The following is a 59,435-nucleotide window of genomic DNA, read 5'->3' as shown; positions in this document are numbered from 1 at the left end:
GATTTCAAGACAGCCTAATACTAACTCTGTTTTATGGTTATTAGGAATTATCATTTTTGCAGGTCTACAGTGAAGAGCAAATAGGGCAGAAAGAAATACAAAGTGTAGAGTTTGGAGAGGAAGAGGATACTGGCAAGGCTAATGTTACAGTCGAGGCTTGTGCTGGAAGATCAAAACTGTTAAAGGTGGCCAAATCTGCATTTGAATGGACAGAAGGCTGCCTGCAGGGTGAGACCCCACTCAGCTGAACTTCAACTTGTGAAAGGAAGACCTAAGGAATTAACAAAAACTCTTTATAAATATGACTCAAGGGACCAGGATTCATGCCAAGTTGCTAACCGAACCTTGACAGTATCAGCCATCCAGTTCTGGCTTCAGAGTCATGAAGGATACACAAGAAAATGGGTTATGGAATCTTCCTCCACAGTTAAGGAGAGCCACTGGGCTCATGTAGAAGTAAAGTCTGTGTTTGCACTGATGACCACAAGACATTAGAGGTGCCAGAGCCATGGGATATCTGCCAAGGAGAACATCATACAAAAATTGGAACCCACCCTGAGCAGAGAGATCCATCTTATAGGCAGCAAAGCCATATAAGTCCTTTGACATCAGACATGGAACTCCAGGATTTGGAGGTTTGTCTAGCTGTGTTTTGACCTTGTTTTGGTGCAGTGCTTCCTCACTATGCTCTGATTCCTCATTTTTGGAATGGTAATATATATTCTATGCCGTTGTATGTTGGAAGTATATAATTTGCTTTTGATTTTACAGGAGGTTCCAGTAAAAAGATTGCTTTGAGTCTCAGAAACTTTGGACTATTAAAGTGTATTGAGACTGGAAGACTATGGAGACTTTGAGGTTTGACTAAATGCATTTTGCATTATGATATGGCCATAAGCCTGTGTTCCAGGGAGTGGAATGTGGTGGTTTCAATGAGATGTCCCTCATAAGTTGAAGGCATTTGAATACTTGGTCCATAGTTGGTGACTATCTCTGGAGGGTTTTGAGGTGTGACCTTCCTTGAAGAGGTATAGCACTGGGAATGGACTTTGAAGTTTCAAAAGATTGATACCATTTTGAATTAGCTCTCTCTTGTTTCCTGTTTGCAGATCAAGATGTGAGCTCAGCTGCTGCTCCTGCCTGCCGCGTGCTACCTTCACTCTGCCATTGTGGATTTTAACCCTCTGGAGCTGTAAACCCCAAATAAACTCTTGTCTTGGTCATGGTGTTTTATCACATCAATTAACTGATAGAGACACCACTTGGCAATTAACACATTTGTTTTCTCATGATACAGACTCCAGAAGAGTATCAGAGAGGGATAATCACATGCCCTTTGAGTTTGCAGAAGGCATGATACCTAATTCTCTTTGGTGCACATTTCATGCGCAGTAAGAAAGGTTTTGACTAGAAATAGGGGAATAGAGTGAGTTTCCCCAGAGAAGTTCTGCATTAAGACCGTCAGAGACTAGTAGGCCAGTAAGCACTAGTCTAATGGGAGTCTGCCATTATAGCCATACACAACTGTTTCAAGCTTCTTTTGAAAGTCAAGTCAGGGAAGAAGCTAGACCAGACCAGAAGAATGATCTGGCTCCTGAGGAACTCACTATATAGACCAGGCTGGCCCCAAACTAACAGAACTGCGTGCTTCTGCCTCCCGAGTGCTGGGATTAAAGGTGTGGTCCACTACATCTGGCTCCATCTAATTTTCTTAATTCAGTTTGTTGAGCTGAGCTACCTTTTAACGTTTCACATTTGACATTGTGGTGGTTAGATTTCATTATCAATTTGGCAGTCTAAAATTGTCATGAAGGATTTGTCTGGATTTGGATTAGGCTGCAGCATGTCGCTGGGAATTTGTCTTGATCACATTCATTGAGGTGACAAAGTCTGTCCACTGTGGATGGCATCATTCTCTGGGGTTAGTTCCTAGACTGCATATGTGTAGGGAAAGCCAGCAGAGCACAAGAGGCATGTGTACATTCATTCTCTTTGGTCCTGGTTACAAATGCTACTAGCTGTTTCAGGTTCCTGCCGTGACCTCACAGTAATGGACTGTGTAACCTGGAGAGTGAGCTAAGATCAACTCTTTTTCCCCTAAGTTACTTTTTATCAGGGTAATTTATTACGAAACAAAACTAGGATGGAAATCTATCCTAATTCCATAAGATATTATTCCTGTATTATGGATGAGGGGGCATGAAGACACCACTGTTCCATCCATTTGGTTAGTTGGAGAGCAAGCATTGAGACTAAGGTCTGATTCCAGAGCCTTTCTGATTCCTGCACCCTTGGCCACCTTAGTAACTGGATCATTTCTACATGGTGTAGAAAGTGTAACATGGATTTTTAATTTTTTTTTAATTTTATGTGCATGGGTGTTTGGCCTGTCTGTAAATGGGGGAGGGGGGTTGGATCCTGGCAGTAACCATCCCTCCAGCCCCATTTTTTAAAAAAATGTATGTGTGCCAGTAACATCTGACTCATTTTACTTCTTTTGTTTGTTTTCTGAGACTTTTTCTGTGTAGCCCTGGCTGGCCTGGAACTCAGAGATCCACCTGCTTCTGGCTCCCAAGTGCTGGGATTAAAGGAATGCGCCACCAGCGCCCAGATTGTAGCATGGAACTTAACTGGAGTTGAAGGTGCAATCACTTTCATTCAAACTGTACATTCCTTGGCTTTGACCTCAAGATCGTTCTTAATCATTGCTGTTTTGTTTTTATTGACTTATTGATAGAAAAGAGAAAACCCTGTGTCTTAGTTAAATACCTGATAAGACCATCTTAAGGGAAGAAGGTTTATTCTGGCTCACAGTCTGAGGGTGCACCAGGTAGGGAAGACAGGGAGGTGGTATCATATCACATTCATAGTCAGAGAGCAGAGAATTGGAGACTAGTGCTCAGCCTGCTCTCTCCTTTTGACTTAGTTCAGGACTCCAGCCTAGGGAATGGTTCCATTCAAACACATTCAGATAGGTTTTCTCATATCAATTAACCTGAACCAGGTAATTCTTTACAAATGTGCCCAAAAAGAGCCGGGCGGTGGTGGCACATGCCTTTAATCCCAGCACTCGGGAGGCAGAGGCAGGCGGATCTCTGTGAGTTCGAGGCCAGCCTGGTCTACAAGAGCTAGTTCCAGGACAGGCTCTAAAACTACAGAGAAACCTTGTCTCGAAAACAAAAAAATACCCCACAAATATGCCCAAAGGGGGTGATTCTGATCCCATGGGGATTCTAAATTTAATCAAGTTGATAATCAAGATTAACTGTGGATGAAATTTCTCAAGAATTCCTTGAGAATGATGGTGATGTTTAAGATAAAATAAGCTGAGTGTAGTTGTATATGCCTGTAATACCTGCTCTTGAGAGTGAGACAAAAGGGTCACACATAGACCAGCCTGGGCTACAGCATTGAATTTCAAGATACTATCTGAGCTGCATGGTGAGACCCTGTCTTTGAGACAAAATAATCTGCATAATTATGTTAACCTTAAATTCAGAATGAAATTGATCTTTTATCAACAAACTTTTTTTGTTGTTGTTTTGGCTTTGTTAGTTTTTTTTTTTTTTCAAGACAAGGTTTCTCTGTGTAACAGTCCTAACTATCCTGGAACTAGCTCTTGTAGACCAGGCTGGTCTTGAATTCAGAGATCCTCCTGCCTCTGATTCCCGAGTACTGGGATTAAAGGTGTGCGCCACCACTACCCAGCAACAAACTCTGTTTTTTAAAAACACTTTTAGGGCCAAATATGGTTGCATACACTTTTAATGCCAACACTGGAAAAGACAAAAACAAATAGATCCCTGTGAGTTCAGGCCAGCCAGGACTTAAGAAACAAAAACAAACTTTTGAGCCTGGGGCTATTGTTTCCCCAATACTTGCCTATGTGTGTGTGAAGTTATTGGTTCAATCCCCAAAACAACAAAAAGTTTTTAATGGAGAACCTTGCAAGCCAACCCCATGGCTCAGGTTGCATGATAGGGACTATCTCCTACTAAAGAAGGAAGAAACAGAACTTTGTCTTGTGCCTGCTACATACATACTACATAGGTCCCATGTGCTGGCATTGACTGCAATTTCATAAGAACTAATTGGCATTACATTTTTAAAATTGAGAAAGATAAGGCCAAAGTTAGTTACTCCTGTCAAAAGTCCCTCAATAAGTAGCAGACACTCCATAGATCAAAAGTCAGTTCTTTGAATTTATTTAGTATTTGTTGTATATAGTGGCAAAGAGCATGTGAGCCACAGTACACATACGGAGGTTGGAGAAAAAGTCTGTGGAATCAGTTCTCTCATTTGTTCTTTACATGGTTTCCAGGAATTAAAATCAGGTTGCCAGGCTTGTCTGCCAAGTGCCTTTATGCACTGATCCATCTCACTGGCCCTAACACTAATTCATTGGCTCCAAAGTTCTCGGTTATGTTGTATGTTTTGTATAAAACACTAGTATTTAAAATGCATTCTTAGAGTTGTTCTTAAATGGTGTAAACTTTTACCATTTAAAGTAATTATCTATTTGTAGTCTTTCCCAGTTTTTGTTTTCATTTTTTTCTTTTTTTTCTGTTACTGCTCAATACATTCACCCTTTATATGATAAATAGAAGACTTCACAACATCAGTAAAGCTAATAACAGCACAACATCAGTAAAACTAATAATCCTAACGAAACTTCAGTGGTACACAAGTGGAGATAAGATTCAGTCATACTCATACATGGTTAGGTAGTTATCTTCAAACATCAAATTCAGAGATTTTTGTTAGGATCTGAGCAAAGTCTTACACTCTTTCCACTGTTGGGTTAAATTATCCACAGGTTGAATCAGTTGCAGTAGCCTTGGCAGAAGCCACTTGTAAAGACTGGGAATTCCCAGAGTAAACACTGCATTGAGAGAAGGGCCAATCCAACAGCAAGCCCAAATGCCCAAGGAGAAGTGTAGGTGGACTACAGTTGCAGGTTTGTTCTCACCCAGGCAACTCAGTCAGGTACGCTCTGGGAAGAGAAGGGATGCAGATGTGAGATATAAAGATAATTGATGAGGTTCAGGGTATGCTGAGCCTCGAAAGAGCTTTCTTACCTGATGATGGATCCATACCTAGTGATGCTCTGGAACATTCCAGGAATGTAGATTCTCTGGCCAACCTGGGAGGTGGGAACTTAAGGGGAACGGCCCATGTTCCACCTAATGAACTATCAGATCCTGAAACTATAGTTTGACCTACCCAGCACTGGAGATCAGGCACGCACCCATAGAATTCTCATCAGTATCTAGAGAAGACTTTTCTTTGATGTGCAGTATTCTTCTTGCATAGGTGAGAATTATGCACTTACATGTAGTAATTTGAGACTGAAACAACTTCTTTCTACTGCATCTTAATCATTTGTTTGTTTAAATCAGGATCTCCCTATTTTGGCCTGGAACTCATGATTCCCGCCACAACCTCCTGAATTCTGGAATAGCAGGTGTATGCGACCAGAGCTGTTTTTGGTTTTGTTTATTTTTTTTTTTTGCTGCATTTTAAAATAGACAAATGGAGGTGTTTTTTTTTTTCAAAGAAAAATAGTTTATATCTTTTTGTTGTTTTGCTTTTCAAGACAGTGTTTCTCTGTGTAGAACTGTCTGATCTGCAACTTGTTTTGTAGACCAGGTTGACCTTGAACTCACAGAGATCCACCTGCCTCTGCCTCCCAAGTGGTGGGATTCAAGGTATGTACTGCCATGGCTGGCTAATAGTTTACATCTTTATTAAAGGATAATTTAGAGTCCAGAAAGATGACTCAGTGAGTAAAAACACTTTCAGACAAGCCTTTCAGTTTGAGTTTGATCCCTGGGACCCATATCACAGAGGGAAAACTAGCTTCCAGAGTTGTTCTCTGCCATCCAAACATGTATTGTAGATGGGAGTTTCTGTCCCACCCAGTCCCACAGCTTCTCAGTCCCAAAGAAACACACAGAGGTTTATACTAATTATAAACTGTTTGGCCTGTTAGCTCAGGTTTATTATTATTATTAACTAGCTCTTACAACTGGTTTTAGAGCAGCTCTGTTGCAGTTTCCTATGAGTTCTACATCCAGAACAGTTTTAAGACTGCTGACTGAGATGATCCAGCCTCACAGAATAGTCCAGTCAGGACTTGACCATAATCCTAAACTTTCTTTGGGTCTCCATAAGATTATCAGTGGCCCCAGTCAGCAGGAAGTAGCCTAGAAAACCATGCCCACATTACTCAAAAATGGATTATGGATGTTTTTCTTTGTTTGGAGTATTGGTTACAAGTTGTTATGGACAATGGTCATTAAAAAAAGCTAAACAAGGAAGAGTAGATTCAAAGTTCTTGTTTTGAAAAGAAAAAAGGGGAAATACTGTGGGATAATGCTCTTGTACACTGTAAAGATTTGTCACTCATATTAACTTAATAAAACGCCAGTTGGCCAGTAGCCAGGCAGGAAGTATAGGCTGAGCAATCTGACTAAGAAAATTCTGGGAAAAGGAAAGGTAGAGTCAGTCACCAGCGAGATGCAGAGGAAGCAAGATGAAAATGCCCTACTGAGAAAAGGTACCAAGCCATGTGGCTAAAGATAGACAAGAATTATGGGTTAATTTAAGTTGTAAGAGCTAGTTTATAATAACCCTGAGCTAATAGGCCAAACTGTTTATAATTAATATAAGCTTCTGTATGTTTCTTTGGGACTGAGCAGCTGTGGAACCAGATGAGACAGAAGCTTCCATCTACAGGGCTGGGTAGAGAGAGGAAGGGGGTTCCATAGTGGAGTGAAGCAAGTAATGGAGTGAAAGTGGGTACTACAGTCAGTTAGAATGGCCTGTTACTGGAGAGGAGGAAGCAGCTGAGGGAGCTGAAGATGAGCAGTTGTGTGTTGAGGTCAGTAGAATGGAGGCTTGTTAGCAGGGTCCTGAATAGTGGAAGTTTCCTCTAGTTCAGATTTCTTAGAGAGAAGGAGCAGAGTTGGGGGACAGGAAGAACAAATGGAGGATTCTTGCCTTTGGAACTAAGGCAAGAAAATACTTGGATATGAGACACCTCCTTCAACCTGCCTAATTGCTGGCAAAAGTTGACAAAGTATAAGATTGGGATCCAGGCTATCGGTAGGCAGACATTTTAATTGATTATCTAATGAGTAGTCCATACTTGACTGAAAAGGCATACAATTTTGGAAGCTCTTAAGTTGGGTGCTGAGTGTAGAAGTTTGAGGTTTTCTGAGACGCATCCAGTGGGGAGCTTGGAGATCCTGACAATGACACAGTTCCCATGAGTGAGGCAGAGACAGAAGATCCAATAGCCTGGAATCCCTAGAATCCCGGGAATTCAGGGAGGATCAAACTAAATGGGCACAGGCTGTCTGGTGTGTTGTCACACAAAGAGCAGGGCCGGAGGGCTCCAAGCCTGAAAGAGAGAGACATGGTTACCTGGTATCAGGACTTGGTGGTGCCAACACGTGAAAAACCATGCTCAAGAGAGTGGCCAGAGATGAGTGTGGGCGATGAGGGTCAGCCGTATCCTTGAAGACTGTGGTTGGAGGTTTCTCCACCTCCAAGAACACCAGAGGGGTGCCAGATGCTCAGCAGTCACTCCCATGGATCCAAGGAAGGGGTTACACTGACCAGGAGAAGGGAAACTTACCGACTGTGCCCGTGTTGGTTGGAGGGCCCAGCGATAGGTCAGGTGAAAGGTGAGCCTGTAGTGGGTAGACTGGGAGCTGGATCCCGGTGTGTCTCAAACTGCCTGTAGGTGGAAGGGGGCCCACCAGGAGAGCCTGCTAGTGTTGTTCTGTGGTGTGGTGCAGTGGCGAGAACAAAAGTTACACCAGACAACAGAGCACATGTGGGAAGTTGACTTGGGGAAGGGAAGGGAGAGGGCAACAGTAGAGACCGGAGCGGTGGAAGAGAGGGAGACATGATACGGGCCTCTGCACAGGGACAGCTCTAGGTAATGGCGGTGGCTTGTGACATATTGTCAGGACCTTAGAGCCGGCCAGTGTCGGTGCCTGAGTACTAACCAGCACCTGTGCATAAGGAGTGCTCTTGTGGCTGCAGTTGAGAATCCTAAGGGCGGGCCAGCACAATGCTTGAATGCTAACAACTCCCCTACCCTTCTAGTTTCTAATGTTGTGATTAATACCATTCCCAAGGCATTTTGGTGAAAGAAAGGGTTCTGAGTTGCAGTCCGATCCCAGGAAAACTAGCTTAGGAACTGAAGCAGAAACTCAGGAATCTGCTGAGTGGGTGGCTCGCTGGCTTCTGCTCAGCTAGCTTTCTTAATCGACCTAGTGTCGTCGTCATCGTCGTCGTTTTCGTCGTCATCGTCGTGTGTCCGTCCCCCCCCCACCCCTAGGTACATGCATAGTACATCCAATCATCAATCAAAACAAAATCACAGGCCAATCTCATGAAAAATTCTTCAACTGATGATTCCTCTTCCCAGGTGTCTATGTGTCAAGTTGACAATAGAATAAAGAAGACAGCTACCCTTTCCTTCTGACCCATCTGTCTTCCCAATTAGTTCCTCTTCTAGTTCCCTGTCTTTTTTGGGTGGGGATGACCTAATGAGTTTTGTTAGGGTTTTTATTGTCTGAGCTTGGGTAAGGGCTTATACAGGAGCATTGACACCTTAACAGTGGCTACACCACTAAAGAAAATGTCTTTCCTCTACCAGCAACAGTTAAAACTACCTTCAATAGAGGTTAACAGACTAGTTAACAGATTCTTCCTTAGGGGTGGAGCCTTGTGAGCCCATCCCTCCTACATGATCAGATTTTGGTGTGTGGCGGCAGCATATGCCTTTAATCTCAGCACTCAGGAAACAGAGGCAGGCAGATCTCTGAGTTCTAGCCAGCCTGGTCTGCAAAGCAAGTTCCAGGACAGCCAGGGCTACACAGAGAAACCCTGTCTCAAAAAGCCAAAAATAAAAAGGCAGCATCCATGTCATTCCTGGAAGACAGCGTTCTACAACATTCCACGGCATCCTCCGGTGCTTGCATTATTTCTGCCCCTTCTGATGTTCCCTGAGCCTTGGAGGGGGTGATATGGCCACTCATATATGGCTGAGTAGGCAATCCCTTACTATTTTGACTCTAAACTTGAACTTCTGGATTTTTATCTCCTTTTCCTCACGTATCATTGACAATGCTGAGAAGGACAATATTGTTCAGCGGCAGGAAAGTCTGGTCAGCCACAAGTGTGTGCTGCTTCGGTTAATATTTGCCCTAACGGCTTTTGAAACACTCCTCTGATCTATTGAAGATGAAAGTACAATCTCTGTGTTTATCTGGCAGTTTTGCTCAGGGACTGATGAATGCACTCATCATTACCGGCAGTATATTGCTTCATACTTAAACGTCAGCACACGCTGTTCCATAAACGGCCCCCGTGTCATCATGTGAAATGATGCTGTTGTCGGAACCGTTCTGGAATAGGCATTCCAGCATCAGTGAGAATGGAAGAGCTCTCACTGGTGGTCCAGAATCAGAATAGCTACTGGAAGGCTTCCGTCCTGGGCCAGTTTGCCTTCTCATTTTGTACTCAAACCATAAGGTGAGCTGGGCTAGCAAGTGAGAGTTTATAGAAGTAGATATGGCAGTCACCAGGATGTGAAGGGCAATGACCTTTCAGCTGTTTCTCCAGGACATTCTGTTCCAGGAAGTGAGTGAGGTCATGCTTGGTCAATAGGCGCTACAAGTGCATCGCTGACTGAATCAGTAAACCATTATCTAATAATTGGTCTTTTCCACTTTATTCTACTGCAATATAAGGGAACATTTTAAAATGGTGTTTTACTGCTCTGTATGTGTGTTTATATATGATTACATGTATAAGTGGACACTTGTACACCACGGGGTGTATGTGGAGACCAGAGGACAGCTTGCAGGAGTTAGCTCTGTTTCAGTTTGTTTTGAGGCAGGGTCGCTCTTGTTCCTGCCATGCGCTATACTACAGGCTAGCTAGCTGCTCCACAAGCTTACAGACACTTCTTTCTTGGAATGGGAGTGTTGCAACTATAGACACATACCATCACATCTGGCTCTTTCACAGGGGCGGCAGGCGTGGGGTTTGGATTTCCAGGCTTGTGCAGCAAGTGTTCTTACCTGCTGAGCCATTTTGTCGCCCTGCAAACATGTCTGAATGGAAAATTCTGTTAAACACAAATTTCCTACTTGGGGCTAGAGAAAATGCTCAGCCATTGAAAACCAGGGTTCAGTTCCCAGAACACACGTGGTAGTTCACAACCATCCATAACTCCAGTTCCAGGTGATCCTATGCCCTCTTCTGACCGCTACAGGTACCAGGCATGTGCAAGGTGTGCATAGAACATGCAGGGAAAACACTCCGCACAAAATGAAATAAATCTCTAAAAAGTAAAAACGAAGCAGCAATGATAAATACGCCACCACTTAAGAAGCAAAACTGTGGCAGTTTGTCTCCATATAGCTAGTGAAATAAACCCTGGACAAACTTTACCAGACCCTGACCGAAGCCCTGTGCTGAAACTCCACAGTCCCTTACCCGTCATTGCCATTGCCAAACTCAGTCGTTGACTACGACTCACATCATGACAGCTGGGCAAAGCAGTTTCTAAAGATAAAATGTCCTCGCCTGGACTACCAGCTCCAGGAGGGAGAAACTGCAGGTCTGGATGTAGCCCCAGGGGTTGTATTTCCCAAGCTTCCCATATAACCCCGAGGATCCCTTCCCCTTTGGCAGACACTCCGTTACCACTGTGCCTGCCCACTGATGTCTGAAACAGTCAGTCCAGTTTGCTGAGTCAGTGTCTCTAGTCTCCTGCTTCCTCCGACCTAACACAACAGTGACAGTTTCAGTGGTGGCCTGTGGTTGGTTCCTTATTCAGTTGTTTTGTGATGAGGCCTCACTATGTAGCCCTGACTAGCCTAGAACTTGCTCTGTATGCCAGGCTGGCCTCAAATTCGCAGAGCTCCAGCTGCCTCTGCCTACTAGTGCTGCAGTTAAAGGTGTGCACCACATGCCGGCTAACAACAGAGATTCTCTTAACCTAGTGTGGCCTCTGAAAAGCACTCCCGTTTCTACCGTGTGGAAAAAATACCCTCTCCACAATGAGCCAAATGTTTGAAAACCACGTCATTCCTTCCACAGATGGATAAACATCAGAAAAGGGATTTTTTTTTTTTTTGGTTTTTCGAGACAGGGTTTCTCTGTGGCTTTGGAGCCTGTCCTGGGACTAGCTCTGTAGACCAGGCTGGTCTCGAACTCACAGAGATCCACCTGCCTCTGCCTCCCGAGTGCTGGGATTAAAGGCGTGCACCACCATCGCCAGGCAAAAGGGATTTTTTTTTTAAAAAAAGCCATTCCAACCAAAAACGCGTATTAATGATTTCACTGGTGTTTTCTCACCTTTTCTGTTTCATGTAGCTCCGATTTCTAGCCTCCTTTGGAGTGGTAGTTGGGGACTGTTACATAGAATATTAACAAATGAAAAAAATCTGAGTTCTAGAAACCAACATATTCCTGTAGCATAGTATAAATCCATCATTTTCAGAATCTATTCCGGGACACTTCCAGCTGTATAAATCATACTACAAACTGACATCTCCTATAACAAAGTTGAGTTTTTACAAGTCCTTATCCTCCACCAAACCTAATGCATTAGCTACTTAGCGTGGTGAGCAGTTCATTCATGAAGTACAGCTGGGACGTCTCTGAAAAAAGGGAAAGAAAGAGGCAGCTGGAGGTTCCTTTGGGCAGATGGTACATGGCTGTGTTAAGGACATTGGGAAGCTGTGGCCCGGGGAGAATGAACAGCCTGCTTCCTGTTGTGGAATATTATTTGAAGATGTGTAACGTTCATCTCTGCTGTGGAATATCTGCTTAATGATGCAGAGATGTGTTGCATTCTTTTCTGTGGCATTTGTTTAACTCTGTGAAGCTGCGTTTAGCCTGCCTAAAACACCTGAATGGTCTAATAAAGAGCTGAGCAGCCAACAGTTAGGCAGGAGAGAGAAACAGGTGGGGCTGCCAGGCAGAGAGAATAGGAGGAGAAGAAGGAGGCTTGGACAAAGGAGAAGAAGAGGATGCCAGAGCCCAGCCACTCAGCCAGTCACAGAGTAAGAAGGAAAGAGAGGAATAGAGAAGAGGGAAAGGAAAAGCCCAGGGGCAAAGGGTAGATGGGATCATTTCAGGTAGAAAAGCTGGCTAGAAACAAGCCACGCTAAGGCTGGGCAGTCATAAGTGAGAATAAGTCTCCAGGTAGCTATCTGAGATCTGGGTGGTGGGCTCCCAAAGTGTAAAAAAAGCAAACAAACTATATTTTACATTCCAACGTGGGCCTACATTTCCATGTAGAGCCCGAGAAAGCTGACAAAAAGGGGTGGGATACAGCTGCGTTAGGAAATTCTGCTCTGGCAAATGGACGGCACGAGAAAACACCATCCTGAGTGAGAGAACCCGGACCCAGAAAGACAAATATACTATCTAATCACTCATAAGTAGATAATAGACATAAAGCAAAGAACAACCAGCCTCAACTCCAGAAAACCTAGGTAGCAAAGAGGACCCTAAGAGAGACAAACGTGGATCCGCCTAGGAAGTGGAAAAAAGACAAGATCTCCTGAGTAAATTGGGAGCACGGAGGGCAGAGGAGGGGGTGGAAGGGAAGGGGAGGAATGCATAGCTCATTTCTGTCCAAACAATTAAAATGAGATGGATTTAATAAAAAAGAAAAGAAACTCTGCTCTCCAGCAGGGTACTTAAACAGACCTTTTCACACTAAGCAGAAACAAACAAACAAACAAACAAAAAGCAAGTAAAAAAAAATGCCTGCCAAAGAGCAGGCCACCGGCATTCCAGAGCTGGAGGATCGAGTGCAGTTCCTGGGTAAACACACCTCTGACAGGGCAGCAAGCTATAGGAAATCCAGTTTTCTCAGTCCATATGTTGAAGAGATAATCAGATTGTCTGTCATTATGTGCTTTGTACGCATTTTCACGCACAGAGAAAGTATGGAAGGAAGGGAGGGAGGGGAGGAGGGAGGAAAGAAAGGAGGGAGAATAGGAGGGAAGGAAAGAGAGCACATTCGCCAATGGACTAGATTATAAAGGACCCAGAAATGCTAAAGCCACACGATTGTGGGCAAAGGCGCCCAAAGCAATGCTGGCTCAAAGGCCACCTCTTCAACATAGGAACTGGGAAAACTGGGTTTCCACATGTAAAATCCTGAAACTAGGGCTGAGCTCATGAGGCCCACCCCTCCCTGAGGATCCACAGGCATTTAAAGGTTGCTGGGGAAGAGAGACGTTTTCTTCAGTGCTGTAGCCACTGGGGAGATGCCCAGGTTCCTATCAGCAATCCAAATAAAACTCACTGGGCCATGCACGCAGAAGACATGGAAGTAGAATTCCACAGGAGAAGGAAGGAAATGCGGCTCCAGCCTCCCAGCATGGATAGGACTGCCGAGGCCTCTGCTCTAGTGCACTGAACAGATTCTCAACCTCTCCAGTGTGCTGAGGACCATTGCTGGATTACACAGCTCCTACCATGTAAACACTCTCACAAATCTCCTTTGATAAAACAGATCCCTTCTCAAAGCTTGTTACTCTAGAGAACCCCAACACAATGTCCTAACAGCAGGAGAGAGAGAGACCTTCTTTTCCCTCTCCTCTTAGTTTTACTAGGCTAGTTGGATGGAGCCCACAGGTGGCAGATCTTCCCACTCAGCCCACGGACTCATATGCCTGCTGATCTCCTCCAGAAGGCCCACCCAGCCTCTATAGTCTGGATAACGCATGAACCCTAAGAGTCCATGTGCTGGAAGCTTGCCAGGGCAGGGAGATGATGTGAGGCCTTTAAAAGGTGACTCCGAGGGGAAGGTCCTTAGGTCATTACAGTCGCCACCCTGGGAAGGCAGTGATTTTTTTTTGCCTCAATCTCCTGAGCACCCTGAGTGATCACAAAAGCAAGTGGCTATGCCTCCTTCCCCCAAACTGCTATGCCTTCTTGCCAACACTATGACTCCGGCACAAATGCTTCCACCATGGTGTCACCACGATCACCACTTGCTTTCAGGCCTTTCCAAGAGGCCAAACCAATGGCACTACCTCTAAAATGCTGAGCTAAAAAGCCCTCTTTTCTTTATAAAGTTGGCCTCCCTCAAGCCTTTTATTATAGTAGCTGAAAGTAAAATAGCATACCAGCTGATTACTCCCTAATCCAGTCAAACTGACAGCTAAAATTAGCCATTGCAACCAGAGAAGAAAACTATCTGCCCAGTTCAGAACCACAGAGAGCTGTACTAGTTTTAAGACTACTGTCGAATTATCTTCGCTTTCTCATGTAAGTCCTGTCTCCATTGTGCCTTTCTGGGCAGGTAAGGGAATTGGCACAGGTTTCTGTCCTACCTGGTCCCACATCTGTTCAGTTCCAAAAACAGCACACAGAGGTCTACATTAATTACAGACTGATTAACCTATTATCTCAGGTTTCTTATTAACTCTTACATCTTAAATTAGCCCATAACTCTTGTCTGTGTTAGCCATGTGACTTGCTACCTTTTATCAGTGAGGCGTTCTCATCTTGCTTCCCCTGTATCTGGGTGACGACTACAGACTGAGCCTTTGCTCTTCCCAGAATTCTTTTGTTCTTGTTGCCTTATATGTCTATATGTCCTGCCTGGTTGCCCCACCTATACTTCCTGCCCAGCTACTTGCCAATCAGCACTTTATTAGAATACAAATAACAATCTTTACAGGATACAAGACCATTGTCCCACAGCACACATTGGAGAGAAGTGGCTCCTAAAAACCCTCCAACCTCATCCCAAAAACAACTGATAGGTGGTTAAAAAAAAAAAAAGAGCCATACCAGATCTGGAAAAGGTCAAGCCAATCTGCATTCTGGCCTGGAGAGGAAGAGGCTCATGGGCCTCATCCATCCTGAGGAACTATTTGAAAGTGATGGCTGCAGGGAAGGGAGAGCCAGTTCTGCTCAGGACTCTGGAGTTGCCATGCTCTGTGGTGGTCTTACACCAGGTCCTGATGGGCTGCAGTTAACCAGACTCTTACCCCTTCCCTTCCCTTCCCTCCCTTCCCCTCCCCTCCCCTCCCTTCTTTCCTCCTCACACTCCACCTCTTCCTTCTTCTTTCTCTTTTGCTCTTTTCAAGGGAAAGGGTTTGCTATGTTGCCCAGGCTCTCCTGACCTCTGGGACTGCAGCAATCCTCCTGCCTCAGCTTCATGAGTAGCCGGAACTACAGGTGCTGCCGCCACACCCAGCTTATAACTTAATTCTCGAACAGCTTCTTCAACAAGACTATGACGTCATTCTGAGCATCACCTTCTGGGCATCTGGCTACTTCGCCAGTGGGCTACTGATCTTCTGTTTCCTCTTGTCAAAGCTGGGGGGCTGGGGCGGGTTCTCTGGCCAGCCAGCCTAGCCTACTGTGTAGATTTCAGGCTGGCGAGAGATCCCGGGTCAAAAAAAAAAAAAGTAGACAGTGTTTGCGAAGCAACACATGGAGTTGTCCTCTGGCCTCCAAACACGTATGTACATATGTACATGCAACCTACACACACACACACACACACACACACCATCCCCACCACCCCACATACTCCAGCTGCCCCCAGGAGCAACGGAGAAGAGAAGCAGCTGAACTTGGGGGTGCGTCCTTGGTTTGAATCCCCGCTCCACCACATGGCCCCTCTGAGCCTCACCTGCCTCTACCGGAGGCCACTGGTGAGCTTTTCTGACCTGCAACTAGCACCAGCTCCTTCTGAAGCCCCAAGAAAGGTTCTAGTCTCTTATAGTCACATCAAAAAAATCCTGTCTATGAACCACCACCACCAAGTTGTATCAGCTTCGGATCCCATTGGATCCTCCCGCCCCCACAGAACTGTTTGGGTAGTTAAGCAGGTTCTTTTTGTAAAGTACCTGGCATATAGTAGATGCTCACTTAATGTTACTTTTCTCCAGAATGGCCCGTAACAAGGATGCAAAGACAGACAGGAACTCAGGTTGGCATGTTTGTTGGATGCCCCTTTAATGTCCTGTGCTGTGGTATCACTAGCCCAGCCTCACTCTAAGAGTGGGGTCCAGGGATGAGCAGGGAGGGCGCTACAGACCCTGGCCCTTCGGGGAGGTGTCCTTGCTGCCAATGTAGCTGTTGATCCATTCCAGGTAGCGGCTTACTTTGGTGTAGACACCATAGTTGTTGAGTTGCCCGCAGCCCTCGCCCCAGCTCACCAAGCCCACCAGGAACCAGGTGCCCCGAAAGAAGACCACCATAGGTCCCCCACTGTCACCGTCACAGGCATCTCTGTTGTCACCAATGATGCCCGCACACAGCATGTTCTCTGAGACCACATGGTTCATGGCCTGGATGCAGTCATTTCGTGGGGCCACAGGGATGCGGATGAAGGTGAGGATAGAGGTGCGGTTTCTCCTGCCATCCTTGTCCTTGTCGGTTTGGTAGCCCCAGCCTGTCACCACCGTCTCCTGGCCAGCCTGAGTGAGCTCTCGCTCTGCCAGGCCATCGTTCGGCAGGCAGATGGGCACTATGGTCTTAGACAGAGTGGCTGGCTCAGCCAGGCGGAGCAGAGCAATGTCATTGTCACTGGTGATCCGACTGTAGTTAGGGTGGATGAGGACCTCCTTGATGTCCAGGTCCAATTCCCAGTGGTCCCTGCGGCGCAGGTCGTACTCACCTGCAAGGCAAAGACGCTATCAAAGTAGGGTAGGCTGGGGGAGCCTACCTGACCGTGCTGCTTCTGCCGCCCAGCTGCGTGGTGCCCTGAACTGGGTCCCTGTTCCTCAGATCCTCAGAAAAGGTGAGTTTTCCTGCCAGGGGTATGAATAGTGGGCCCTTGGGCATAAGTTCCTAAGGGGCAGGGGGCTGGTCTGCACTCAGAATCCACAGATAGGGCTGGAGAGATGGCTCAGAGGTTAAGAGCGCTGACTGCTCTTCCAGAGGTCCTGAGTTCAATTCCCAGCAACCACATGGTGGCTCACAACCATCTGTAATGAGATCTGGTGCCCTCTTCTGGCCAACAAGCATATAGACAGAACACTGTATACGTAATAAATAAATAAATAAATCAAAAAAAAAAAGAATTCACAGATAGAACAGTAAAATGAAGATCAAAAGAACAGAAAAGCCAGAGGCTCCTGTAGACAGGAAGGGAAGAAAGAGCAATCCTTCTGGAGAGACCAGCTCCGGGGGCAGCAAGACCCAAAGACGAGCAGCAGCAAGCCCTAGGCAGGCACTGCTAGTGAGAATGATCTGGACCACAGAGAAGAGACAGGTCCTCCCTAGGCCATTGTCCACACTGTAGGTGGTGTACAGCGTATCAATTTTATCATTCTCAGTGCACCCTTTCTTTTATTACGTGTGTGCTTACATATGTATGTATGTGTGTGTATGTATGTGCTTGTGTTCATAGAGGGTGCGTGTGTGTGAGGGTGCATGTGTGTGAGTGTATACAGAGCCAAAAGTCAATGTTTGGTGTCTTCCTCGATTGCTCTCCACCTTATATTGGAGGCAGAATCTCTCATTGACGCTGAAGCTCACAGGTCCAGCTACACTGACTGGCCAGCAGGCCCACGGGCCCTCCTTCTCTGCCTTCCGGCACTGGGATTAGTTATACTCTACCACGTCTGGATTCTACATCGGTGCTGGGAACTGAACTGAACAACTTTGACTTGCTTTTCTTCCTTTTGGTATAATGTCTGCTAAAAGGCCCTCCAGAAATGGTTCCAGAGTAGGGCCTAGACGTGGGGACCCTCAGACTCTTGAGGGAGCAGCTAGCAAGACGGGCCAACACTGCACAGCTTCACCTTGTCAGTTTATCTGGAGCTCACAAGGTGTCGTGGGGCTGACCATGGCTGGGTGCTGAGGCCCACCCAGAGCGGGCTCCGTAGGAGTGGGAGGGAGGAGACCTGGATGTATGATGCTCTCACAAACGTGTGGACCTAGATCTGAAATGAGCACCAGAAATTTCCCAGCTGACTGGTGTCCCAGTGTGAGCCGGGGCTAGCACAGATGCCTCTGTCCCCCAAGCGTCCTCTGTGGAGCCTGACTAGTAAGTGCCAGGATCACGCACCCTGGGACAGCAAGCCTGCTTCCCTTGCTCCGCCCAGGCCTCTGGCTGCTTGCGCCCAGCCTCTGCCTTACCGAGCCTCACAGTAAGCTTCTTGGTGTTCGCCATGCAGTGGGCTGCCGTCAGCACCCAGGAGGCATGGATGAGAACACCTCCACAGGCCAGCTTCTTCTTGGAGTCCAGAAGGATCGCCTGTAAGTGACATCATAGGCTGCCGTCTTACACGACTCTCCGTAGTTCCCAGCCCTCCCCTGGGTTCCTGGTCCCACTGGCAATGCATAGCCTTCAGGTCTTTCCCCGGTGTTTTCTGTTTGTGACACTGTCTGGCATCGGCCTGTGTCAGGGACTCTTCCTAACATAGCCTCTGCAGTTCCAATAGTCATCCCCGCCATATTCACGTCAGCACTCTCGTGCTGGGGCTTGGGACAGGCCTTACATTCTCTGGGGAGCCTTTTTGGTACTCAGGCTGCTTGGGGCACCGCTCTCAGGCCTCCCTCTGCCCCTGTCCTGATGGGCATCCTGGTCCCCATCCTACTGAGCTATTTCCAGAGTTTCTAAGCTCCCCAAATTGGTGAACTGCTAGTCTGCTCCGAATTCCAGAGCCTGGCGAAGACGAGAAAGAAGTAAATGTTTGCTCCGCATTGAAGCTGGGATGCTCAGGGTTATCTCTCCCTTCTCACTTTCTCCTACTCTAGTGCCTTCTCCAGAAACATGGTCCCTAGCTTAGTTCCCACCCACAAAAGCTCTGTCTCTCCATCTCTTCCTCCTGTTCGCTCCCACCTATGCTGTGCCGGCCAGTTCTATGTCAGCTTGACCCCAGCTAGAGTTATCTGGAAGGAGGGAACCTCAGCTGACAAGATGCCCCCAGACGACCCAACGGGAGGGCATCTTCTTAAGTCGAGACTGATGGAGAATGGCACAGCCCACTGTGGGCGGGGCAACACGTAGGCTGGACTCCTGCGTTCTAGAAAAAAGCAGGCTGGGCAAGCGAGGAGGGAAAGCCAGTAAGCAGCACCCCTCCATGGCCTCTGCATCAATTTCTATCCCCAGGTTCCTGCCCTGCTTGAGTCCCTGTCCTGATTTCCTCTGTTGATGAACTGTGATGTAGAAATGTAAGCCAAACAAACTCTTCGCTTCTCAAGTTTCTTTGGCCATGGTGTTTTGTCACAGCAACAGTAACTGTAACTAAGACACTTGCCTTTCCCTGCACGTGCCCATTCCAGCTCCAACCCCAGCTCCAACCTCCGTTCCCCGCCTCCACCCCGCCCCCTCAAGCAGCAACACTTCTCTCACGCCAGCAGGGGTCCCAGAAGACTGTCTCTCCTCCGTGCCCTCACCTGCCAAGGACTGTCTCCCCGCTTCGTCAGTGTTCCGTTGACAATCCTTGGATCTTGTTCTAGTTCATCTTCTGGGTCTGTGTCCCTGTTCTTGCGTTTCTTCTCCATCCGCCTCCCCAGCTTTCCGCAGGGAAAATTCACTGAGAATGAAAGAGAGGTGGTAAAGGGTCTCCCTGGCATGACTCCCAGGGCCCTCTCGTCTGTCTGTAGGCTAGGCTGCCACCGTGGAGGAGTCACGAAATACGGCTTGGGACTCAAAATCAAATAGTGCCACCTACCGGCAAGAACTGGCCAAGCACTGTTACTACCTAAGTGTCCCTGAGCTGCTGATGAAAGATATCGCGGATTCATTCATTATACTCCAGGGTTATGGGTGATCAATTATCCCCCAAGATATATCAGAAAAGGCTCCTGTTTGGATGTTACCAAGCTCCTAGGGAGATGATAAATTACATGGACGGGTCTGCGAATATAACTCAGTTGGTAGGATGCTTGCCTAGCACACGTATGGCCCTGGGTGAGATCCCTATTGCATGAACCAGGCATAGTAACACACATCTGTAACCACAGCATTGGGAAAGCAGGGCAGAAGGATCTGAAGTCCAAGGTCATCTTAGGCTACACAGTGAGTTTTAGGTCACCCTGGGCTACATGTGACCCTATCTCAAAGTAGGGGGGCAGATTATGGAGAAAAGGCTTAGTTTTTTTTTCTTTCTAAAAAATACTATGTTAGATGAGTGTTTTACCTGCATGTATGCAAGTACACTGCATTTAGGTACACTGCGTGTGTCTGGTGCCCTCAGAGGCAGGAAGAGGTCACCAGATTCTCTGGAACTGGAACGAAGGATAAATGGGAGCTGCCTTGTGAATCACAGTCCTGTGCAAGAACAGCAAGTACTCTAATTGCTGAGTCATCTTTCCAGCCCCAGAAGGGTGTGTGTGTGTCCCTGCGTGTGCCTGTGTGTGTGTGTATGCATGCATTTGCACATGCATGTAGAAGCCAGAGGTCAACATTGAGTGTCTTTCTTGTTTCTGCACTTTATTCTTGAGACGGCCTCTCACTGAGTGTAGAGTATGATTGGCCAGTGATCCCTAGGGATCCTACTGCCTTTGCCCCTCCCCCCAGCACACTGAGGCTACAGGGACGTTTAACCATGTCTGGCTTTTTAAAAGCAGATGCTGGGGATCCAAACTCAGGTCCCTGTGCCTGCATGGGAGCTTTCAGCCAAGCTGTCTCCAGCTCTGGGCGATTCATTTTGAAACCTCTCTTCCCATAGCAGTGGGCACACCGTGGAATGATGGAGGTGGGTCTTGTATCTTATCTGTTGCTTTCATTGGTTAATAATAAAGAAACTGCCTCAGCCCTCATAGGACAGAAAATTAGGTGGGTGGAGTAAACAGAAGAGAATGCTGGGAAAAAGAAGCTGAGTGAGTGAGTCGCCATGGTTCTCCCACTCCAGACAGAGGCAGGTTAAGATCCTCCCTGGTAAGCCAGCTCGTGGGCTACATAGAATATTAGAAATGGGTTAGAACAATATGTAAGAGCTAGCCAATAAGAAGCTGGAACTAGCCGGGCCAGGCAGTGTTTAATAGAATACAGTTTCCGTGTAATTATTTCGGGCATAAGCTAGCCATGCAGGCGGCCGGGTGCCGGGGACGCAGCCCCCGCCGCTCCTTATTACAACAGTGGAAACCCAGGGGCTGGTGGTCTGGGAGGTCTGCTCCTAGAAATGTTGAATGCTAGTTGGGAGACTCTAAGCTGGTGAAGTGGAGGAACACCATCAGCAGGGGAAGTGAGGAATGACAGAACGGAAAGCAGACAGCAGCAACGAAATTCCAGAAACTGGCCGGTAGGTAGACACAGTAACTGACTTGGCAAACCGAGAAGCAAAAGTCTCTCCTAGAAGCAAAGTTCCCAGAAGCTGGGATTTCACAGACAACACCTTTCTGGAGTCCTCTAAACCCCCAGGGTGGAGGCGGTACAAATAAGACTGCAGGTGGGGCCTGGTGCGAGCTGACAAGGGAGGCTTGGAGAGCCCTCCTCATGGCTTGCCTCCCCTTCTCACCTAAAGAGGTCCATTCCTGCAGAAGGGGAATCAGAGGCCATGAGAAAAGACTACAGACTGTTCTGTGGCCCAGTGGCATGGCTAGAGGGCCTCAGGTCGCAAAAATGACAGAGCCTCTGCCCGTCCTGCTCCTGGGTGCTGGAAGGCAACTGAGAGCACCCACCAGCCTTGTAGGCACTCTCATCAAACCCTGCCGCAGTGTTCAGACCTAAGGATCCGAACCAAGTGTCTGCGGATGACTCTAGCCTCCAGAAAAGCTTGCAGGAAGGCAGGCCTGTGGGGACTTCTTGAAACTTCCTGGAGATGTATAATTTCAAAATACAAAGTTTAGGACCTGGAGAAATGCTTCAGCATTGGGGAGCACTGGCTGCTCCTCTGAAAGACCGAAGTTCAATTCTCAGCAGCCACATGGTGGTTCACAGCTGTCTATAGCTCCAATTCCAGAGGATCAATTGAAACAGACATGCAAGTGGTACACACACACACACACACACACACACACACACGTGCAAACAAAATACTTATTCACATAAAATAAACAAATCTCTAAAATTTACCCAGTTTAAATGTGTGTTTCTGTATAGTGACTAGAAGATAAGGTTGTAAATAGTTCCCCCCCAAAAAATGCAAAGTCAGGCCTGGGGACAAAGCTCGGGTGGTAGAGTGCTTGCCTGACATGCTTAAAGCTCTGAGTTTCACCCTGGTTCTAAATAAAATCAAGTTTGCATGCCCACAGTCCCAGAACTCTGGAGATAGAGGTAGGAGGATGAGGAAATCAGCCATCCCCAGCAATAATGAGCTCAAGGCCAGCTTGAAATACATGAACTGTTTTGGGGGGGGGGAAAGGTCAGATATGAAAAACAGAAGAGGCGATAAGCATGAATATTGTAAGAGATCCAGAAAGACAACAAAGAAAGCACAGGGGAGAGTGCCAACCGAATAATCTCAAGGTGAAGGGAGCAGGTGGACAACCTTCAGGCATTCAACCTCTCCCCTCTTCCCCACACCCAGTTCCCCAGCCTCATCCACATCTCTGTAGCCAATTGTAGCCTCTCCTTCCTTGCCCCACCACCAGCAGATCAGGAAGATCTCCTACAGGCTCCCTCAGCACCATCCTGTTGTCTCAGCCTCCACCTTGCACAGGCAACTCCCTGATTACCAGTGGCCACACCTGGCAGGACCCCGGAAGCATTCACTACCAGGCAACCCATAGCCATAGCACTCCATAAGAACCAGAAAGGGCAACAAAAATCAATGAAGAGAACACCATCAGCACCTAACATTACAATCATCCCAAATCCGGATGCTTAGCCACCAGCGTCAAAGTACAACCAACAACAGCCAGGACAATATGTCTTCACGGAAGCCCAGCAACCCTATTACAGCAGGCCTGGAACATAGTTGAAGCACCAGACAAGGACTTCCAAATGGCTTTTATGAATATACTGCAGGTCCCTAAAAAGAAAATGAATAAATCCACTAAGAAATCCATGAAAACCAAAACACTGTAATAAAGGGAAGAAAACAGTTTAAGACTTACAAGTGCAAATATAATCAGTAAAGAAAATTCAAACAGCGGGAAAACTGGAAATGAAAAGTTGAGGAGCTTGAGCAGGGAACTCAGAGGCAAGCCTCACCAACAAAATACAAGAAATGGAAGAGAAAATCTTAGGCACTGAAGATAAGATAGAATAAATGGATACCTTGGCCAAAGAAAACATTAAATATTAAAAACAATTCAGGTACAAAACATCCAGGAAACCTGGGACAATAAGAAAAGACCAAATCTAAGAATAGTAGGAAGGAGAAGAAATCCAGACAAAAGATACAGAAAATATTTTCAACAAAATCATAGAAGAAAATTTCCCCAACCTAAAAAAGGAGATAACTATCAAGGTACAAGAAGCATACAGAACACCAAACAAACTGGACCAGAAAAATGGATTCCCCTCCTCACCTAAGAACAGTAAACATATGCTGTGGAATAGTCTCTTGTACACTGTAAAGATTTGTCATTTGAATTGGTTTAATAAAATACTGATTGGCCAGTAGACAGGCAGAAAGTAGAGGTGGGGCAACCAGACTACGAGAATTCTGGGAAGAGGAGAGGCAGAGATGCAGCCACTAGCCAGATGGAGTTTGTCTTCTTTTTTTGCAAAAGCTAGCAATATGGGCAAAGAAACTGCCCTTGCCTCATGGTTACTGTCCAAACTGGACCAGCAGGGTGCAAAAAGGGTGACTGATAAACTTTGCCAAGACAAGGTAGGACAGTCCTTCAAAATTACCTGCTTCTCAGGAAAGTCTGTCAAATATGTTAAGTCTGTAGGCAGTCCCCAACATTACAGAGGAACTTTGGGTGACTGTCCAGGCAGTTTCAGTTCCTTGTCATTAGGCAACATTTCACCTTCTGGGGTATTTGATGGGCTAGAAGACTAAATAGTTACAGTTTTCTTTAGTTATGATAAAAGAAAAATTAGGTACAAAACTTTGGACTCACAAAGATAAGATAGATTTTTTTTTCTAATTTTATGAAATACAAATAGCCTAGATATTGTAACTGTAATTCTAACTTGATATCTGTTTTTGTCGTTTACAATCTTACTATGTTAAAGTTAAAATCATGCTTTTTAATTAGACAAAAAGGAAGAAATGCTGTAAAATAATCCTCTTGTATACTGTAAAGATTAGTCACTCCAGCACTTGGGAGGCAGAGGCAGGTGGATCTCTGCGAGCTTGAGGCCAGCCTGGTCTACAAGAGCTAGTTCCAGGACAGGCTCCAAAGCTACAGAGAAACCTTGTCTCAAAAAAAAAAAAAAAAAAAGATTAGTCACTCAAATGGGTTAAACACTGATTGACCAGTAGCCAGACAGGAAGTTTAGGTGGGGCAACCAAAGTAAAGATATGATGGGAAAAAGGGCAGAGTGAGGAGCTGCCAGCCACAGCCAGATGCAGAGGGAGCAGGAGATGAATGTGCCATGCTAATAAAAATACTGCCACGTGTCAGAGTGTAAATAAAGAATATAGGTTAATATAAAATGTTTAAGAGTCAGGTAGTAATAAACATGAGCTATCAGCCAAGCATTTATAAGTAAATATTAAGCCTCTGAGTAAATTATTTGGGAAGCAGATGGGCAGGAGAGAAACTTCCAATTACAAACACAAAGAACGAAAAAATATTAAAAGCTGCAATTGAAAAAGGGAAAAGACCAAATAACAAACAAAGGCAAATCTATTAAAATAATACCTGGCTTTTCCATGGAGACTCTAAAAGCAAGAGGGTCCTAGACAGATGTTCTACAAACTCTAAGAGATCACAGATGCCAGCCCAGAGTATCCAGCAAAACTTTCAATCACAATAGGTGGAAAGAGAAAGACAAATGGTGTTGGTCACATTGGATGGTTGCAAGTAGAAGAAGGCGAATAGATCTATCTTTAGCACTCTGAACAAAATTCAACTACAAATGGATCAAAGACCTTAACACAAGGACAGATACACTAAACCTGATAGAAGAGAAAGTCGATTTATGAGGAGAGAACTCATTTATACAGGCAAAGACTTTCTGAACAGAGCACCGATATTACAGCACTATGATCAATATTAATAACTGGGACCTCATGAAACTGAAAAGCATGTGTAAGGCAAAGGGCACCATTATTTAGACAAAATGGCTACAGAATGGGAAAAGATTTTACTGATTACTCATCTGATAGAGGATGGATATTTAAAATGTATAAAGAACTCAAGAAACTGGACATCAAGGAAACAACCCAATTAAAAATTTTGTATGGCTCTAAACACAGGTCTCAAAAAAAGAAACTCCAATGTGTGTGAAGCACTTAAAGATATTTTCAGCATCCTTAGAGGGAAAATGCAAATCAAAACTACTTTGAAATTTCATCTTACAGTAAGCAGAATGTCCAAAATCAATAAAAACAATGACAGCTCATACTGTCGAGAGGAAGAGTAAGGGGAACATGTGTCTGTTGCTGGTGGGAGTACAAACTTGTCCAGCCACTATGGAAATCAGTGTGGCAGTTACTCAGGAAGATGGGAATCAATCTGTCTCAAGATCCAGCTATATCACTCTTGGGTATATACCCAGGATGCTTCGTCCTACTACAGAGACACTTGCTCAACCATATTTATAATAGCCAGAAACTGGAAACAACATAGATGTTTGTCAGTGGGTGAACGGATAAAGATAATGTGGATGTTTACAGATTGAAATATTACTCAGCTCTAAAATAAATAAATGGATAAAATCATGAAATTCTCAAGTAAATGAATAAATTAAAAAAAATCATCCCGAGTGAGGTAACTCAGGTGGTCTATCTTCTCTTGTGTGTGGATATCAGTTGTTAAGTCATCGACAAGCAAGCTACGATCCATATAACCACAGAGGTTAGGTAGAGAGTGAGGGACTGTGGAGGAGGGATGGCTCTCCTGAGGAAGGGGAAATAGAATAGACAGTTATAGATAGGGAAGGAACTGTGATGGAGGAAGGTCATTGGCTAATAAAGAAACTGGCTTGGCCCATTTTATTGGTTAGAACATAGGTGGGTGGAGTAAACAGAAGAGAATGCTGGGAGGAAAAGGAAGTGAGGTCAGAAGTAATGCAGCTCCTCTCAGAGCCAGACGCCTAAGACAGAGAGGCATGCTCCGCTCTCCCGGGAAGATGCACGCAATGAAGCTCTTCCAACCCAGGATGGACGTAGGCTAGAATCTTCCCGGTAAGCACACCTTGGGGTGCTTACACAGATGATTAGAAATGGGCTAAATTAGTATGTGAGAATTAGCCTAGAAGAGGCTAGATAGAAATGGGTCAAGCAGTGTTTAAATGAATACAGTTTGTGTGTTGTTATTTCGGGCATAAGCTAGCAGGCGGCTGGGGTACTGGGGACGCAGCCCCGCCGCTCCTATTTCAACAGAACTGGAATGGGAGGATCAAATGGGCAGGCGAGTTGGGGTGGAGTGGAGAATATGAGGAGGGATGGATAAAACTATGGGCCATTTGAGGGGTTATGTGGAAGCCTAGCACAGGAGAAGCTTCTTATAGCATATACATATATGAAGGCACTCTAAATGAAATTGCCAAATAATAAGGGAGACAGAGGTACAACAGGACATTTCTTGTTACCAAAGGAAGCTTCCAGCACCAGGAATGGACTGCATCTAATTGAGTTCTTTGCCAAAGGCGTCCCACGGGAACCTCCAAACAACCTAGCCTTTTGCCAAGGCTACTGGTGGCTCTCCAGTCATGGACTAGTATTCATGGCACTGGAAGGCACACTACATGCTACCCAAGGGGAAAGGCAAACACCAACCTATAAACCCTACCTATAAACCCTTCCATCTACAAGAGTGCCCTGCAAGACACGCAGATGCAATAGTGGCACAAAGCTTGTGGGAGTAGCCAACCAACCAATGTCTGAGTTAAGGCCCATTCTGTGAGACAGAACCCTCACCCAATGCTTCTTGGTGGTCAAAAACCTGAGACTAGATAGGTCAGGGACTTAGGGACTTAGGGGAAAACCAAATATTATTGTTCTACTAAAGGAATGTAGCAATAAAATGGTTCCTAAGGACATTCTGTTGTACTCATAGAGCAGTGCCTTGCTCAACCATCATCAGAGATAGCTTCCTCCTGCAGGAAATGAGACATAGAGTCCAACAGGCCCGACAACACACAGAGAACGAGAGGCCTTGGAATACTCAGCCCTAAAAGAGACATCTCCATCAAATTCTTCCCCTCAGGGTTCAGGGAACTGTGGAAGAGGAGGCCGAAAGAGTGTAAGAGCCAGAGGGGATGGAGGACACCAAGGAATCAAGGCCTTCTGGACACAGCGTATGAACTTACAGAGACTGTGGCAGCATGCACAGGGCCGGCGTGGGTCTGCACCAGCTGAGTGGAGAAGTGGACACGTACCTCATCCCTACACCAGCAGCTATCTCCAACTGATAGCCATTTGCAAATGAAAAGTAAGTTTTCTCCAAGGGAACCTTCCTGGGGAAACAAACTGCTCTTAAGGTCTTAAGGGTTGACTCCATGCCCAGCAGTAAATGGCCAACACAGAATCAAGTCAGCTGGAGGTTCTTTCGCAATGAGAAGCCAGGGCTTTTTCTGTAACCTTACAGATCCTCAGCGATAGATACTATGGCTTCCTGTTTTGGGTCTTTATGGGATTCCCCAGTGTGCAAGTGTGTGTGTGTGTGTGTGTGTACTATATGCATTTTGTGTGCTTTTTCTTTGGCTTTTTTCTTGTCTGTTTTGTCATAGTTCAACTTTTAAATTTTATCTTCTTTTATTTACTGTTACTCCTGAGGTACCTGTTTTTTAGGAAGACACAAGAAGGATGTGAATAGGATGGGAGGGAGGTGGGGATGAACTGGGAAGAGTGTGTGTGTGGTGGAATGGAATCATAATGTATTGTGTAAAAAACTATTTTTTACAGACTACACACTCACATATTGATTGATTTTTTTGAGACAGGGTTGCTGGAACTTGCTTTGTAGACCAGGTTGACCTTGAACTCTGCCTCCCAAGTGCTGGGATTAAAGGCGTGACCACTGCCACTTGGCCAATATTTATTTTATACATACAGATTATTTTTGAAACATTTTTAATTAAAAAATTTTAAACTCAGTGGATGGTGTTGGCTCACACCTTTAATCTCAGCAATCAGGAGGCAGAGGCAGGAGGACCTCTGGGAGTTCAAGGACAGCCTGGTCTACAGAACAGAGTACCAGGACAGCCAGGGATACACAGAGAAACCCTGTCTGAGAACAAAACCAAAACCATTTTTAAAAAATTTTTGTATTTAAATGCTAAGCATTATAGCACTTTACTAAGGTTTTATAGGGAAAAGTCTATTTTTAAATAATTTTATCTTCCTTATGTTCTTTTTCTTTTGTCTTCTTTTCTTTTCTTTCCTCTCCTTCTCCTCCTTCCCCCTTCTCCTCCTCCTCCTTCTTCTTCTTCCTTTTTTTTTTTTTTGAGACAGAGTTTCTTTGTGTAGACTGTCCTAGTACTTCCTCTGGCCTCGAACTCAGAGATTCACCTGCTTTTGCCTCTCGAGTGCTGAGATTAAAGACATGAGTGACCTTTCTGCCTGGCTATTCTGACTTCTTACATTACACACATAAGTAAACTCATCCAAAAGAAAAATTCAAGGAAAATCTAAAAGGAAGGCAGAACCAAGGTTCTGCAAGGAAGTAACACACCCAGAAGGGTGGATGGGGGAAGATACTAATGACTTGGTTCCTAGGTCATCTCAGTGTGTGTGTGTGTGTGTGTGTGTGTGTGTGTGTGTGTGTGTGTGGGTGAGAGAGAGAGAGAGAGAGAGAGAGAGAGAGAGAGAGAGAGAGACGGAAACAGAAGACTGCTGTGCTCCAGGGTATGTCCAGGGATGCCTGAAGGCTGGCAAATAAACAAGAGACTACATACAGGGTCCGGGACGTGAGGAGCGGGGTATGTCCACCTGTCTTGGGTCCTCAAGATGTGTTAGCTTTCGGGGGTGCCCTTCCTCCCTGCCTGCCTTAGGCCAGATCTCTGCAGGACTGCCTGGACTCACCGGTAGACTTGCAGCGCTTGTGGTCGTCTGCCAGCTGGTAGCCCGGAGCGCAAGCGCAGCGCCGACTGCCGCCTTCCTCCAGACAGTAGTGCACGCAGCCGCCATTGTTCACCTGGCAGTCGTGGTATTGCCGCTCTGTGCGACAGAGGAGTGCAGACAGCTCGTGGTGGCCCTACTAGTTCCAGATCCCACCTCAGCCCACCTCACTGCCTCGCAGAGGTCCCCTCACCCTCCTGGCAGAACCTGCCCTCCCAGCCTTTATCGCAGAAGCAGCTGAAGCTGCCCAGGCTGTCGATGCATGTGCCGTGCCCACAGCATGGGTTGCTGCACTTGTGGTCCAAGGGCGGAGCCTCGCACTGGTCACCATCTGTGAAAGACAGAGGGACGGGGCAGTAGAAGATGTGGGTACCTCCATTTTCCTTTCCAACCTCCACCGAACCTGGAGCAAGCTTCGACTATCCATCCATGCAGGCGGCTGGGACTCACTCACCGAAGTACTTGATCCAGAAGGCCAGCTGTGGCGGGAAGAGAGGGTAGAGTGTCAGGGCCCAGCACCGCTACGAGGGGACACCACTTAAGGCATTGCCTCCTCTTGGATACCAACTGTCCAGTGAGTGGAAAGGGCTTTCAGACAAACAGCTGCCTTAGTGCTCCTGGCTGCCCACCCCACAACATCCCTTTCCAAGCAGCAGGACTCTCCCCACCGGGTCATCTACTCCCACAGCAGCGTCCTCAGTGGAAGAATCTAAAGCCCTCACAGATTGTTCTGCCCCCTTTGGGCCATCCAGGCTTGAGACATGACTTGCTGGCTCAGAGTCTGTGTTCTAACTAGCCCTCAACTGACTGAGGCTCAGAGTGCCCCGTGGGGACAGACATTAGAAAGTCCTGGTCAAGCCCGGCGGTGGTGGCGCACACCTTTAATCCCAGCACTCAGGAGGCAGAGACAGGAGAATCTCTGTGAGTTCGAGGCCAGCCTGGTCTACAGAGCGAGTTCCAGGACAGGCTCCAAAAGCCTTGTCTCGAAAAACAAAACAAAACAAAACAACAAAACAAAAAGTCCTGGTCACACACCTAACCATAAGGTACGGGGCAGCGTGGAGGTGAAGACCACCTGGTCACATGAAGGGACCGCTGGAGAGATGCCCAGACCTTCTTTACCCTGACATTAATTTCAGGGTCCTGGTTCCTATAGTCCCCTGTGCTCTGACCAAGCCTTTAAATAAGGTTAGCATCCACCAACTCTTACAACTCTAAGAAGATCCCCAATGGTGGTCATCACGCCCACTGATCCTCTAGGTCCCATCCAGCCGCCACCCCACCCCTGAGCCCCACCCTCTGGACCTAGCCGTGTAGCCTTACTGTGTCTTCCACATTTTGGAAAATCTCCTTGGCCTCCTCAAAGTCACAGATCTCCTCCACACACTCCCGTTCCAGGTTGCCCGGCCGCATCTCCTCCAGGAAAGTGTTGGCACGTTTGGCCCGCAGCACCTGATGGGCACGCTCACTGCTGGAGAACACTGGGTCTGTTTTGGGATGGGAGTCAATGTGGTGGAGAGACCCAAGAGAAGCCAGGGGGGATCTGAAGAACCCCAGCTAGAGCCTGGGAAAACCTCAAGACCTCGCCTTATTATTATTATTACTACTATTATTATTCAGAGCATCCCAGGAAGGATGCTGTGCCCTGGTCGACTGCTCTGTTCCCAGATCCCCGTGGGAGAACAGCAGCATGGCTCTTCTGACACAAACTGACAGACCTTCCTCTGAAGGCACACTCAACAATGTGTGCTGTGCTTAGGGTCGATGCCAGACCTTGCTGCTTTTAAAACTGCAGGTATGTGTGCATGAGAAACAGCCTGACATAATGCTGTCCCATAATAAGTAAATGAGAGTAGTAAAGACTAAGACCGCAAAGTGAAATCCGTCTCACGTGTCTCCCAGCATAGCTGAGCGAGCCGGCTGGCCTCACCCTTGATTTCCCACACCCTCCTATCTCTTCCCCTTGAGCAGGGACACCTGGAGAACAGAGACCTATCAGTCAGCTCTGAGAGATGCCTTGGGTAGGAGGAGACGAGCTAAGAGGGAGGGACTGGGTCAGAAGCATGCAGCAGGGGCTTGGGCAGTGAGTGTAGAGGAGGAAGTGGCCACCTGAGCTGAGGTAGCAGAGGAGGGAGAGAGCTGGGATGGGCAGGACAGGCTAGAAAAGGACTTGGTAGACAGAGCACTCAGGGAAGGAGACAGCCGGTTCATTTATGCTGGCGCCACAGGAAACCAGTGGAGGTTCTGAGGGTTTTTTGCACCGGGGTGGAGACCGTCTTACCAAGAGGTGTGCTAGAAATTCCCCAGGCGGCCAGGAACAGCAGGAAGATTCTGACTTGCCACATCCTGGAGCTGCTGACACCTGTCTGAGGAGAACCTCTAAGCTCCAAGGACATCCACAGTTGCTCTGCCCTCAACCCCCGAAAATGGAATGAAAGGGTCATCCCTGAGCGGGGGAGACATTTTACTCCCTAAAGCACTTGTAGAAATATGAAGACTTAAGTCTGATCCCCAGAACACATGTGAAGCTAAAACAAAAATCCAGGTGCCGTGGCATGGCATGTTCTTGCAATCTGGGGAGGCAGAGGCAAGCAGAACCCTGTGGATGGCTGGCCAGCAGTCAGGATTGTTAGCTTGCCTGTCCAGCTCCAGTTGACCAGCTCCTGGCCAGTAGGAGGCCCTGTCTCAAAAAACAAGGTGAATAGGTCCTGAAGAAAATATCTGAGATCTATCTCTTGCCTCCCCTTGTATGTGTGCGCATGCACAAGAATGAAAGAAAAAGTCAGAGAGGGAGGGAGGGAGGGAGGGAGGAGGGAGGGGGGGGGGGGGGGGGGGGGGGGGGGGGAGAGAGAGAGAGAGAGAGAGAGAGAGAGAGAGAGAGAGAGAGAGAGAGAGAGAGAGAGAGAGCGCGAGCGAGCAGTATTTGACAAGATGTTTACACGTTCCATGCCTTAAGTGTAAAATGGATAGCGGTGCTGGAATAGGGACCCACAGAAGGCCCCCGTGTGTGCACAGGCGTGTGCAAGTGTGGAGACCATCAGGCCCCTGTGTGCGCACAGCCATGTGCTTGTGTGGAGACCAGCAGGGATCTTGGCTGTCCTTACCCGGGCATTGCCCACATTTTCTCCCCAAGTTTTTGTGTGTTTGTTTTCTGAGGCAGTCATGGTTGTTCCGGAACTTGCTATGTAGACCAGGCTGGCATTGAACTCATAGAGATCTGCCTGCTTCTGCCTCCCAAGTGTTGAAACTAAAGGGTGCACCACCTTGCCTGCTTTCCACCTTGTTGTTCAAGACAAGCTCTCACAGCCTGGAACTCATCAAGCAGGCTGGTTAGCCAGCAAGCCCAAGGGATCTGCTGGTTTCTCCTCTCTAGCAGTAGGAGTTTAAGTGTGTGCCACCACACATGACTTTTTTATTTTTAAAGAAAACATGTGTTCTAGGACAACAACTGAGGTCCTCACCTTTATAAGGTAAGGCACTTTTTCAACTGAGCCATCTTCCCAGCTTCCCCACCTCTCCTCCAAGATGCTAAAGAAGTATTGGATACTGGATGGGGGTTGCAGCTCAGTAGGAGAGAACACACTTAGTATGTTTAAGACTCTGGGTTTAATCCTCCAACACTAGAACACACCACACACATAACACACATACACACACCACATACACACCACATACACTCCACACACACCACACACATACCACACACACTAACACACACATACATACTACATACACCACACACACTATACACACTCCACACACACACACCACACACTCCACACACACAACACACACATCGCACATACCACACACATACCATACATACACCACACACACTCCACACACACCACACACATACCACACACACCCACCACACACCACACACATACCACATATACATACTACATATACCACACACACTATACACACACCATACAACACACCACACACATACCATACATACACCACACACACCACACAGTCTCCACACACACAGTACACACACACCATACATACACCACACACACATCACACATACCACACACGCACCACACAGTCTCCACTCACTGTCACTGGCTCGGTCGAGGTTTACAACCTCCCAATAGGTGAACATTAATGTTTCCAGCCCCATTTCACGGGAAGGCACCGAGAGGCACAGAGGAGATGAGCGGCTTATCTACACCCCAGAGGAGGGCAGAGTTTGGTTTTAAGGACAAGCCTATGTGGTCCTAGCTCTGGAACCTTAACCTGTGCTTCAAACCAATAGGCACCCTTCAAGGCCTCTACTGTCCCCAAGACCAGGTGGGCAGGCCCTCCCAGCCTTCCATTCCTCCTTCACTGACTTCCTGGTTTATAGGTTCCATCTTAGAGAACAGGGTGCCGTGAGGTAGTGGGGGCTCTGGATATTGAGAGGCCTCTGAGGATGCCTCTGGGTCTTGGAGGTCCCCTGGACTGAGCCCCACTTGATCTGCATAATCAGATGTGTCCTGAGGGAATGCCAATCCATACTTTGGTCTAGAGAGAGTCTGGGCCCCGTTTCCCTTGGCCCCAAGCTTCAGTCAACCTGGAGATCCTTGGCTCAAGGTTTCCCCCTTCCTCACAACCTGACTCTCTTCCCCATCCAGTCCTCCACAGCCTTGAGGTCTTGCCTTGAGGGGGACTTACCGGGGTGGGCCAAGGAGAAACTGCAATTCTGTCCTGGTGCCGCCATGTCCATCTGGGACTTGGGTTAATCCATAACCACAAATATTTGCTTTAGCCCTCAGTGTTGAACCTCCCTCTCCCCTGACAAACAAACAAAAAGCTTTTCTGTTCCCAGCTCTGCAAGGCTTCATATGTTCAATGCTCACCTCTGCCTACCAAAGAAATTGTCTAGAAGAGAGGGATGGGGGAAGGGAGGGTTGAGCATGTTTGAGCAGAGTGGCAAACATGGTCTCATTTTAGCCTCACAATGACTGGCTGGGAGTGGAATGGGAACCTTTACAAATAAACAAACATATTATAGCTTGTTTATGGGGAGGACACTCGAAAGTATTTCCATGTTTCATCAAACCCAGGATGCCATAAGAGATAAAACCATCTTACTGTCCCCTCCATTCTACGGGAGAGGACTCTCAGAAGTCTTCATTACTTGTCCAAATAGACGGAGTTGGCCGGAGGCAGGCCTGGGCTAGAACAAGGCTTCCGGTTCACCCGGCCACTTTGTGAGCTAGTGAGAAAAAGGGCGGGTGACTCAGGAAAACTGCAGGGTGCTGCCAGCTAAGATGTCTGGGAAAGAGAGAGGCAGACATCGCCCTCCCTATGTTCTGCAAGCTGTCAGCATTTCCCAAGCACCTTCCTTCCTTGAGACTGGCTCTACCAGGGAACCTGCCGTCTTTTCCCTGCCCTAAGGCTCTTGACGATTTTACCCTGTTCCTCCACAAAGTCTTTGTTCTGAACTGGGAGCTTGGCTCCAAGTGGTCCATCTTTGGCACAGGGGGAAGCTGTTTGACCCCAGAGAGCCAATCAGATTTTCTGTCTCAGTCCCGAGGAATATGATCTTAGTGAGCTGATCAGGTGTTGGGCTGGAGTCAGAAATTTGAGGAAAGGGTGGGCTGGTGCTGTGTTCGCCCAAGTTTTCCCCACTGGAGGTGAGGCGGGAGGCCGCAGGGAAGTTCTGGGATGGGTGAAGCAGAGGCGAGGTGGACTGTGAGGCACTTAGAAATAAACTTACAGGAAGTGTAGAGGCTGTGGCTGTTTGGGAGCGGGCTGTGGCAGCTGCCTAGAGGAGAACGGAGTTCCGGGTTCGTCAGGGTCTGCTTGTACACCCCGCAGAACTTTTTGTTTTGTCTCTATGCGGCAGTTCTACCCAGCTTTCCAGGAACTTGTGAAATAAACGCTTGTTGCGGGTGCTATTGCTCCAGGTGTGGCCACCGCCCCACAAGCATGCCGCCGACCAGGCACAAGCGTTGCAGCTTCCCTTCCCTTCCACTACTTCCGACGGCACTCACAAGGTCGGTTTCATTGCAAGACTAGCAGGGTGCACGCACTGACCCCAACCTGCGTGCTGGACTCTGCCCAAGGTGGCAAAGTCCAAACCCAGAGGCTTCTGAGTCGTGATACTGATGAGCCCATGGCCTGTGAGTCATGTAGGCCAGGCAGACTACTTGCAGGAGATCCTTGCACTTCCTCAGCGGAGCTCCTCAGGACTTCAGACTTCCTGGGGACTCGACCCGGCCTGGAGCTCTGTGTCACCAGCCGCTAGCCATTCAAGAGCGTTGAGCCCCTTTTCAGGTTTCTGGCGGGGGGACACTTCACCACCCCACCACCACCACTATACTGCACTAGGTCGAGGTCCTCGGATCCACTTTGATGGGAGTGTCTCTCTCAAGTGCACCCCAATTAAACCAAGTCTACAGCAAATAGTCCAGCAGGACTTTGGTGGAAAGCACTTGTGATTTCCAGAGCACAGCCTTGCACCCACTTTACGGAAGAAAGACATCCTAAAGGGAAAAGAAAAAGGGGAAATTTGGAAGGCAGTGAGCGATGAGGTGGTCTGAAAGTTTGGGATTAGAATCCCAGTGTTGAAGCTCAGTGTGGCTCCTTACTGACTGGACTACTTACCTTCTCCTGAGCCTCGGCTATACATCTGTAACACCCAGTGAATAAGATGTCCACTTCAGCTGGAGTATTTACTTTTTTTAAAAAAAAAGATCTATTTATTATGTATCCAGTGTTCTGTCTGCATGTATGCCTGCAGGCCAGAAGAGGGCACCAGATCTCATTGCAGATGGTTGTGAGCCACCGTGAGGTTGTCAAGAATTGAACTCAGGACCTCGGGATGAACAGCCAGTGTTCTTAACCTCTGAGCCATCTCGCCAGCCCCTATTCACATTTTCTTTAAAAGTCTTAATAGTGTTTGTATGTGCGTGTATGTGTTCATGTGTGCACGCACTCTTAACTCTTAACTCCAGCCCCAACATCAGCCATTTGAAAGCAATGTTCAGTCGGTTTTGATGAAGGCTGTAGCTGAACCAAGTCTACAGTTAGGATATTGCACGTTTCTGTCAGTCTCAGTTCTTTGGGCCATTCCCTGCTTCCGGCCACCACCAATCTGGTTTCTACCCCTGTGGTTCCTGGCCTAAGTGGACTTCTCAGGAGACATTATTTCCACTGGGTTCCTTCTCTCATACCAGCCCCTCTATTTTGTTACTGAGCTGCCCCATCGCATGAATACAGCACAGTGGGTTATTCATTCACTAAGTTGTTGACTCCTATTAAATACAGATTCCGGAACACTCGTGGGTAGGTGTTTGTGTGAGTACACATTTTCATTTCTCTTAGGTAAATATCTAGGAAAGGGTTTGATGAATCATGCATTGATTCCATGCTTATGTTCATACCATTATCTAAAGTTCAGATGGCTACACAAAAATATGCATGCCTTTGGTGATACACAGCTGTATCACAACCATTGGATAATCAAAGAATCTGCTTTGGCCTATTGTCGTGGAAAAGATATAGCAAGAGTATAGGTAGTCAATGGGAAGCCATCTAACCGCCGCAGGAGACAGACACCAGATGTGGCACAAAACTTTACCTGGTAAGCCACAGCCACATGGCGATACACAGATTAATGGAAATGGGTTAAGATAAAAGAGCTAGATATAAATATGCATAAGCTAATAGGCCAAGCAGTGTTTTCATTAAAAAAAAAGAGGAAAATTGGATGGGATAGTAGGCAGATTAGTGTGAACTTACTCACACTAATAATAATAGTAAGTAATAGAGTGAGTACTTGTGAGCTATTATTTATAGGCAATTCACATTGGTATAGATTCTTGTATAGTGATACAAATTCAAATTATATTGAATATGCTCCTATTTATGTTTACAATATTTGTACACCTAGGTAGTTATTTTGTCATATTGTATTGAAGAAAACATGTTTTGGGGCTGGAGAGATGGCTCGGTGGTTAAGAGCACTGCCTGCTCTTCCAAAGGTCCTGAGTTCAATTCCCAGCAACCACATGGTGGCTCACAACCATCTGTAATGAGATCTGGTGCCTTCTTCTGGTCTGCAAGCATATATACAGGCAGAATACTATATACATAAGTAAAGAAATAAATAAAAAAGGAAAGAAAACATGTTTTTGAGAACTAGAGAAAACATGTTTTTGTGAACTAGTTGTGACCCTACCCTACCTGTTGACTAGAACGTTAGGTGTTTTCCAACAGCCTGCAGGTGCTTCCCTGTCCTTCAACTGATCCAGCAACCGCCCATCCAGCCTTTGACATAACCAATCATAGTAAATGCCCTTAAAATTAGCCAATCCCGCCAGGCGGTGGTGGCACACGCCTTTAATCCTAGCACTTGGGAGGCAGAGGCAGGCGGATCTCTGTGAGTTCAAGATCAGCCTGGTCTACAAGAGCTAGTTCCAGGACAGGCTCCAAAAAACCACAGAGAAACCCTGTCTCGAAAAACCAAAAAAAAAAAAAAAAAAAAAAGAGCCAATCCCTGCATTTGACAAACAACCCACTGTACCCCCTCCCTGAATATGTATTTTTTTTTTTTGCCTTTAAAAGTAGCCTGTAATAGCTAGACGGGGCTTCTCTCCCTCGCCTGGCTGAGGAGCCCATTTGTGCAAACGAGAATAAAATTCCTCTTGCTTTTGTACTTCCTGGTGAGTGGTTCCATGGGGCGACCCTCCTGAGGAGTTAGCATCCCAGAATTGGGGGTCTAACAGTATGCATGCATGCTTCTATCTCTGCTTAAGACATTTTGTATATTGATATAATTTGGGGATATATTTATCATATTGCACTATACAATTCTACCTCTGATCAAGAAACTTATATATTGTTTACATTTTGAGGTCATTGTTCCCATTTGCTGCACAGTTGTTTAAAGATTGTTTAATATTCTAATATGAAGCCTTAGCCTTTAAGCTATATAGGTATTAAGAATTATAGGTCAATAGTCATCTATGTTTGTCATACTTATAGTTAGACTAATTAGGTTATTTAGATAATATAATTAGATAATATAATTAGAGATTATATTCTGCAATAAATAGGTAATCTTCAACCACTTCAAAGAGCTGTAGAACATGGCATTTAAATAACTTAGGGTTCTGTTGACATGAGACACGATTGCTCCTGGCAGCACTGATCTATTTCTGAGAGAATGTTGAACACCAAAGTCATTCCACTTGGAGCTTGTTTTCTTTTTGGCAAAACTGGCCTTTGGACAAGGAACTGCCCATGCCTCAACCACTGACAAAATGCACAGTGTCTGGACAGGACAAGCAGGATACAAGAGAAAGACTGCCAAACCTTGCCAAGGTAGGGTAAGATGGTTTTGAAGATTTTCCTGCCTCTGAAAATGATCTATCAGTTACTCTAGGCCATTTCCAAAGTTGGTTGCTCCAATGTTGCAAATGAGACTTTGGGGGATTGCCCAGGTAACCACTTGTCTCTCTTACTTATTGCACATTTTGGAAGTTGTTTGATTGCACTTCCTGTTTACTCAAGTAATATTATTTCCCTTCTCAGGTTTTCAATGGAGTTGAAGACTAAATAGTGACAGTTACTTTCCTCTCATGACTTGGCCAAGCCATTTCCAATACAAGATTTAGATTTAGAGAGACCTGTTAAAATAGGATAATTACTGAAAATATCATTTAGCATATGTTTCTTGCTTGCTATTGCTTATGCTGGTTGTAATTCTAATTTTTATACTTGGTATTTGTTCTTATTGTATATAGTTTTGTATTTGGGTTAGAACTCTATTATTTAGACAAAAGGGGGAGGTACTATGGGAACTCCTTCAACCCTTTAAGGTACCAGCCCACTCGGGCATAGTCTCTTATACGATAAACGCAGCTGTAAAGCTTGTGCGCTCTCTCTCCTGGCTTCTGGATTTGATGGAGGAAGGTCATTGGCTAATAAAGAAACTGCCTTGGCCCATTTCTATTAATGTGTGTAGCACCACGAGGTGCACTTACCAGGAAGATTCTAGCCTATGTCCATCCTGGGTCGGAGCTTCATCGCATCTGCCCCAGAGAGGAGAGGAAATGGCGTCTGTCTGAGGTGTCTTACCTCACTTCCTCTTCCTCCCAGCATTCTGTTCTGTTTACTCCACCCACCTAAGGGCTGGCCTATCAAATGGGCCAAGGCAGTTTCTCTATTAACCAATGACCTTCCTCCATCATGGATTCCATTTCTGTTCCCCATTTGTGCAGAGGATTGTGATCTATGAGTCTACCCCTAAATAAAGACCCCTTTATTATACTTAATTCTGAGCTAGTGTGAGATTACTTTATAGTGTCCATCTTCCTACTTTGATTTTCACCAGTGTTAGATGTTGTCATTTATTTTCATTTTTATTTCATTATTATTATTGAATATATGTGTGCACAAGTGCATGTATGCAGAAACCAGAGGACAACCTTGACCCTCATAGGAAAACAGTGGGCACAGTTATCTCTTTTTATTTATTTATTTTTTAATTTTTGAGACAGGCTTTCACCACTTTGGCTAGGCTGACTAGCTAGTGACCCCCGTGAATCTGCTTGTTTCAACATCACCAGATAACACGTGTATGCCACCCCCACCCAGCCAGTTTTATAACAGGGTTTTGGGTATTAGACTCAGGTCCTCATGCTTGCAAGCAAAATCTTTACTGACTGAGCCATCTCCCTAGCTTTTATATCTAATGAGATCTTGTTTCAAAAATCCTCCTAAATAGGGGCTGGAGAGATGGTTCAACAGTTAAGAACATAGGTTTAATTCTCAGCACCGATATGATGGTCCACAGCCATTTGTAACTCCAGTTATATGGGATGTAAGGCCCTCTTCTGGTCCATGCAGGTATTGCACTCATATGGTGCATATACATGCATGCTTGTTAGACATCTATACATTTAATATTACAATAAAGATGAATTTAACCCCTCCATCAAGCAAGTAACAATAATGAAAAAAAGCTATAATTGAAATAACCTGGGTAAATATAGGGAGGCCAATGGTAGCTGCTCTAGCCCCTTCCACCACAGAGCTACCACAAATCATGCTAATGCAAAAATGGCTCTGTGGTGGTTTGAAACAAAATCTCCCCCAACGGGAGTGGCACTATTAGGAGATGTGGCTTTGTTGGAGTGGGTATGGCCTTGTTGGAGGAAGTGTGTCACTGTGGGCTTGTCATATATGCTCAAGTCACGTTCAGTGAGATAGACTACTTCCTGTTGCCTGCAAGATGTAGAACTCTCGACTACTTCTCCAGCACTATGTCTGCCTGCACACCACTATGTTCCACTATGATGAAAATGGACTGAACTCCTAAACTGTTTTTCTTTATATTAGTTGCCATGGTCACAGCAGTAGAAATCCTAATTAAGATAACTTCTTATCTTTTAAGACTTTTTATTGAATACATCAAGTTTCTATCAAGGCTTTAGTGAAATTGCAGAAGGAAGCAACACAGATAGATAACTTGTCCAGGTAACGAGAGATGCTAGCCCATCTGTGTGTGTCTGTGACAAGTAGTGCAGATATAAAACTGGCAAATTTCATCCTCTTATGGCCTTCTTAGCAAGGAAAACAGAAAGATGGGAGCCAGTGTGTATCTGGCCCACCTGAGACACAGCTCTGTTGACAGGGGTCAGGGCCAGGTTTTGACTTCTGCTGACACCGAAGCTTTCAAAAATGGAAAGTCTGAGTTACTTCCCATTTGTCTCAGGACAGTACAAGTATTTAATGGGGGCTTCAAGTTTCTGGAAGGGAGAATAGTCTTCTTTAAATCATCTTTAGGGGACTATCATTATTGCCAGACCAAAAAGCCCCGACACCTTTTCCTCCCTTCTTCTCTCCTTTTCTTTCAATCTCTCTTTGTCTCTCTCACGATCTCTCTCTCCCTTTTTGTAAGCTACTCTAAGGAGTTAGTGGGCATTGAGCTTCCAGGGACAAATAAATGAATGGGTTGCTGAGAGACTGGCTTTGTCCAGACACTTGCTCTGTCTGGCTATGTTACAGGGCAGCCTGAGTCTCTCACCAAATGTCAGCCCTGTGCTTTGGGACATTACCAACTGCCAGAACCATAAACCAGGTTGCGATGGTTAAAAATTGGTTTTCAGGATCTAGCATCAGCTAGGAAACACGCCTCTGGGCATGTCTGTGAAGAAATTTCTAGACTAGGTTAACGGAGGCAAGAAGACCCACCTTAAGTGTGTGAGGTACTATCCCATTGCCTGGGTCCCAGACTGAGCATGAAGGAAAAACTCAGTTGAGCATCAGACTTCATCCTTCTTTGCTTCCTAACTGTGGGTGCAATGTGACCTCTGTCTCAAGCTTTTGCTACCATGCCTTCTCTTCCATGATGAACTGCACCCTCAAAATGGAGCCAACGGGGCCGGAGAGATAGCTCAGTTGGTAGGAGCACTGGCTGCTTCTCCAGAGAACCTGGTTTGATTCCCAGCACCCACATGGTGGCTCATAGCCATCTGTAACTCCAGTTCCAAGGAATCTGATGGTGTCTTCAGGCATCAGGGACTTAAGGGGAGCACAGACATACATGCAAGCAAAACACCCATACACATAAAATAAAATAGAACTTTAGGGAAGAAATTAAGCCAAAATGAGTCTTTAAACAAGTAGCTTACACACAGGTTAGCTGTTATTGTTTGTAAATTACCAGTTTCAGCTATTTTATTATAGCAACAGAAAATGGACGCAGACACCGTCAAGTTCAAATATGTTAAGTTGTTCCTCCAAAACCACCAGAGGATCTTGGAAGAGCCCTAAAGGACAGAGTGACACTGTGAAGGACAGCCAGGGTTGTTTACCTGCCTGGGATGAATACAGGGTTCAAAAGGCCTGGAGACTAGCACCACAGACCTAAGCCTCCATCCCTACACAGTAGTTTTCCAAGTGTGGCCAGGCCCACACTCTCTTCTCCAGAGCATACTTCTCAAGGGAAAGTGCCAACACACTGGGCTGGTACCAGGGCTCATTACCATGTGGGCTTACTAGCAGTGGGTAACTTCGTGTCAGAGAACGTCTGTGTTCACTGCCTTCAGTTTGATGGCTTCTGTATTGTTTGCTTCCTGTGGCTGGGATAAAAACACCCTGGTGAAGGCGGCTTGAGTAAGGGTTCATCTGGCTCGCGATTCCGGGTTAAAGTCCACTGTTGTAGGGAAGTGAAGGGAACAAGAACTCAGGGCAGCTGTCACATCCACAGTTCAGAGCACCGAGACATGAGCGAACAGAGGCAGTTTACACTCTGCTTGCTTTCTCGTCTGTTGCACAGTCCGGGAGGGACCCAAACTGAGAGAATGATGCTATGTGCGCACAGACTGCATCTTCCCATAGAAATCCACACAGTCAAGGCAGTCCCCTCCAGACACGGCTAAAGGCCAACCTGGTCAACCCCTTACTGAGCCTCCCTTCCCAAAAGATTCTAGATTATGTCAGGCTGACAATCAAAACCAACCATCACAGCCACCCTGAAGGAGAGTGAAAATGTTCTACTGTTGCCTGGGAGCCTGGTGATACAGAGCCTTAGTTACCTCCCCTTCTTGTGACAATACACCCAACAAAAGCAGCTCCCAGAAGGCTTTGTTTTGGCCCACACCTCCAGTCCTCTTGTCATAGCTCTGGGGAAAGCATGGAGGAGGGGCTTGAGGCCACCGGTCCCATTGTGTCCACAGGCAGGAAGCAGCGAGCGACGAAGGCTGGTATTTAGTTGAAGTCTCATTTTTATTCAGTCCAGAACCCCAGTGCAGGGACTAGTGCCTCCCACATCTAAGGGGGGGGTCACCTCTCATCTCAGTGAACGCAAGCTAGAAAGCCCCTCACAGACGTGCCTCGAGGCTCGCCTCCTCTCTAGCTGATTCGAGATCCTGTTGATAGTCAGTATTCATCTCACAGGAGTCAGCTAAGGCTTTTTGTATTCTCCTTCATTCTGTAAAACTCTTTCTCTTCTTCCTTTCTTCCTCCCAATATTCTTTCCTTTCCCCTTCCTCATATCGTGTGTGTGTGTGTGTGTGTGTGTGTGCAATAATTTTTTAGACACGGCCTCACTATGTAGTTTTGGCTGTCCTGGAACTCACTATCTCACTGTGTAGACCAGTCTGGCTTTGAACTCACAGAGGTCCATCTGCCTTTGCCTGCTGAGTTCTGGGATTAAAGGCATGCATCACAACACCTGGATATGTACATTTTAATGTAAAGCTTAAGTAGCCAATAATAAATAAATAAACTGCTGTATCAGAAGACAGGAGGAAACATAAAACTAGGGTCTCAGTATGTAGTCCACAACATCCTTAAACTCACCATCCTCCTGCCTCAGTCTGCCCAGTGCCATAATTACAGGCACGAGTCACTATATTCTGTGCATATATAAAATGTTAAATATAATATATACATACACATACTACATACATAATATATAGCATTACATTATATAAAACACATTATATAATACTATACATTATTACATTATATATCGTGTATAATGTTTGTAATATATTATATGTTATATAATACTATGAATTATTGGGGGGGGGAGGTCTGAGTGGCTGGTTGTGTGCCTTGGATTTGAATCTTTAACCCTGGTCACTCAAACTCATATCCTGTGGCTTCTGTCACAGCCCTGGCCAACCTGGGATGTTACAGAGCAAGAGAAGATGTTGTTTCTCTCACTGTGTTTTACCTAGTTGAAAGGTCAGAGATAAATCAGGCCAGGTCGAAGGTGCCCTGTAGTTCTCCAGCTCGCTGGAGGAGCTGCCTAGCCTGCACAGCGGGTTGGCTGCGCTTTAAGGATCAGACAACAGGAGAAGGGCGGAACCAGCGCTTTAGCCTCGACTGCTAGTGACGGTCCCACCACGGTGTGCTAATGTCACGCTTTGGGCCTAAGCGCGACCTAATTGTCCCTTGTGGGGCCTTAGAATCACGACCCTGCGCGCCTAGGCCCCTCCCTCCTAGAGCGGCGGGCAAAGCCGGCTCCGCCAGGCGCCCCCTGGCTGCACGCCTCGCGCTGAGTCAGCTGTGAGTCAGTGTCCCCTGACCGCGCCACGTCCTGCTCCAGGGGGACACAGAGAGAGGGCTGGAAAGGAGCCAATGGAGGAGCAGAGTTACCCATTAACCAGCTTGTCGCTCCAGCAACTTTCTCGGAAGTCAGGCCTGCGCATTTATTGCAGGAATGAGACCTCATCCGTAGAGCAGGGCAGACAGCCTTGGTGACCCAAGTTGCCGCTGTGTTTAGAGTCCACACTGGCGTCTGGCAGTGTCTTTAATCTTCAGCCAGCAGTAAGAAATACGTTTTACAATGAATGCAACAAAGTCTCACAAAACCTTCTTTAATTTTAGTTCTTTTTAATCATCATGAACTCTTAATATCTCGATGACCTATTAATAGGTTGTAACCTGTAGAATTGGTTCTGCAAGGCTCTTCCCTGTTTGCTCCAACTGTTCTCAGCCCAAGCTGGCCTAACTTCCTAGGCTGCCAAGGGACGACCTTGAACTTCAGTACCTCCCGGCTCCACCTTGTAAGTCTTGGCACTGCGGGCATTCACGATCAGCCTGGCTTTATGGCATGCTCAGGTGGAACCCAGGGATTCATGCATTCTGTTAATTCAGCTGCATCTCCAACCCTGTCCTTACGCACAGCAACGGGAAGGACCTCACAGCTGACCCTCCTGCTGAGGCTGTCTGGATTCAGTTGTTAGGATTTATTTCTACTCCTTTGACCCGGAGATGGACCCCGGACCGGCAGAAGCAATGAGTACTTGTTTGTGTTGGTTTAAGGTACAGGGAATCCTGGTGAGTGGGACTTGAAAGAGGACTTACTTTCTTATACACTTTGTTGCCGCTGGAATGCTAGTTACACATCCATTGCCCAAGCAGTTAGGTTAGGAAGCCTTTCAAACCTACTCAGAGAAGTCAGAAACAATGTACCCTACAACATTATCCGCCAACTCATCACACGAGTTTTCCGGCCTCTACTCCTCACCCACCGGTAACCTCCTCGGATGGGTGCCTCCCGCTATGAAATAAAAACCTGGCACCCTGGTTTCTAAATTGAATTCCCCTTTGGGTCATGCTCTCTGGTTCGAGAGAACTTGTGCCTCTGAGTGGATGACCTGGGGTGCTGGTCGACTTGTCCTGGAGACACCCACCTGGTCTAGATGCGATGGACTTCCTAGGATCCCCTCATTGGCTCTGTCCTGTCATATTATCTCCGAAAGGAAAGGTTCAACCGTACCTTTGGCTGTTAGTCACAGCGCTAGACAATGTGATTGTCTATAGGACTTTTGGAGAAGATGGAACAACTATGGCACCCTTCTAATTTGGACTCACTGCCTGCCTTAACCCTCTCTATACGCTACTGAATGGGATTCCCTCAATTTAAGAGAATGGGGGCGCTTTAAAATGACTTGCGCAGATTGTATCCTCTCCGATTGTGTAAGCTCTTCCTCTGCTTCTCAGAGCCCTCTTGCTCTGGCAGACTTCCTTTGTTACGGTAGCTGTGCACTTTTATGGTGTATGATAGGGTGATTACAGACTACAGGTTCTCCTTGAACTGCATCAGGCTCTTACTAGAAAGCAGAGATTGTTGGGTCAGATTTCAGCAGCATTTTTGTAATAGTCACTGCGCTACCTTCTGCAGCTTCTTCTGATAATACTTCTGGAGAGAATAAGATCACTATCACAATTCTTTGAGCCAAATTTGAAGCAAGCTTTATTCGATACAGGCTAGGACGATGAACAGTGGCCAGATCCAAACCTGAGATTCCCAGAGTACGGCATTGAATTATGTCAGCTAGGAGCTTAGAGAAGCAAAACCCAGCAGGCTACGCACTGCCTTCACCCAATCAGGGGCAAGCCTACATGCTGACACACTTTCTGCCTATGCACCTCCAGCCTAGGTGTAATCAGGCACATCCTGTGCAGTTGGGGCAACCAGCCTTGTTTACAGAAGCGAAAACACGTGGCTTGTTGTCTTACATAAATAGCAGCCCCAGAATTCCAGCAAGTTATCTGTCCTTGGGCAAGCAGGGCTTACCTTTAGAGGGTTCTTTTTGTTTTGTTTTAAAGATCTCTTAAGCACAGCAGTTTAAACTTAAAACACAACATTAGCCCTCACACTTCCATAGGGGCCCTTACCCAACAAGTGCAGACTAATCAGCTTCTTTGGCAACACAAAGAGGCTCCTAGTTAAAGGCTCAGAAACTGTGGTGTTGCATTTAGGAGCTGCGGGACAAACTACGCAACATCAGTTAACTTTCCCGTGTCAGGCTGGCTTCAGGTATGTCTGCGTTACTCCATTCAGCTGCAACAAATCTAAATAAAAATGAGATACAATTAAAAATCACTTACAAAGCCAAGGGTGATGGCTCATGCCTTTAACTCTAGTACTCAGGAGGCGGAGGCAGGAGGATCTCTGAATTTGAAGCCAGACTCACTGCATAGTGAAGTCTAGGACAGGCAGGACTAACCTGACATTTCCCGCTCGAAGAGACTGGAGTTATCAGTCTCGAGGTCAGCGTGTGCTTGGTCTGGGTCACACTTGAGATAACCTGTGTTCCCTTTGTGCAGCCTTACTTGATGAGTTTCCTGCTGACTCCAGCCCATTTTATGACAGCTTCGTGCTGACTGTCCCATCTCCCCCTGTAAACTGTATATGAGACACAGTACTTCCTAATACACTCGCTCAGCACGAGCCATCCACATATGCAACACCCCCTGATCCCAGCTTTCATACCTTTTTCTTTTCCTTATCTCTGGTCCTCTCCCCCAGGACTGAAGAATGGTTTGCTCGTTCAGGCCGCACCACAGAAACATAGTCAACCATAACAAGATCTCACGACCTATGGTTCAGTCTTGTTACCGAGCGTGGCGTCCTAGTCTCAGTCCTGCATAGCTTATTTCCTGAGAGTTCATTCTAGAGCCTCCAGTGAAGGAATCAGTGTCTTCAGGATGAAAAGACTCGGGTGAGCTCGCGCTGTCTAAATGGAAAACTGAAACGCCAACAATTAAGAGTGGATAATTAATGTACCTCCGTTTTCTCTTTTTTTATGTTTTAAGCTATTTTTATTTTTCATTTAATTTATTATGCTTTTTTTCTTTTTTACACACCAGCCCCAGATCCCTTTCTTCCCCTTCTCCCACCCCTTCACCTCCCCATCTACTCTTCAGAGGCATTAAGACCCCCCTTGGGGAGTCAACAAAGTCTGTGTACCTGAGTTTTCAAGATAGATTTTGTAAGAAAATAGTGTTATATTTCTAGCGTTATCGAGAGTGGGTTAGACTTAAGCTATCAGGGCTATTTGTTTGGGATGTGTATATGACGTTGGAGCTGGAGCCCAAACACATTAAGCAAGTGTCCATCGCTGAGCTATGCTCACAGCTTGTTGTTTTGAGACAGGCTCTTGCTATGTAGACCTGGGTTAGCCTCAAACTTGCCATCCTCCAGTCTCAGCCTCCCAAGTGCTATGCTTACAGGAGTGCACCATCATCTTAGACTGAGTTGATTTGTTTTTAAAGATTGACTTATTTTCATGTGCATACATACCTATTTATTTAGTGTACAGTGTTCTGCCTGCATGTGCATCTGCAGGCCAGAAGAGGGCGCCAGATCTCATTACAACTGGTTGTGAGCCATCATGTGGTTGCTGGGAATTGAACTCAGGACCTCTGGGAGAGCAGCCAGTGTTCTTAAACTCTGAGCCATCTCTCCAGTCCCCTGAGTTGATTTCTAAAAAAGTTTTATTACATTTGCTATTGTTCTATTTGTGTGTCTGTGCACACGCGTGTGTACAAGAGTGCCATCGTATGCAAATGGGAGTCAGAAGGAGTTGGTTCTCTCCTTCCACCTTGTGAATTCAGGTCATCCAGTTTAGTGGCAAGTACCTTAACAGGCTGAACCATCTTGAAGGCTCAAGATCTTTGGTTTTGAGATTTTGTTTATTTGTTTGCTTTTTAAGACAGGAAGTCACGAACCCCAGGCTGGCCTTGAACTTGTTATGAAGGTGAGCATGACCTTGAACTTCTGATCCTCCTGCTTCCACTTCTACGACGTTGGAATTAGAGGTGTGAGCCGCCACACCGAGTTAACTTGGTGCTGTGTCTGGAATCCAGGGCTTTATCCGTCCATGCAAGGCAAGCATTAGACCAGCTGAGTCACAGCCCCAGCACCCGGCCGATTTTTTAAAATTTATTTATTTTATTTTCTGTGCATTGGCGTTTTGCCTGCGTGTCTGTCTGTGTGAGGGTGTTGGATCCTGGAGTTACACAGACAGTTGTGAGCTGCCGTGTGGGTGCTGGGAGTTGAACCCAGTCTTCTGGAAGAGAAGTCAGTGCTCTCCACTGTTAAGTCATCTCTCCAGCAGCCCCCTCCCAGGCTGATTTTTTATTTAAGTGTTAAGAGCTGAGTGAAATCAGAGCAAGAGATTTTTTTGATTTTCATAGATTTCCATTTATTAGTTTAAATAATAATTTTATTATTAATAATTAATACTTTCACAGCATTAATGATAGCAAACATATCTAAGTTATGGTTCTAAATTAGGTGACTTCAGTGAAAACTTTTAATAATGTTATAATATTTTTATTCAATAATAGTACATGTTTCACAATTTCAATATAAGTAATTTAATTGCTGCACGCTAGTATACAGAAATGATAAACAATAATAATAACAATGTAATAATCATAAGGTACCTATATGATCTAAGAGTAAATAAAATTCATTTTCAAGTAGAGTGGAAAGGATATAACCTAACAAGAAATTAAATGATGGTGATTCTGTCCCTGTGAACTGGTGTACAGTTAGTGTCTTTAAGTCTAAAGTAATTTAAGGAAATTGTCGTTTGAGGCCAAGTGGAGCAGCATCACACCATGCTGTACAAATTCGTATTTAATCCTGGAGATCTATGTTGCCAAAAAAAAAAAAAAAAACCACTGGTAAGCAATTATTTACTGAGGAGAACGAGCAAAGGAATTCAGTTAAACATCTACCACCATGTTGGTAACTTGCCAAGCCCTTTGTTGTTATTGTAGCAAATTCAAATGAGTAATATGTACGAGAAATATCAGATTGAAAATGAGAAATCATTATATGAAGTGTTCTGTGTTCTGAGTTAATAATTTACCTACTGTTTTCCAGCAGGAACTTTGGTGACATGTTTCTTCACTCTTACAAGAACAGAACGCTACATCTTACATTTTCTGACATATGAGCAGTCCAAAACTTTGTTTCATCCCAGGTATTTTGTAGAATATGCCCAAACTGAATGCAACATTCCTGTCTCATTCATTTCAGTGTATATATATATATATATATATATATACTTTTCCTTGCTGCATTTACCAGATTCCCTTAGTGAGCAAGAGATTTTAAACCAGAGTCAGGGTGTTTCTGCCTTTCCTTAGTCAGTAGCCCCAGATTTCTCATGTTGAAGGCCCACACTCTTTAAAACAGAACTAATTTGTTGGTCCCTTGACTCTTTTCAGTAAACACCCTCAGTATGGCAGAGGCAGGTAAGGAAAATGAAGATGAGTCAGTCTAGTGGGGTCAGTCAAGCACCAGCAACCTAGCGATGGAGATGTGCCTAGTGCTGGTGCATTAGGCTCTCAGGAAAGCTGACAGATGGCTGGATGGCTTGGTTATGATCGGAGGATCCCTCAAGGGGCTGCAGGGGAGAGTTTAATCACCATGTGAAATGCTGAAGGAGAAGCTAAGCCTGGTGTTCAGAGGCGGGCTTGGGAGGTGATTAGGGTGGGGGAGTGTCATCAAGAGAGACATTCATGATTGGATCCTCATGGCTTTGTAAGGCAACGCTACACACACAGAGCATGCTCCTTATTTCTTGCCATGTGATATCCTATGTCAGTCTCAGAGACATCTTAGACTTTGGCTCAGGATCGTATGCCCAAATGATCCCGTTTTTATAGTATTACTCTGAGAGGCCGAGGAGACAGCTCAGTTGGTAAAGTGCTCACCTTATGAGCATGAGAACCTAAATTTGATTCTCAGAACCCACATTAAAACAAACAAACCCTTGCCGGGCAATAGTGGCACTCGGGAGGCAGAGGCAGGCGGATCTCTGTGAGTTCGAGACCAGTCTGGTCTACAAGAGCTAGTTCCAGGATAGGCTCCAAAGCCACAGAGAAACCCTGTCTCTAAAAAACAAAACAAAAAAAACCCTCTGGAGGCAGAGGCAGACAGATCTCTGTGAGTTCAAGGCCAGCCTGGTCTACAGAGTGAGTTCCGGACAGCCAGGGCTACATAAAAAAACTTTGTTTCAAAAGAACAAAAATCGGGGCTGGAGAGATGGCTCAGAGGTTAAGAGCATTGCCTGCTCTTCCAAAGGTCCTGAGTTCAATTCCCAGCAACCACATGGTGGCTCACAACCATCTGTAATGAGGTCTGGTTCCCTCTTCTGGCCTGTAGGCATACACACACACAGAATATTGTATACATAATAAATAAATAAATATCTTTAAAAAAAAAAACAAAAAAAACAAAAGAACAAAAATCAAAACAAAAACCTCAAAGACATTAGATGTAGGGACTCACACCTTTAATCCCAGCACTTGGGAGGCAGAGTCAGATAAATTCAAGGCCAGCCTGGTCAACATAGTGAGTTCCAGTTCAATCAGAGAAACACAGTGAAACCCTGTCTCAAACAAGACAAGACAAAAACCAAACCAATAAAATCCCAAATGGACTGACTGTACCTGAGGAATAACAGCCAAGAGTGTCTGTGAACTGCACATCCACCCACACAAAATATGTGAGATTGAACACATGCAGTAATGTACACACGCACACACATGTATTGGTATGGTACTTATGGTATGTTATGGTAGAGTGTCAGCTCAGTAACAACATTTTCTTGAGCCTGAAACAGAGCTAGAGACCTGCCTCCTTGAGCTGTCCTGTGCGGGAAGCCTCCATCCCCAATCTCAGCCACACCAGTAAAGCCTCAGAGCTTCAGAAAGCTTGTCCCGGAAACTTGCAGCATGAGTTGCGTTTTAACAGTCTGCACTGGACCAGCAGGCCTGAGGGCACCTGTGTTCTAAAGGCCTTGGGTCTGGAAACCATCAATTCTTACCAGTTGGTAAGAATGACAAGGAGCGAGACTGGAGAGATGGCTCAGTGGTTAAGAACGTTTTATTGCTCTTCCAGAGGACCGGGGATGGATTGCCAGTGCCCACGTGTCAAGTCACAACTGTCCGTAATTTTAGTTCCAGAAAAATCTGGTACACCCTTCTGGCCTCCACAGGCACCAGGTACATACGTGCTGTGCAGACATGCATTCAGGCAAAACACCAATGCACATAAAATAAAGGCTAGAAATAAAAACAATTAAGAAAGAAGGAACAAGAGGGCTGGTCGTGGCTTTCTACCTCAAGCAGGGTTTAAATTCAGCTTATAGGGTGAGCATGTGGCTCCGTGGCTCCTGGTTCCATCCCCTTGAACCAGGGGAATTGTTTCCAGGATGGAAGAGAAGTGACAGCCAGTCTTGGAGCCTCCATTGACCTAAACACAGTTCATGTAGCCAGAAGCTGTCAAAATTGGACAATGTAACGTTCTTGTAAGACAACTGTTGTAAGATAACTGACTCAGATATTCAGCAGGGGGCTGGCATTTCTAACCAGTGACCCACAGTGGGCAGGCAAACTGATGCAGAAGGGCAGCTGCACTCACTGGCACTGGGATCGTTCTGGCCTAATGCAGGGAGAATTCTATAGGTTTCCATTCCTGCTCTGAGAGACTGCCCTGGAGCTCAGCCGCAGAGCTCAAGATATCTGCCGTGGTAAAGGTAGACATACATACAGAGATACTCGGTATACATACACACAGAGCCTGACTCTGGAGATGGAGCTTGAAGCCCTGCTTCTTTGGATAATTTTTGCATAACTGAGAAAGTGAACGTTCCCTGGAACTCGAATTTCCTGATTGTCCAAGGGAGAGGATGGCAGCTGTGTGAATCAACCAGGACACTGAGCGCATGCTGCAAGATTTTGAAATGTCATCTCACATTCTCCTCTCAGAAAGTTAGACGTCTTAAACGGCCTGCCCAAGAGTTCAGCCAACACCAGAGCAGGCGCTTGGTATGTGTGCTTGCTTTGGCTCTCGGCAAGCAGGTGAGACGCTGGGAACTGGCTCCGTTCCATCTGGGAATTCCACAGCCAGGTGGGTCTGCTCTCCAAGCCTGACTTGAATGTGTGCACCAGTCCCAGAGGAACTAACAACTTGGGGATGACTCACCCTGGCTCATTGCAGCAGGAGACCCCTCCTCCCTGCCACTTGGGCCAAGGCCTGGTTGCTCAGCAACGAGACATAATATATATAAATAAAATGCAGCTTCTTGCTTCAGGAGGGAGGCCTGATGTCTTCTTGTTTCTCCTGTCCATTCGTCCCCCTACTAGCTTGCCCAGGTTCATTGATTCAATGCTCAAAGCCCTCGCTACAACAACGAGTGGTGGACTCTTAATTGTGGGTGCTGGGTTCTGCAGTCGCCCGATGAGATAAGTTGCCTCGGGGTGGTGCAGAAGGGGAGAGGCTTGGCAGGTACCCTGGACTTTACTGCCTGGATTACTGGACGAGGGCGGCTTGGCTGGACGTGAGTGCCCGACCCTGAATCAGAAGGGCAGGAGGTGCCCCAGGCTTCTGCGGGGAAATGGTGTCCACTTCCCACGCATGGGTGGGACTTATGCTACCATGGAATCACCTGACGGCAGGGACTGCCTGAACGGGCACCTGCACTTGTCTCTGGTGACTCATTTTATTTAGGTGCACAACACCTAGATCCCTGGGCAGTACCTGAAAGTTAGTGCCCCAGTCAGATATGCACACAGACACAACCATTAGTTTAGGAAGCCTCTCTGGGGCAACACTGAACTTGCACATATATATTCACCCCTGAATCACACACATATCACTTCATTAATCTTTACAAAGACTTTGTGATTTTTTTTTTGGAGGGATCAACTTTATTACGGCTTAGTTTAAACCTTTGAGACCGTTTTAGATGCACACACAGATTTGACATCACAGCCTTCAAGACACATTGCTTCTTTCACAGAGAGTTTCCCTCGTTGCCCTTCCTAGACAGCCCACCAATGGCCTCTAGATAGGTCTTGTTCTTAGGAGAATTTAATATAAATGAAACCATATATGATGTAATGTTTTATCTGCTTTCTTTCACTTAGCACAGTGCATTTGTTGGCTAACTTTTAAGATTACATTGAGCTGTGTGTGTATGTCTCCATGCATGCTCCAGGTCAGAGGACGGCTTTCAGAAGTGAGTCTCTCCCTCCCTCATGTGGGTACCTGGGTTGGAACTCAGGTCCTCGGACTTTGGAGGCAAACACTGTATCCACTGAGTCATCTCACCAGCCGCATTGTGTTTCAACCCTGTTCACATTCTCGTTGATTTCCCCCCTCCCCTTTCTTTGTTAATCCACTAGTGGATATTCAAATTGCTTGGAGCTGTGTTAACAGTATGGGACACACAGATACAAGTGTTTGAACACATAGCTTCACTTCTCCTGTGGAAATACCTAGGAAGGGAAATGTTGGCTCCTTAAATGGGCACATTGTCATCCCTATTCTGTAGAAGAATGGTGCAGTCACAGAGAGGCTAAGCAGCTGCCAGGAGTTCAAAGCCATCACTGACCTCTTCTCTAGGAGTTCACCCTATCAATATAATAAAACAGGTAATGTGTGTGTGTGTGTGTGTGTGTGAGCAGATTTTTTTGTTTTTTTGTTTTTCGAGACAGGGTTTCTCTGTAGCTTTGGTGCCTGTCCCGGAACTAGCTCTTGTAGACCAGGCTGGCCTCGAACTCCCAGAGATCCGCCTGCCTCTGCCTCCCGAGTACTGGGATTAAAGGCGTGCGCCACCACCGCCCGGCAAGCAGATTTCTTTTAATAATTACTACACATAGGCTGAGTTCAAGTTTGTAGCTTTCATACCCTGACTGTCTTTGAGTACAAGTTACAACCACAGCAAGTACATGTCTTGAGGACCAATGAGCTTGAGCTGGAGGTCTATAGGAGCTGGGTTTTTTGGTTAGTTTTGTAAAGATAACATTTGGTAGTTATATTCTTTTGTTAGGAAGAGCATCTTAAGAGTCTGATTTTGCATTGCTGTAACAAAGTATGTGAGGCTGGGAAGTTTATCATGAGTATACGTTTACTTGACTCACAGTTTGGAATCTAGGAAGCCCCAGGGCACCCATATTGCCAGTGTTTGGTTGGTATCTGGTAAGGGTCTTCTTACTGCACTATGATAGGGCAGACACCACAGTGCCCTGCTAACTACAATCTCTCTCTTCCTGTACTTGTGCCCATGGAGGTCAGAGGTCAACTTTGGGTGTCTTCTTATTTGCTTCTCCATTTAAAACAAAACAAAACAAAACATTTATACGTGTGTGTGTGCTTGAATGAGTTTATGTGCACCATGTAAATACAAGAGACAGTACAGAAAGAGGGTATTAGTCCCCCTGGATCTGGAGTTACAGTGGTTCTGAACCACCATGTGGGTGCTGGGTACCAAACCCAGGTTCTCTGGAAGAGGAGCAATTCTGGGCCCTGCTTTCTTGTTTCTTTGTTCGTGTTTTGGTTAAGGTCTCATGTAGCCCAGGTTGACCTCAAAGTCAATGTTCAGCTGAGGCTAACCTTAACTGTCTCATTTTCCTGCCTTCACCTCTCAAGTGCTGGAATTATAGGCACACACCACCATACCTGGTTTATGTAGTGCTGGGAATCATGCTAACAAGCACACTACCAACTGAGCTACACCCCCCAGTCTACTATCACTGTTTTAATGTTGAACACCTTCCAGATGTGCCCCAAAGCAGTTCTGTTTCGTATCATTTTAGCAAGCTCTTGAACTCTGAGCATTTCCTTTCTCTCGGCTGTAAAAGGTTCCAAGGCTGTGTCCTTTTGAGCCAGTGTTGATTCTTTTCATAGGGAATGACACTTGGGAAACAAGGTAGGGGGCTAGATGAACTCGATACCGAGATATCATATCTTCTAGGCCACCTCAGGCTACAGGTTCTTAAGGGCCAGCTATGAGCCTGGGCTTGTGAGCTATGAGTTTAGGTACACCGGGAGTCCAGCAACAGGAAATCAGTAATGCACCAAGCTCATACATTTGTAGACATCTGCAGTGGTTTGAAAGAAAACGGCCCCCAAAGGGAGTGGCCCTATTAGGAGGTATGGCCTTGTTGGAGGAAGTGTGTCACTGTGGGGGCGGGCTTTGCTCAAGCTTCCCTCCGTGTGACTATCAGTCAACTTCCTTTTGCCTGCAAGATGTAGGACTCTCAGCTACTTCTCCAGTACCATGTCTGCCTGCATGCCACCATGCTCCCTGCCATGACAATTATAAACTGAACCTCTGAACTGTAAGCATGTCTGCTTAATTAAATTAAATTAAATTAAATTAAATGTTTTCCTTATAAGAGTTGCCATGATCAGCTGGGCAGTGAAGGCACATGCCTTTAATCCTAGCACTTGGCATGCAGAGACAGGTAGATCTCTGTGAGTTTGAGGACAGCCTGGTCTACAGACTGAGTTCCAAGATAGCCAGGGCCGTTTGACGGAAAAACCCTGTGTTAATAAAAACCAAAAACCAAACCAAACACACAAAAACAAACAAACAAACTAACTAACAAAAAAAAAACCGGTGTTGCCATAGTCATGGTGTCTCTTCACAGAAATAGTAATCCTAACTAAGACAACACCATTCAGCTTTTGCCTTAGCTTGAGCTAGTTCCATAGCAAAGGACTTGGTAGCTGGGCTCATGGTAGGGGGTGGATGGAGTAGGGAAGGCGTGGAGAGGAGGGGTGATCTTTAGAGTTCTGCGGTAGATCTGGGTCTCCCATGGACACAGAAAGCTTCAGAGTTGTTCTGACATGGGACATCTGTGAAGGTTATTTGATTGGCTGGTTTGTGAACCAAGAACGTGTAGGGTGACTAGTGTGTGAGGGAGAGGGACTTTGCTCTGAAAGAGCTGCTGAAGCAGGCGGCATTGGGTCCCTCTAGGCTGTGGATGGAGCTAAGGGCTGCTTGTCACTAGAGGCTTCTCCTCCCTTACCCAGATGGTCTGTGTCTACCTCAGTCCCAAGCACAGGGTGAACACCCCCTCTTTGGGAAGCCTATGTGTTTTTCTGTAGGACCATCTGGCTTGTAGACAGCAAGCTGAAAGTTTACGAGGGAGGCCAAGAGAATGACACTCTTTGGAAGGGCCCTGAGCAGCTCCTGCAGTACAGCTGGACTGGGGACTTGGTGGTCCTGGGGCCTCTCGGGACACACTCTCCCCTATGTAACCTCAGCTAGCTGGCCTGGGATAGAGGGCCAGTTTCACACGTGTCATTTAACTTCCAGACACAATCCCGGAAGGATCTGCATTGTGCTGGGTCGAGGGGCTAAAGAACCTGACAGAGGAAGGCATTAGGTTTGTCAGCTGGACACAAACTGGAATGTGAGAAGAGTCTTGATGGGAATTATCCATACTGGGTTGACAGTCCTGTGGAGGAGTGTCTTAAAGTTCACTGATATGGGATCCAGCCTCCCTTAGGCAGTAGCCTAGGCAGGAGTTTCTGAACTTTTGAAGAGTGGAGAGATAAAAGTGAACGAAAGCAAGCAAGCAAGCAAGCAAATGGACATTCATATTTCTCTTCTTTTTGTTTGCTTGTTTTGTTTTGAGACAGGGTTTCTCTGTGTAGCCCTGGCCATCCTGGAACTCACTCTGTAGACCAGGCTGGCTTTGAACTCAGAGATTTGCCTGCCTCTGCCTCCCTAGTGCTGGGATTAGAGGCGAGCACCACCACCACCCGGCTCGTTTTCCTGCTCTTAACTGTGGAAGGGATGTGACTAGTTATTCGACGTTTCTGTCTGACTTCACCACAGTGGTGGATTATAAACCGGGATTTTGAGCAGGAACCCCTTCATCCTCTAAATTGCTGTTTGTCAAGCAATTTAATCACAGCCGATAGACCTAAAACCAGGCCAGAAGGTGATTCATTCTCCCTTCCTTTCTGTCTGTGTGGCTTTCCATGATGGGATGAGGAGAGAGCAGAGTTCAAAGAGGCTGGGAGTGCTTGGAGTGGGGTGGGGGCCCCAGTGCTGGGAGAAGCAGCTGGAGATGACAGGATGGAGAGACACTCCAGGACATTAGACAATGAATGTGCAACCTGAAATGAGGGCCTCTACCAGGTGGGTTCTACAGTCCTAAGGTCTTCTGACTGATCCAAAGTGTCTCTGGGGCCTAGTATGACCACCAGCCTTTTTCTGACATCTTTGCCTATGAGAATAACTGGTGATCACCTTCTTAGGCGGTCAGGATACCTGTGAAAAGTACCTAGTGTGGTTAACTAAGGAGGATGTGGAAGAAGCAGAGGAGAAGGAGTAGGGAGTGTGTTGGCTAGTTTTATGTCAACTGACACAAGCTGGAGTCAGTGAAGAGGTGGGAGCCTCAGTTGAGAAAACTCCTCCCCAAGATCTAGCTGTAGACAAGCTTGTAAGGCATTTTCTTAATTAGTGATTGATGTGGGAGGGCCCAACCTACTGTAGGTGGAGCTTGTCTCTGGGTTAGTGACCCTTAGTGCTACAAGACAGCAGGCCGAAGGGTGTGCTGAGGGCTGTGCTGCTGCCAAGGCCATGCTGGCTGGTCTGGGTGGCCTATGCTCTCACCCAGGGCTACAGTGTCAACCAGGCCAGGACTGCTGCCGAGGGCCATGTCTGGGTCCATGGTCCTGCTGCAACTGGGGTCTGGTGATGTCCATGGCCAGTGTTAGCACAGGGTGTCATAGGATTCCAGGACTGTGCCGAGCCAGCCCCTCCTTTCACTCGCTCTGGGATAGCTAGTCCTGCCCATTGCTGGATACTGAGGCAGGAGAGCTGGCCCTGCCCTTCAGGGGAGAACTCCTCCAGCCCCCCAACCTCCCCATGCACCCTCGGGAAATGTGACCCCACCACCTGCCACCGGCATGCGACTCACCTGGGTCTCAGTCTGGGACTCAGGCGAGCTGACTCTGCTCACCTTAGCAAGAGAGCTGACCCTGTCCCTCCCTGTCTACCATGTGGTGGCATGGGTGAGAGAAAGATGCCTTCCCCTTCCCTGCTTCCCCTGCCACCTATGGCAGGTGACAGAGCTGGCCCTATGGTCATGAGAGAGAGAGAACTAGCCCACCCCTCAAGGGTTGCAGTGCATGCATGAGAAAACCGGCTCTGCTCCCCATTTGGGCAGAACACTATTGTCGGGGATGCGGGAGAGCCAGCCCAGAGGGCAAGAGAGCGGCAGAGCTGACCCTACCCCAAAACTGGTATGCCTCTTACAGCAATTGAGAGAGAAGGCCCTGTACCTCGCCTAAGCAAAACAGTAGAGCTGGCCCTGGTGGTGTGAGTCGTGGCTGAGCTGGATCTGAGGACCTGGGAGCAGGAGAACTGGCCCCATCCTTGCTGTAGGCCCCAATGGGTGAGCTAGCTGAGGCCGTAGTGACGACGAGGGAAAGCTGACCAGCTGGCCAACCCAGCTACCACCCAGCCCAGAACCAGGGCTATGAGTTAGCCCACCCCAACATCCACAACAACCATGAACTGCTGGAGCATGTGAAGGGGACAAACTCCAGCTCCAAAGCTGCAGGATCTCCATGACAACAACAGGATATCCAGAAGAGCCCCAGAGAGAGACTATTATCAATAGTTTAGCAGAAGTCAGAGGTCTCAAACCAGACCATTATGACTCAGAGCAATGAACATTTAACAAGATGAACGGACTAAAGGGCAAACTGTGTGACTCAGCCGGACAAACTGCAACTACCGAGACAACAAGATTCTCCTTCCTTCCTTCCTTCCTTCCTTCCTTCCTTCCTTCCTTCCTTCCTTCCTTCCTTTCTTCCTTCCATCCTTCCTTCCTTCCTTCCTTTCTTCCTTCCTTCCTTCCTTCTCTCCCACCCTCCCTCCATCTCTTCCCCTCCCTCTTTCTTTCTTTTTTGGTTTTCCTTTTAAATTTTGTTTTGTTTTGGGGGAAAGGTTGCATGGGCAGAAGGTAGATTTGAGGGGACAGGAATATAAATGGGATTGGGATGCATGATGTCAAATTCACAAAGAATCAATAAAGTTAAGAAGAAAGATGAAGAGCCAAGCAGTGGTGGTGCCTTTAATCCTAGCACTTGGGAGGCAGACACAGGTGGATCTCTGAGAGTTCAAAGCCAACCTGTTCTGCAGAATGAGGTCCAGAACAGGTTCCAAAGCTAGAAAGAAACCTTCTCTTGAAAAACCAAAAAGAAAGAGGAGGAAGAGGAGGAGGAGGAGGAGGAGGAGGAGGAGGAGGAGGAGGAGGAGGAGGAGG

At 46.4% G+C, this 59,435-nt stretch overlaps 1 protein-coding gene and 2 long non-coding RNA genes across 7 annotated transcripts; 1 reads left to right on the top strand and 2 right to left on the bottom strand.

The window, feature by feature from the left end:
- Positions 1 to 5,603: 5,603 nt before the first annotated feature.
- Positions 5,604 to 11,127, bottom strand: LOC126497138 (uncharacterized). Its single transcript, XR_007590532.1, has 3 exons — positions 10,522 to 11,127; positions 10,028 to 10,124; positions 5,604 to 7,744 (listed from the first exon to the last, which is right to left on the bottom strand). It is a non-coding gene; the product is annotated as an uncharacterized lncRNA (long non-coding RNA).
- A 4,866-nt stretch (positions 11,128 to 15,993) lies between these two features.
- Positions 15,994 to 33,875, bottom strand: Proc (protein C, inactivator of coagulation factors Va and VIIIa). Its single transcript, XM_050134980.1, has 9 exons — positions 33,756 to 33,875; positions 31,372 to 31,452; positions 30,414 to 30,577; positions 29,545 to 29,569; positions 29,284 to 29,421; positions 29,055 to 29,189; positions 19,417 to 19,556; positions 18,154 to 18,271; positions 15,994 to 16,687 (listed from the first exon to the last, which is right to left on the bottom strand). Exons 1-9 carry the CDS (start codon positions 33,805 to 33,807, stop codon positions 16,098 to 16,100), a joined length of 1,443 nt encoding a protein of 480 aa, XP_049990937.1. The 5' UTR covers positions 33,808 to 33,875; the 3' UTR covers positions 15,994 to 16,097.
- A 10,441-nt stretch (positions 33,876 to 44,316) lies between these two features.
- Positions 44,317 to 52,441, top strand: LOC126497116 (uncharacterized). Of its 5 annotated transcripts, none has more exons than XR_007590523.1 (5): positions 44,317 to 44,614; positions 44,736 to 44,888; positions 46,867 to 47,059; positions 48,053 to 49,333; positions 51,259 to 52,441. It is a non-coding gene; the product is annotated as an uncharacterized lncRNA (long non-coding RNA). The 5 variants fall into 5 exon arrangements; XR_007590525.1 differs by lacking the exon at positions 44,317 to 44,614 and having other exon boundaries at positions 44,629 to 44,888; positions 48,053 to 48,097; positions 49,237 to 49,333; XR_007590522.1 differs by lacking the exon at positions 44,317 to 44,614 and having other exon boundaries at positions 44,629 to 44,888; positions 48,053 to 48,097; positions 49,234 to 49,333.
- The last annotated feature ends 6,994 nt before the right edge of the window (positions 52,442 to 59,435 follow it).

This window comes from Alexandromys fortis, unplaced genomic scaffold (assembly GCF_014885135.2).
Source record: "Alexandromys fortis isolate MF-2015 unplaced genomic scaffold, M_Fortis_MF-2015_v1.1 scaffold_25, whole genome shotgun sequence".
Lineage (NCBI taxonomy): Eukaryota > Metazoa > Chordata > Mammalia > Rodentia > Cricetidae > Alexandromys > Alexandromys fortis.
Note: the sequence above shows the minus strand (reverse complement) of the source record. Positions and strands in the feature narration are given on the sequence as shown.

What these genes read in the sequence shown, in the direction of transcription:
- Proc (XM_050134980.1), bottom strand. Translation starts at nt 33,807, where the DNA reads ATGGACATGGCGGCACCAGGACAGAATTGCAGTTTCTCCTTGGCCCAC. An exon ending in TTTCTCCTTGGCCCACCCCG is followed by an intron (nt 31,453 to 33,755) that starts GTAAGTCCCCCT and finishes CTCCTCAGACAG; the next exon opens with GTGTCAGCAGCTCCAGGATG. An exon ending in CAAGCGCTGCAAGTCTACCG is followed by an intron (nt 19,557 to 29,054) that starts GTGAGTCCAGGC and finishes TTTCATTCTCAG; the next exon opens with TGAATTTTCCCTGCGGAAAG.